The sequence below is a fragment of the Maylandia zebra genome, linkage group LG7 (genome assembly GCF_041146795.1).
Source record: "Maylandia zebra isolate NMK-2024a linkage group LG7, Mzebra_GT3a, whole genome shotgun sequence".
NCBI classification, from domain to species: domain Eukaryota; kingdom Metazoa; phylum Chordata; class Actinopteri; order Cichliformes; family Cichlidae; genus Maylandia; species Maylandia zebra.
The window spans coordinates 53,546,231-53,618,319 of NC_135173.1; the positions used below are offsets into that span (position 1 = coordinate 53,546,231).

At 40.7% G+C, this 72,089-nt stretch overlaps 3 protein-coding genes and 1 non-coding gene across 4 annotated transcripts; all 4 read right to left on the reverse strand.

Annotated features, from left to right (window-relative positions):
• Positions 1 to 1,712: 1,712 nt before the first annotated feature.
• Positions 1,713 to 8,983, reverse strand: dipk1b (divergent protein kinase domain 1B). The gene is made up of 5 exons (XM_004549840.4): positions 8,449 to 8,983; positions 6,261 to 6,395; positions 4,355 to 4,462; positions 3,093 to 3,269; positions 1,713 to 2,845 (listed from the first exon to the last, which is right to left on the reverse strand). Exons 1-5 carry the CDS (start codon positions 8,515 to 8,517, stop codon positions 2,033 to 2,035), a joined length of 1,302 nt encoding a protein of 433 aa, XP_004549897.3. The 5' UTR covers positions 8,518 to 8,983; the 3' UTR covers positions 1,713 to 2,032.
• Positions 8,984 to 9,901: 918 nt separating this feature from the next.
• On the reverse strand, positions 9,902 to 13,304 carry LOC101476525 (uncharacterized). The gene is made up of 5 exons (XR_013099536.1): positions 12,573 to 13,304; positions 12,284 to 12,341; positions 12,016 to 12,102; positions 11,455 to 11,521; positions 9,902 to 10,435 (listed from the first exon to the last, which is right to left on the reverse strand). It is a non-coding gene; the product is annotated as an uncharacterized LOC101476525 (transcript).
• Positions 13,305 to 13,604: 300 nt separating this feature from the next.
• On the reverse strand, positions 13,605 to 16,185 carry mrps2 (mitochondrial ribosomal protein S2). Its single transcript, XM_076886668.1, has 4 exons — positions 16,031 to 16,185; positions 15,637 to 15,753; positions 15,405 to 15,525; positions 13,605 to 14,658 (listed from the first exon to the last, which is right to left on the reverse strand). The coding sequence occupies exons 1-4, from the start codon at positions 16,053 to 16,055 to the stop codon at positions 14,112 to 14,114; spliced, it is 810 nt and encodes a 269-aa protein (XP_076742783.1). The 5' UTR covers positions 16,056 to 16,185; the 3' UTR covers positions 13,605 to 14,111.
• ppp1r26 (protein phosphatase 1, regulatory subunit 26) lies at positions 16,175 to 32,420 on the reverse strand. The gene is made up of 5 exons (XM_004549842.3): positions 32,063 to 32,420; positions 19,260 to 22,600; positions 17,048 to 17,162; positions 16,842 to 16,927; positions 16,175 to 16,738 (listed from the first exon to the last, which is right to left on the reverse strand). Exons 2-5 carry the CDS (start codon positions 22,529 to 22,531, stop codon positions 16,681 to 16,683), a joined length of 3,531 nt encoding a protein of 1,176 aa, XP_004549899.3. The 5' UTR covers positions 22,532 to 22,600; positions 32,063 to 32,420; the 3' UTR covers positions 16,175 to 16,680.
• Positions 32,421 to 72,089: the final 39,669 nt, after the last annotated feature.

Genomic DNA, 72,089 nt, shown 5'->3' on the forward strand with positions numbered 1-72,089 from the left:
TTCTCACAATGCGTTGTAGAGCTTTTCTGTTATAGTCAGTGCAGCTACCGCCCCACACAGTGATGCAGCTGGAGAGGATACTTTCAATAGTGCCTCTGTAGAATGTAGTCAGGATGGGTGGTGGAGCACTTGCCCGCTTGAGTTTGCGCAGGAAGTAGAGGCGCTGTTGTGCTTTCTTGGCCAGTGATGCTGTGTTGGTGGTCCAAGAGAGGTCCTCACTGATGTGCACTCCCAGGAACTTGGTGCTGCTCACCCTCTCCACCGCAGCGCCGTCGATGGTCAATGGGGGGTGACAGGTGTGGCCTCTCTGGAAGTTGACAATAATCTCCTTGGTCTTACTGACATTTAGCAGGAGGTTGTTGTCTCTGCACCACGTGGTCAGGAGCTCAACCTCTTTCCTGTAGTGGGTCTCATCGCCCTTGGTGATGAGCCCCACCAGCGTTGTGTCGTCCGCAAACTTCACAAGGTGGTTGGAGCTGTAGGTTGGTGTGCAGTCATGTGTCAACAGGGTGAAGAGCAGAGGACTGAGCACACAGCCTTGTGGAGCCCCCGTACTCAGGGTGATGCTGTTTGAGACCTTGTTGCCCACACGCACCGCTTGAGGCCTCTGGCTGAGGAAATCCAGCAGCCAGTTGCAGAGGGAGGTGCTGAGGCCCAGTCTGTCCAGTTTACAGATGAGTTGTTGTGGTATTATGGTGTTGAATGCTGAGCTAAAGTCTATGAACAGCATTCTCACATATGAGTCTTTCTTGTCCAGATGAGTTAGGGCTGGGTGGAGGGCAGAGCAGATTGCATCTGGGACCAAAATGAACATTTTGAACCCATTATCAGACTCTATGCTTGTGCCATGGGTTCTGGGTGTCATGGGTCCCATTCACTGGCTCCCACACCCACCTAACCTAAATCCAATAGAACATCTCTAGGGCGTTATGTAGTGGTCCATCCCATGCTGCCAGGATGCACTCAGGCTGTTCAGAGGCTCAGTGATGTCCTGGTGTAAACCCTCAGGACACTATCTACCATCTTATTAGGAGCATGCTCTGATGTTGTCAGACATTCACACATGCACGTGCGGGTCATACAAACTACCGAACATTTAGAGCTGCTGCAATTACATTTTTGTCAAATGCACTAGCCTGCCACATATTTTTTTCACTTTTACTTTGAATTCAGCCCTCAGTGGGTTAATCATTTTCATTTCCATAAAATGATCCAGCATCCTTTCATTCCTAACATGTTACCCTGTCCATATCAGTATAGATATCCAACATAATTGTTTTTCCCATTGAGATCTGATGTGTTTTCAAAGCGTTCCTTTCATTTTTTGAGCAGTATATATATATATATATATATATATATATATATATATATTCTGCAACCTTTTAAGAAACCAAGTCTAGGCACAAGTCCTGAGATCATAGACTTGGTACTCAGAAGACCAATGAACAAGTCACTTGAAATTGATGTTATTACATCTGCAAACATTTATGTGAACAACAATTTTGTGGCATGATCAGGGACACCTAATGTCAACGATGTCTGCAGTTCAAGTATCATCCTTTCAGAAAGATTCTACACGTGGTAACTCTCTGATTGAGATGCAAACTGATTTATACAAAAGAAGCTGCGATATTCTTCTGATATTTCTAGCTGTACCACTCCCAATTGCACGTTACCAAGGACAGAAAAAAGCAATTCTATGAAACCACAAATAATCCAACATGTTGCTTCATTTATTTTAAAAATGGATTATTTACATCCAGAATCTTAGAAACAACGTTACAGGCAGTGTCCTGAGAATATTATGTGCAAACAGACCCATTGGAACACAAAAGCATGATAGGGATTATAGTGGGAATAAAGCCTGCTTCACATTGTATATTCAGTAGTTCACAGTTTCCTGTTATTCACAGTCAGTGTAGAGTGAAAATACATGATTAAACACGACCCTCTAAAACATTTACTGCAAGCGTCATAACCAAAAACCACCTGTCTTCATGTAACAATTCATTTATAGTAGAGCATCCGTTTTTCAGGAGTACTGAGTGTTTGAAATCTTCTTCCACAGTAACGTCTTCAGGTTGTTGAGCACTAGTGAGTGGTGAACCTCCATTTGGCTTGCCAACCCGCTGAGTGTCACACAGGTGCGCAGCTGTTTTTCCAGATCCCCACGAAGGTCTGAAGGCGCTCCAAAAAGCAGATAGTCCTGCAGCAGCACGCACACTTTAGCGAGATTAGGCTGCACAACCTCTGTGTTACACTGCTTCACCAGCCGATCGCAGGTGGCCGTGCAGTCCCGCCCATACGTGCAGTCTGCATTCGTCTCACATCGCCGTCCCTTCAAAAATCCCCGCACAACAGCTTCTGATGCCACGCTGCGAAGGTTGGCCATCTTGCAGTCGTACTTTGAATTGTAGCCAACGTGGTAAGGATTGGCGTCACATATTAGGAAGCTCCCGTAGGAGCCGTGGAAGACCTCTTCCACAAATTCCAGCAGGCCAATGGTGATGCGAGCTCGGCGGGGCCAAGCTGGCGCGAGCCAGTGGTTCAGGCTGGAGCTCAAGGCCTCTGGGACGATAGACTGCAGGGAATTTGGCACCTCGAGCCTGTAGAGTGAGTTGTGGCTTACACGCTCCGTCACATACAAATCTCCACAGAAGCCCAACAGTTTCGGGGTGTGCTCCTTCTCCTGCAGCGCCACCATCAGGAGGAACTCGTTGATCTGGAGGAGAGCCCAGATAGACTTGGCCTCTGCTAGTGACACTTTGCCATCTTGGTTGACATCAGCAAGCGTGATGACTCTGTCCACCAAGGTGCTCAAAGATGACTGTTCACCGAGGTTAACCTGCAGGAAGGAGGTGAATGCATGTTATAAATGTGTTGTAGATACAAATATAAAAAAAACCTTGACAATAAGATCTTGGCCTGTATAAACACGTAACATAAAAAAGATCTCTAGATCTGAGCTCATTTGGATGCACTAATGCATAACCAATGTTTCCTAATAGGCATGTGTAGTTTTCTATTAGCATGTGACTTCTGTGGTGACAGTTGTTCACTGTTATTATAAAATAGTCTATCGGCCTGGAAACCTTAAGGAAACTGTGCAGCATCTCTTTAAATTCATCCATCGAGGTTCCACGTGTGGGTTTGTCAAACAGGCTCATCTCCTGTCGCAGCATGGCGTCGGGCGCTCCGTCAGTTTTCACCGGATCTTCAACGCCACATTTAATTACCACAGGCTTCTCCTTCCACAGTCCATTGTATACCTGCAAATATGAAAATATGACTTTAGTTAGATGAGGAAGAATATGTCCAAAATAGGTCCAGAAGGAATTTTTAAATTTTGTTATGTTTTTTGTTTGAGTGTGTGCCATTCTGTCTGTGAACACAATAGCTGGGAGGGTTATTGGTATTATACAGTTCATGTACTGCTAATACTACAATTCCCAGAATGCTCTGTTGGTGTTTTGGCACGTCAGTCACGACAGGACCCATTAGCACCCTCTCCTCTGTTGACCATAGTCATAGCAACCATGCAAATACTGCCATGCTAACTATCCCAAAATGGCAAAAAGAAAGGCAGAAAACAGGAGCTTTCTGGACAGGTGGGAGAATATGATGAAAATCTGATAAATGATAAAATGATCAAATTTAATTCAGAAGGCTGCAAATACAATTTTTATTTAAGAAATGAATTCCACTGATGTGTTATCTAATTGGAATTTCGATTTTGCATGTGTGCAATATTAAGTTATATATACATTTATATAAGTTATATATATTGTTTAGTATTAAACTTTGCTTGTTCCAGACTCAGTTTTTCAGCAAAACTTGTTTGAGTCCATAAGAAAAGATTCCTTGTTATATTTGGATTATATATTATATTTATCCTGGACCAACACTATTATGATGACACAGGAACAACACCAATATGGTATATCAGATACACCCACTACCCATACAGTCACTGGATGTACCTTGCTAACCAAGATTGCCACTGTTAGCTGGTGACTCAGCTTTAGAGCCAAATATGGAATGGCCCTGAAAAAACCCCAACTGTGTGTGACAATCTAGTGGCTGCAGTATGTTTTTTATAGACATCCTTTAACACTGACAGTCATATCGATACTATAATTAGTATCAAATATGTCAAATCATTTACTTTTTATTTGTTACTACAATTGCTGTTATGTTTTTTTCATGTTCCAGTAAAAATTATGAGGCAATCTATAATAAAATTATTGATTAAATTGAAAAAAAAAACAGATGTGCACTAACATGAATTTGGAAATATATTGTTCTCTCAAAGGCTATTCTTCACGCATGTGTAAGTTGTGAGTGTTTGTTTTACCTGATGTGTGGAGGAGGTGGACATGCAGCGCTGCAGAGTTAGCGTTCTCTGGTCACATAGTGCCTTGCAGGATGAACCTGATATTATGCCTCTTCTATAATGATCACACTGCAGAAACCAAAACAGAAATTGCAGGAAACAGAAATAAGCCTCTATTTATGCATCCAGTACTTGAGCTCTCTATATTTAGCCCTCCAATGTCTGTTTACTTAAAGGGAAAATATCTTTGCTAGAGGTCAGGTGAATCTAACCAGATTTGCCTAACCTGACACACTGTTCTCCATGCTCCTTCTTGCCTTTACGTACCCTTTTGACTTTGAGAGACGTGCATTTCTAACACGTCATTGCAGAGCTTCTACTTTGTGCGTGTCCAGTAGCATTTTAGTGTGGTTGTACTGCTCAGACTGACATAGATCAGGGGCTTCAAACTCACTTTACATTGTGGGCCAGATGCATCCCACTTTGATCTTAAGTGGTCTGGACCAGTGAAATGCTTGAAGTCTGTGTGACTGTGTCTTAAACGTTAAAGTTCAATGTTTCTGTTATGGATTAATGAATCAGAGAGAATGCACGATTTCAACAGGTATGTTTACAGAAAAAAAAGAAAGGCTCATCGAGAAATATGAAGCTTCTTTCAGTTACACTGGATGGTTTCGCTTACCCTTCCTGATGCAAACCGCCCATTTATCCAAGCTTGGGACCGACGCTGGGAATACAATAACTTGTGACCTCCTGAGGCTGGGTCTGTGTCTCTAAATATGGACCTGACACCAGGAAAAACACTAGGACATGTGACTTGGGTTCAGGTGGTTAGTTAGCAATCTCAGTGGAATTCCTGGCTTTTCCCATCCACATACCAGAGGTGTATTGGACTAAAGAAACATTGATCTTGACGACCAGTAAATGAGTCTTAAGTTTATCTTAAACTGCTACATTAGTTTAAAAATTGCATGCTGACTATGAAGTTTTGTACCTTTTATAATTAGCAGACAAGAAAGAAAAAAATCCCATTTCCAGCTATGTCCTTTGAGATTTTTCATGGATATGGAATCAGAGAGTGCCAGTTTTACTTCTTTCCTAGAAGGATGCTATACTTACTCATGTAAAGTGGTGTGCATGAAATTCATCAGAATGGAGTAACCCACTGAGTTATATTCAGTATGTTGTCACAAAGCAGCAAAGAGCCCAGCACCATGTGCAGTTTACCTGACATCACCTGACCGAGGAGACACATTTCTCCCAAGTCCCCAACACAGAACGCAACAGAGGGGAACTAGACATCTGTGGGTCTCACCTCAGCAGCACAAAACTAGTATGGTATGAAATCATTTTCTTCATTTATGTAAATACAAACAGTCACATTTTGTCTGTTATGTGGTTAGTGAAACTGTAGTCAAATGAGCTAAGACCAAACAGCTAAACTGATGTTACAATCCTACAGGTGGGTAGTGGGGTTGTGTCCTGTAAGAGCACCCTGGTACCACAAGTTTAAGACACTGGCCATGCACTCTTCCTCAAAACACAGACCTCGTGTCCCTCTGTTCCACTGTCTTGCCATGTACTTTTTAAAACCTATGAAATTATTATTTATACTGTTGTTTTTATTCTGAATTCTTTAGTTTTTGTCTTGGGAAAAGCAAAAGATCTGCTCTTTCCAGTGATTGTGTTATGATTTGAATTAATGTGATTGTAGTTTTTGTCTTGGTTACCCTGAAAGCTACCTTTATTGTCGTGCAGTAGTTTGGAAAGCCTGTAATCTGTGGTTAGGACTTTACTCACTGCCACAGTCAGTATTTTTATGCCACATTCACAGATATCCCACACTATCAAATTTATCTTGATTTATAGGCTTGAATTCGATTAAACCATGTAACTGAGTTTTATTTAACTCAAAGATAATACTTACGATGACCATGTGGCAAACATGCCCACGGCACAGCTCAGAGTAGGAGGCATACTGCATGTAGACGATCCAGCTGATGACGAGGATGCCCAGCCATGCCAGCAGAAGGTACTTCACTTTAATAGCTGGAAGGCGACTCTGTGGAGGTTGGTAGAAAATGGGCGCATGGCAGGAAGAAAAGAAGTCTAATTAAACCCAGGCTGTGAATGAATGAATGAACAGCTGGTCACCCAACCTTAAGGTGGAATTGAGACACTCAACTACATGAAACTAAGGACTTCCTGATTTTTTGTATTTTGCACATTTATATTTGCAGATTTGTCACACTTGCATGTTTCAGATCATTAAACAATTTCTAATATTAGACAAAGACAAACCGAGGAAATACAAAATGCAGTTTTTAAATGTGGATTTCAATTGTTAAGAGAAAAATACTGTCCAAGCCTCCCTGGATCTGTGCGAGAAAGCAATTACCCCTTAAAACTAATAACTGGCTGTTTCACCCTTGGCAGAAAGAACTGCAATCAGGCGTTTGCCATAACTGGCAATGATTATTTCACAGCACGTCACTGTGGAGAAAACTGAAGAATTGTTTTAATTCAGCCACATTTGAGAGTCTTTGAACATGAATAGCTTGTTGAAGGTCAAAGTTTCTCAATTTTGACTTTAACAAGGCAACTCCAAAGCTACATTTTTTTCTTTTTTCTTTTTGAGCCTTTCACAGGTGCTCTTAAGCTTCAAGGCACGAACCAATGGCTGGAAATTCTCCTTCAGGATTTTCTGGCCGAGAGTAGAATTTATGGTTCCATCACTTATAGAAAGTCGTCCAAGTCCTGGAGCAGCCCCAGACCATCACACTACCACCACCATGTTTGAATATTTATCTCCTTGGAACTCACCAACGGACGCCATTTTTCCTCAATCTCTGATTGTCGAATCAAGAACTTTGACCTTAACTGAGTTAAGTGAGGCCTGCAGTTCTGTTTTTGCTGGTCTGTATTCTTTTGTGACCTCCTGGATGAGTCGCTGATGTGTTCTTGGAGTAATTTTGGTAGGCTGGACACAAGTCCCAAAGCCTTAGAAATAGCTTTACAATGCTTTCCTCAAAGCTTTGACTTTGTTCCTCACCTGTTGTTGTTTCTTTAGATTGTAGCATCTAAATATAGTCGTTTTTTACCTTAATGAATAAAATCATCATTTAAAAAACTGCATTTTGTATTTACTTGGGTTATCTTTGCCTAAAATTAAAAACTGTTGATGGATCTAAAACACTTAAGTCTGAGAAATATGCAAAAAAAAAAAAAAAAAAAAAAAAAAACAAGAACCAAGGGCAAATACTTCTTCATAGCACCGGCATAGGAAATAGTTTAGTAATTGATACTTCTCTCTTTGATTTTCTGTAAATACTGAATAGTTTCCACTCCTAAAAGAAACAAGTAAATTAGAATAGAAGAGACTTCCTATTGTAGATCTAGAGATGTACCAGTATACAGCCAATCACTGGTATTTTTTAGACTGATAAATAAGATGACATTTAGACTGATGTTTGTGTGTTTGTTGTCACATCTCTGTCTAATGTCCAAAATAGAAGATGGAAATGTCTGGGAGAAAAGGGAGGATAAATAAGAAAATAAACAGCAATAAACTGTATCAGAACAATGAGTTAAATTCTTCTTTTAAATATCAACATCAGCCTAGACTTATCACTATTTGTGCATCTCTATTTACTGATTTTTGTATAATGGGCTACAAACAGCAGCTGGGAACCACTGATTTGAATGCTATGCAATAGGATAGCTGCGGGAAGAGCGGGCATCACATGCATTAACACAAAATGTAATGCTACACAAAAGTGTAGTACTAAGCAGAATTAGCATAAGCAGAATGTTTATGATCCAACTTGTACTGTTATTAAATCATGCTTTTACAGTCGTGTATGCACTGCAAACCTGTGAACCCGTGGCTGCAAAATTCTGGGGTATCTAGGTAAACAATGAATGAACCAGCAGCCTGTCACCTGACTATAGGATAACGCAGAGATAACTACCATACATTGCGCTGCACTTGTATTCGTTACGGGGGGTTTCATGCATGCATGTGAAGTGAACTGACGGTTTGGTCAGTGGTCGTGCATGCTGCTGGTGGATAGTTAGTGACAAAAAGACTGACATTGTGCAGTCCCATAGCCTACCTGCAGGCCTTTGGATAAAGGGCAGAACAGCATCAAATGGACCAGTCTCCGCAAAGCCCTGGGCATCATGAGCGACTCTTTTTCGGAGGCAGCAGAGCGAGAAACCAGAGTCCCGTCTGATCACATTCTCGCAGCAAACCACGACACGCGTCGCATATTTACTGGTTATTACAACGAGCTGCTTTTCGAGCTGTTTTCTTCTCTTTGCTTGCCTTGATCACAGCGTGTGTTTTCAATAGAAATCATTCAGCCGCTCAAAAAATATGATGAAGAGTGTGTCCTTGAAGCTGAGCGATATTTCAGCTCCATCGGGGCCACAGAACGACCGACGCGGCCCAGAATCAGAGAGATCCTCAGCTATGATCCCCGATATTTTCCGAATATTAGACCAGCAGCACCTTCACCGTCCAATCAGATCAAAGAAGGCATCAGTGTGACAAAGAAATAAGCGCTGCTTGGACCCGACGAGCGCACAGCCTCAGTTTCCCAGAGACTCGCTGCTGCGCATCTTAAAGGGAGAGGCGTCAGAGCTGACGGGATTTTATCTGCCGACGGGAAATCTTACCGCGCCTCCTTCCTTGCAACCTGCGGCTGACAAATTGAAGGAAAGCCCCGAGAAGGGATAGTGCTGTCCATACTGCATTTTGCATTTTTGGAGGTGCGTGTCAGGTTACCTCGTAGGGTTAAAATGAGTTTATGCGTACATCACAAGTCATGGCATAGATTTCCTGCCGAAGGGATAAGATGATAGAAACAAAGATTCGATCCATTCATGCTAGGCTTGATCCAAAACCAATAACGGTGTTGGTATCGGCACTATCGTTATTTGGATTGCTTGGCTCACCTCTACTGAGGGGATTCAATGACTCTTTCATATTGTGGAGGGCATGGCATGGATCCACTTGTCGCTTTTTGTGCTGCATGAATCCAGAACTTGTAGTGAAACCTCCTCAAAGAAAACCAAAGTCAAAAGAATTGATTTCTTTGCAGTGGGTAGAGCTAAAGTGCTAAAATCACTACCTGCCAGAAGAACAGGTGGATCATCTAAGTGTGGTCTGGGTGAAAAAACAGTGGAAGCAACTCTCAGAGGTGGGGAAATGACATTTGCTGCCGAACCATAACATAACTGAACAAAGAGCAGGCAATCTTTCCTACATAACGCAAAACCTTTCTGATCTTGCCTCAAGTTCAGCACTGATCCCACATTAGTCTGTGTGCAGTCATTTTTGCCCCGTGTGCTACACTTCACACTGAGCCACTTCAATGCATGATGACATTTGCTTTCCTTGTTTTTTACTACAATGAATTCTATTTAATTTTGCAGTCTTTTGCTAGTGCTCCTAATTTTTACATACCTCTCTAATTAAGTCTTTTCATCAGTAATTCTTTGAACTTTGTTTGTTTTGCTCTTCCCTATTAAGCTATATTGTTTTTAAAACAGACATTTTACAACTTTCAGGAAAATAATTTTATTTCATGTCAATTTATTTTATTACATTTTCTGTTTCATGCATGTCAAATTCTACACCAGCTAAGTAGTCAAGTAAAAGCTCCCATTACATATTTTCCGTTTGTAAATGTGAGCAAACAGGAAAGGAAATCATCATTTCCTAGGGAATGGATCGACACACACAAACACTTGCCTTTATCATATGATCATCAGAGTGATTTGATTGTGGGAAAAGCTGATATAGCACTCACCACAAATGCAATTGCCAAAGTAATCTTTCATATGTGATTACGCGCAACGAGGACATTACGCTTCATATGCACGTAATCAAAATGAAAAATACAACTGAAAAAACAATGTCTTCAACAGTTAAGCAAAAGAAAAACAAACTAATGGAAGTAAGGCGGATGAAATGCTCGAACAGGAAATCAAGAAATGAAGAGAGAGCAAGCTGAATGGAGGAGTCAGGTGGTGAGGAATCGTTAGAGCTCCTGGAAATAACATCGTCTCCAACCCTGAGGCACACTGGGTAGTCACCTGCGAAGACAAATCATGTAGGAGTTTGTTTATGTCCATTTCAAGTTTCAACAAGCATTTCATCACTTCTCAGGTTGCAAAAAACCTGTATGTTGTACTTCACAAAGGGAAAATGTTTGTCTCTTTGGTGGTTGGTGGCTGGAGGTTATTGGTTGCTGTTAAGTGAAATTGGCTGCAAAGAGGGTTGTGCAAAAAACCCCTCCTTGCGACTGTTTTGGCTAATTACCAAAGCAATAGGCTACCCGTAGTTTTTGTGAAAGACACAAAGAGCAGTAAGGAAACTGTGACAAGTGAAACACAAACTAGAAACAGAAAGTATTCCCCTTCAAAGTAAAAGCTGTGCCTTACTGCAGCAACTGACACATTTCACTAACACACTTTTACTTTGAAGGTGAGTGTTTTCTGTTTCTAGTTTGTTTCACTTTTCACAGTTCACTGCTGCTTAGTGAGTACTAGGTGTTTGCAAACAAGTTGGCATCTTGCACGCAAACAAACTACTGGCAACTGACATAACCTGCTAGCAACTGAAGCAAATTTCACCCAGCAACTATTCACAGAATAGAGACATTTCCCTCACTAGTGCTGGTTGGATGATCTGATATCCTCGTGTTGGTGTTGTTCCCACATCATCATAATAAATGTTGTTCCAGGTTCAACATTGCAAGTGACCAATCACATTGTTGTGACATCATACTTTTGCAAGCCAAGCGATTCATTCATTTATGAAATTCCAGTGTTGCAAGCACAATATCTATAATTCTTATCGTTTATTAACCCTCTGGGGTCGCCAGCGCATCCGGCGACCCCAGAGGGTTAAAGAACAGTATCCTGAAATGTAAAGAATTCAAATTGCTGGATCGGCTTCGTGTTGGTTACCCAGGGGGTTTATCAGTGTGACTGAAGCCTAAGATGATGCAGACATTTGGACTCCTAGTCCCACTATGTCACAGGGTCAAGAAATGTTGGACAGCAATGCCTCAATGGGCAGACTGAATGAGAGCAAAAGTATTAATTCGTACCTTCCTGAAGCCAAGCCGCTGCTGCTCCACAAGCGTGTCTGAACCATTAAAGTGCAAACCTTGACATCTATATAATGGAAACATTCACATTGACATTTGAATCCAATTAACTGTAAAGGCAATTCAAAATTGTATGCCAAAAACTGTCATGTAGTCCTCTTTGTCATTTATGGACAATGAGGACTACATACATACATTTGTTACATTCAAAATATATTCATTATATACTAAGTAGCCACTTTGTTAGATACACAGCTATAAATCTGACTGAATGTATCCATAATGAGACCATGTATACAAAAAATAAGCTTTAGAAAGGTAGAGTTGTTAAATTGATTTAAATAGCACACAACTACTGACTGGCAGGAACACAACACCTTCATGGTAGATTGAGAGTAAGTATCTGGCCCGGTTCCATACCCAAAGCCCACGAAAGAGTGGATTTGAGCTATCGAGAGCCCGTTACTTTCTGCCGACTTACTGCGCAACAGAGGCACTGGAGCCAGGGTTGCGTCTCAAGGGGCAATAAAGAGTCAAAAGCTTTTTAACAAAACCTGTTACCATCCTGTGAACGGCCTTCACTTCAGCTCAACCGCCTTCATCTGCATGAAGGTAAAGCAATGGCACCTCTTCTCTCCTCATATTTATCTATATAAACAAAAAAAAAATAAAATAAAATAAGATATGCTTCATTTATCCCAGATCTGCAAAATTCTTGTATCACAGCAGTTAAAAAATTAAGTTGGACACAACATACATAAAACAAATATGAAACAACACACGAAACTATTCCATTTAAAATCACAGCGATGCAAATATTTTTACATACCAATGGAAGTTTTTCGTTGGTTCATTAAAATCTGTTTTCCAAGAGCTGGACGGTACATCTGCAAATAAGAAATAAGTCATTCGTTCAAATGACAATTAGCTGAAACATTTTTGGTGAGTATTTATTTATTAATTTTTTAGTTCATTTCATAACTTCCTTGACTAACAAATGTTAGTCACTTACCGTTAATGTACAGGAAGATTACAAGCCTGGGCTAGTGTTAAAATCCCTATCTCCTACCACTCTTCTCCATCATACTAACCTGATAAAAAAAAAAAAAAACACTTACCCTGACCAGCCCCCTCTGTCTGTGGCCTTAACGTTTTCGTTCCTCTTAGTAAGACTCATGTGAACATTTGCCTCGCCTTCAAAAAGTTGACTGGAAGAACTTACACACAAAAAAGCGGAACTTATTTAAATTATTTATTTAAACAGTAACTTATTTAATATGTTACTGTTACCCATACATCTAGTTACAGTTTCACAAGAATTGTGAGACCGACAAGCCCGCCATCAGCTGCAAAAGGACGAGCCCTACATATCGTATGAGTTCGAATCTCAGACACTCATTTTATTTTACCCCGATTAGCTTAAAAATCTTACTTCAGCAAACAAAATAATGCTTACTTAGCAGAATCAAACGATGGCAATTAAGCTTTAAAGTAATAATGTGGAATGCATTTGGGATAAAGGCTGCAAGTTGTATTAGAGTGTAGGATTTGTGTTTCACAGCGTGCGAGAAAAATAACCGACTTTAAACAGCAGTAATGATATAAGTAATAAGGCTTTGAAAGGAAATAAGCTTTGCTATTGTGATTGCTCTTGACGTCTCCAACAGTCAGTCTGCAGGTTTGTTAAACATGTCGGCGCTCGCGAGCGTCAGCCTGAAACTGCTTGTTGCGGACCGCGGTTACAAACAACCGAACAACTGAAATATGACTGTATATGCAGGAACACGTCGACCGTTGTGGTAGTACATCATAAAATGCAAGCTAATAAACTTCTTCCCACTCACATACACCCACTCACCGTTTTGACGTGACAGCTACTTATCCACCTCGTGGCCATAGAAGGTCGCTACAGGATACAACTACGGAAGCTGGGAGAAACTAAACTTAACCAACTGCCGCAAACGTCACATGAAATAGGATACACTATACAGCTGATGAGCTACACATTAAAGACTCAAGGCTTCAGATTAGTTCATTCAATATCCATGTATACTCTTCTTTAAATGATGCTGCATCCCTCTAGTGTATGTATATATGTATTAATCCTGCTTGTTTCATTCCTAACTAGATGAACAGGCATTACTTCAGTGTACACTTTCAGAAACTGCTTTTAATTAATGTTCATGTGTAGTTCATAGGTTGCTTATGTTCTGCATCACTTGGCTGACTTTCTGCAGAGGTATTTTTGTTTACAGAAACACATTTCATGGCCTAAACACTTACATAGACCGCAAGAGAGCAAATACAGTTGTGAAAATGACTCAGATACTTTTCTTTCAGTCTGCAACTGCAAATGATCATCACTCTCCCACGCCAGGATTTCAACAATGGATCACCACTTTGTTATTTCAGCGATTTACAGCTGTGATATTCACATAAATTTGCACCAATGTTAACTTTGAGCCATATTTTACTGACTGTTAAACCAGATGTTTTCCAAGTGCAGATGTGTAATGGAAGGAGGAAGCCAAAATTTATTTCAAATTTGTAGTGTATCAACATAAAACAGGATACACTACACAGTTGATGAGCTTCAGATTAAAGAATGTAGGCTTTTCAACGTCTCTTGTTTTTTTGTTTAAATTTAAGTATTAATATCATGAGATCTGCGAGGTGGGCGCTGACAGACCATGAATGAGCTCCATCTGTTTCCTTCTGTCTTTGGCACGGTTGATGGTCATCTTAAACAAACGACAATAGAGCTCGACGGCAGCTGGAGTGTCGTCGTTCCCGGGCACGGGGTACGTCACCAGGCTGGGGTTGCAGTTTGAGTCCACCACACCCACTGTGGGAATGTTCATCTTGGCTGCGTCTCTGATGCCCACGTGCTGCTGAAAGACGTTGTTGAGAGTTGAAAGGAATATGATGAGATCCGGTAGGCGGACTCCTGGGCCGTACTGGATGTTGGCGTTGGTGAGGAGGCCGCCCTGCCAGTACCGCGTGTGCGCATACTCTCCACAATCTTTGGCCGTGGTCTCTACCAGATGGCCAAACTGACGCCGCCTGCTGACAAACAGGATGATGCCACCGCGATACGCTATGTGGGCGGTGAAGTTGAGGGCTAGCTGAAGGTGCTCCATAGTCTGGTCCAGATTGATAATGTCATGATCCAAACGACAGCCGTAGAGATACGGCTCCATGAGCCTAGAAACACGGAATTATAATTCAGAAAAATGTCACTTGAATCACTACTGCTGAATAAAATAACATAGCTCTAATAGCTACATTCCTGATGAAATGATCGACCAAGTAACCAAAACATTTCCTGCTGCTGGAGCTTTCTGTTAGAAGCATTTAATGACAATAGGTTAGTTATGGAATAGTTAAAAGAAATGCCATCTGTATTAAAACAACAAGTTTGTATCTCTTCCTTCAAGGTTCTAGGACCTGTGGTATTTATGCTTGCTGTTACCATTAATAACCAGAAGTGTTACCAAACAGAAACTTCCAATTTAATAAAGAGGGGTTTAAAGCATGAAGATTTATGGCATTTTTTATTATTATTAATAACTCCCCACTTTTTATCCACAGGAGACTACCACTAGGAGTTCTGGGCAAATGACACTGTTCAAGATAAAAAAAGTTATACTTTATTCAGCCATTGCATAATATGCAGACAGACTAAGCAATAGACAGAAGGTCTAAAATCTAACATGTGCCAAGTAGTGACTGAACACGCCTCTATCATGTGAGATTAGTTTCACATGTTGGGAATACCTAAACCCCACAGGACCCCGACCCCCCCCCCCAAACACTAAGGTAGAAGTTATAAAGCCTTGACCCACAAAGAAAGACAAGTGTCTCCAGCTTATTTAATTACAGACTACAAACAATTTGTAAATATACGGGGGTGCAGCGCACTAAAACGCTGAGATAAATATCACACCAACCTGTGCCTGCAACCTTTTTTGTGACCAAGATGCACTCTGGCGTCGAATAAGTCTTTCAAGGAGAAAAGCTCAGCCACACGAAAAAAGTCTGCTTTCTCGAGGGGCTGGTTTAATATTTTTTCTGTTAATAAGGAAAAACAACAACAACAACAAATGACAAGTAGTAACATAAATAAAATTCTTGAAAAAAAACAAAAACCAAGTGTTGACGCCCTTGCGTTATTTAGCTCACCTGTAACATCGCCAGCCTGGGGTTGAGGTGGCTTCGCAGACGGTGCTGTCACATAGTGATGTCCACCACAGGGGGATGCTACGGTGGCAGCCCGTGAGTATCGGAACCCTAAAAGGCCTAAATATGGAAAAAAAAAGTTAAAACATCGGTAGTTAACTATCATGAAGCGAATAATGCTTGCCAATAACCTAGCGCAGGCGTTCAATTATTGCCATTAATTGTAATACAGCATTTAGCTGTGGGCTAACATGCTAAACTGTAGCGTAGCGTACACGAAACTCAAAACTAAACGCAGAAATAAACACAAGGTAAAATGTTGGATTGGCTCTAAATCTTCTGAATATCTTCCTTGAACTATTTTCTAAATAAAAAACTGTAAACGGTTTTCAGTTACCTCTCGTAAGTGCCCGGACAGCCATGCTTGCAGAACCATGGAAGGTCAGCAAACTGCGACTGCGCAACTGTAGTTCACAGAATGCCGCAAAGTAGAAGCTTGTCGTGATGTGCTTGTGTAAAAACTACAATACCCATTAACCCACCTTTTCTCGGCTCAACTTTATTGAAAGAGTTGGAGCGTCACAGGCAGTACCGTTCTTGTGTCATTTAGCTATGAAACGTATTCAAGAACATAAGCCAATGCTTGTTGTAAGAAGAAAAACTGTTAATATAAAACAAATGTTTGTAAATATAGACGCCACTTCTAACAAAAAACAACAGTGGCATCATGAGGATAAGAACAAATATATGGTACCTCAAACAATATAACCCCAAATCAAATTTACTGTGCATTCGAGAAAAAATAGAAGAATTCAGCTAAGATAAATGCTGAAATACTCAAGGTATCCCTGAGTTCAGGATCCATATTTAATCCAAAATTAAAATTTAATGCCCTTAGTACTGTTATAGAACTTACCAAAACTTTACATACTTACTAAATACTTTAAAAAACAACAACAACTGTAATACATAAACACTTGGGTCCATAATAGTTTTTCAACAATCCATACACGCGCTAACAGCAGGCAGCATCTTCCAGGTGCATCTTTAAAAGCCAGCTTTTATCTCACTGTGTATGCTGAGCTTGCTGAGCGCGTCCAGTTTCCTGCAAAAAACCAAACAAACAAGGAAACTCAAGTTGCAGATGAGTTTTCTTTGCGTTTGATCGTTCACTGTTGAGACAAAACCATTTGGGTGCGATCACATACCCGCTTACTGGAACAAACTGAAGTTTCCTTTTGACGTGCTGCACAGCCTTGCCGTGCACAGAAGAGTTAATGAGGGAAGTTTTCTCCTGCAAGCATTGCATAATACACACTTCACACTGTGGATTTGAACTGTTTTTTATAAAGAACTGAAATCATGATGTTTGTAACTGACAAACAAACGCTGTCGTGTTTCCACATAATTGTACCTTCTTGCACTTTTCAGCCAAGTATCTCCTGTTGAACATGCTGCCTCTCTCCTCTGAGGTAAGAGCTATGCAAGGCCTGAAGGTAATGCCGGGATCAATGGCACTGGATAAAGACCTGGTAAAGGCAGAGTAGGATATGCATCAGACTACTCCTGCAGTAATCTTTAATAATTCTGTAAATTATAAAATTTAAGTCAAGAGGCCCACTGTTGCTCAGATTCCAATCTTTATTACACAGATGCACTTAAAAGACACGGCAAACATTTCTGTCATCAGAAAGAGTAAAAGAAAGAAGAAGAAGAAAAAAAACACTTCTTACAAAATATTTACAGAAAAACTGGATATGCACAGCATGTTCAGTAATGCCTTTTTTATTTCATAAAGAAAAATAAATAGCCTTTTTCAAACAGGAAATCCAGGAAAACTTTAACATGACAAAAAAAAAAACCAAAAACAAGCCACACAAAATATCAACTTTAGCAAGACAGCGAGGGGGAAATGTGGTACTTATGGAATCTGGAGCAAGACTTTATCCGAGACTACTAGAAGATCTATCACCAGCAACTCGGCTTTAAATTTTCTTTCATGAAAATCAATTATAGAACAGACAAAGACAAGAAGAGCGCTGTGTGTGAAAAGCAAAAGGTTGGTGGTAACTTGGTTCCTGTACCCATGATATTTATCTTAAAAATAAAACAACCCCCTACCCAAAAAAAGTGGCTCACAAGAGTCAAAGTAATAATTGAAACATAGTGGCTGTTTCTGCTTTATACTTAAAAAGTAGAAACTGACTGAAATGATCATCATTCAGAGTGCACAGAATTAGTCTGAGGTAAGGGATTAAAAGAATAAGACAAATGTGAGAAGGAAAAAAGAAAGGAAGGAGACTTTTCAAGATGGTGCTGACAGTATAAAAACACTTGCTGCACTTGAGTGAAAAGGTTGTGAAAGTGTCAAAAGATCTAATGATATACACTGTGCAGAGTGCAGCACATGCTGGACAAAGTAAATTGTGTCATTGCAGACACAGATGAGAAAATTCAGAGGAATAATAAACCAAAAAGTTCACTTACTTTGTATTTTAGTCTAAATATATTTTAAGGTTTGTTTAAACAGTATTGAAATCTGATTGGTCTTTTTTTTTTTTTTTTACATTAGATACACAATTATGCCCTTAATTTCATGTTAAAAATATTGTTTGGGGCTACAACTAAAACTTATTTTCAGTACTGACTGCTCAGCTCAGGTAAAGTGATTCTATTTGACATTGAAGAGGAAAAAACCCCACTTACCTAACACACAAAGAAATGAAATGCAGCAAATAACCCTATTTTAGGAAGTTTTGGCATTTTTGCTCGAAAAAATGATTGTTTTGGGGTTTTCTCTCACTTATGTTTTCACCCTAACCACTGCAGCTTTAGCACCCAGACGTTTAACTTTGTGCCATTTTGATTTCCTGCACATGTAAAATAAATGAAAACCATAATCTAGGCAGTGATGGAAACCTACTACAATAAATAAGAATGCACAGTGAGATTTCAAACCAATACCAGGACCACTGTTTAAAAAAATTCTAGCCAATGTCCAGGTTATATATATATTTTTTAAACAGTTTATACAAACCTGATGAGACACAAACAATAACCACTGACCAATGCCATCTGTGTCATTTGATTTGTACTGGCTTATTCAATGGTCCATCCCTAAATTTGATGTTGGAAATTACTTTTAAAGTCTTAATAAGGTAACTAATGTAACTATTCAGGGCTCTGGGTTTCCTACTGGAAGATGGGAAAAGATGCAACCTAAATTTAAACATTTTGGACTCAAACCTAAATCGTTATTCTGCCAAACTGAGACTTCTTTTCCTTGTCACGTCTTCTTTTTTGTTTTTTAGCAAAAATATTTAGGAACATGTAATTTTCTACCGCTCATTCGTTTCTGCACGAAAGTGTCACTGTATTGCTTTTCAAACGATCAACAACAGATAACTTATGAGCACATATAAAGTTTTCATTGTGGTTCCACAACTGTGAAATTGTAAAAATACATAAAAAAAAGTCAGTTTTATGATAAAAAAAAAAAAAATCAATAAACATTCCCTTATAAATCAATGAGCTCGATCAGAATCTATAATATTTGACAGGACACCATTAGAGAAATCAGAAAATGATGACACTATGGTTTATAGTGGTCAAAGAAAAATACTTACAATGTGGAAAAGCCCTGCTTCTTTTCTGGATTTCTCTTCTGGCCTGATTCACAATCTGTCTCATCTATAAACTCTTCCTCTTTTCTTCCTAGATGCACTTCTTTATTATCTATCTTCATACCCTCGCCTTCGCTCTTCTTCTCCCTTAGTAAGTTTGCTCTCTCCTTAACCTCGCTTCTTTCCCTGCATTGAACCTGGACGTGATTTGTCCTATTAGCTTCCAGTTCCACAAACACACTCTTGTCCTTGGGCATATGCACCGTACTCTCCTTCTCCCCTTCGATGGAGCACTGGGACCTCTGGCCGGCAGGTAGATCCCGTGTAAAGGACATCCTCGGATGCTGTCTGGCAGCAGAAAAAAAATTCAAAACAGGAGATGTGAATGTAGTATTTCCAGCAGTGTCTTTAGAACAGGGGAATGGTGATTTACTGGTCCTTGCAGAGGACCAAACAGTAACAGGGGTCTGTAATTTGTGGGCCATTCCTCCACTCTGATGTGTTACCGAGCCACCCTCGCTGATTTCAGATGAGGTGATGTGGAACGGAGTCCGACTGAGAGTCCTCGCGTCGTGAGTAGGTAGTCCGAGGCTCTGGCGCCATTTGATTGCCTCTGAGCGAGAATGAGCGACGCTAGGACTCAAAATTGGTCGAGCCCTCTTCGTCTGTGAGGTGGCGTTGTGGACATCACCTTTATCAATATACGGTCTCCTTTCCTCAGTTCTAGCTGCCCCTGCCCCATCTGCTGGTTCCAAAAGACTGGGACTGCAGGATCCGGCTGAGGGATGTGATTGTGCACCGACCGCAGAGATGTCTGGAAAAACAGTCTGTGGTGTCTGAAGTCTATTATGAGCTGGACTACTAATATGAGACTTTTCAGAGAGAGGACTGATACTTTTCGTTGGAATCTCAGCCAGCTGATTTTCCTGTTTAATGTCTTTATCTTGAAATGAGCTACAAATAGTGACAGTACCATTCCTGGCTATATTTCCATCTTTAATTTTGTCTGCGGTAGAAACCTTGGCCTTTTCAGCCAGAAATCTTCGGATCTCTTGCTCAATACTGTCATCGCTGTCTACTGAGCTGCTGTCTTCCTTAATCTGAGGTGCGGCTTCCGCAGTGTGCACAAACTGGATGCCTGGATGCTCAGCTCCCTTCAGGATCTCCGTTTCACCTTCATGCAGCTCGTGATTCTTACCTTTATAAACTTGCTTATGTTGTGAAATGCTCTTTTTCCCCAGCCCAGGCTTGTCTTTCTTGTCATTCTTACTTTTCTGCACCTTTTTCAAATCACTACACTTGGAAAGAAAGTCAATGTGTAACTTTTTGGTCTGAAATGCATTTCCTAACAGCGGGTCTTCGTCTTTGAGGCACTTCCTTGATTTCCGCTTTAAGTCTCTCATCTTTTTCTTTGATTTCTTTTTCGTTTTCAGAAGGTCTTTTATCGCCGTGTCTAGGTCCTCATCGCTGTCAAGAGAGCTGCTTTTGTCTCCACTTTGGTCTGACTTGTGTAATCCAGTGGCAGGGTGTGTTTGACTTCTCTGGGGCAATGCCAAGAGCTTTGATTCTTTTGTATGGTCAGGTAAAGGCTTAGAGGCGGTTTCTTTAACGCTGTCCTCTGCCCCTGCCATGGTGGAAACACAAATCTTTTTCTCTTTGTGTTTTCTTCGTTGCTTTAAAGACAGTTTCGATGGTTTCTTTTCGATCTGTGGTTCATTTGCTTTTACCTTCTCCATTTCATTTGTACCCTGAGCGTCTTGAGTCACAGCAGAGCTGGGTGCCTGTTTGTGCACTTGGGCCTTCTGCTCGAGAAATTTCCTGATTTCTTGCTCAATCCCATCTTCACTATCAATGGAGCTGTCATTGCTTTCTTCACAGGGGCAGTTTTCAGGAAGAGAAGACTGGAAGGAAGATTCAGTGGTGACACAACCACTAAGGCCAACGCTATGATGGAAGGGCCCAGGCATGACAGTCTTTGAAATGTCCAGTATTGCCTCAGCACACATGAGCTCTGCAGTTGTATTGGCCTTTGGAGGGGCAGGGGTTGCCTGCTCCTTCAAACTCTCTACTTTATATGACAAAAATACATTTTCTTTACATTTCAAGCTGTCTGAAAGTGTAGGTTTGGGTATAGAAACAGATGGAGTAGGCTGGAAAGATTTCACTTCTTTTTCTGTCGTGCTCATCTTTTTCCTCAGCTTCTGTCTTTTGATATTCTCTGCGCTTGTACTTGCAACATTGTGTATTATCGACTTACTGAAAGGTTTCTGCTTGTGCAGCGATGGCGTCAGGACGCTCTTCTCCTTGAGTTGTTCAAGCTGGTAGCAGCGAATCGCTTCTTCAATCCCGTCATCGCTACTCGAGTCAGACTCCTCTTTGAATGCACGTGGATCGAAAGCTTCTGCTGTGTTCTGCTGCTCCTTTTTCTCCAGCTGATATCTCTGAATGGCCTCCTCGATGCCGTCGTCGCTACTGGAATCATTCGAGTCTTCCACCTTAGCCGTGACGGGGTAACTGACAGTTTTGTTGATGAGACTCACTGGTTTAGAGGGATTTCTTGCTTGCTCTTTTGAACACTCCAAACTTTTGTTTGTGCTTTTATTCAAATCGAAGTTCTTAACTATATTTTCATTTAGAGATGCCTTGTTTTTAATACACTTTTTTATAGGTATGACAGTGGGTACTGCTGGGGTCTCGACTTTGAGGCTTTTTGAAAAATTGCTACCCGCAATCAAGAATGCATCGCTGTTGCTGTGCTGTTTGGACACCTCGGGAATGGATGGGTTTCTTCTCTGAATTTTAGATGATGGGAGAAAAGTCGAGCACGGTTCTGCTTTGCGTTTGTGATCATCCTTTTCTTTCAGGTATTCCAGTATTGCCTCCTCGATTCCTCTGTCCACAGAATCGTCGCTATCCGAGTCACTGCTTTCACGGATGTTTGGCGAGGAAATGTCAACATGTGGGTTTTCACTGGGGCTTTTAGTTTTGGACTTGACTCCCACATAAGAACCTGCTGCAACCTTGCAGACTTGGGGATGACCCTCCTGTCCTGATAGCACATTACCCTCGATCTCGTCGCCCATCTCGAGTGAGGACTGGGTGCTTCTAAGACTCTCTATGATCATCTGGACCTTGTCTGAGATAGGTGTGCCTCTTGTGGACAACTCTGTGTCAGAGTCATTGAAGCAAACTGGAGGGCTATAGCCTCCAGGCGGGCCACATGTTCTCCATTCTGTTTGCGTCACTGCGACAGGAGGTACATTCATCAAGTACATTCTAGTGAAGTAGGGTGAGGTCCTCGACCACTGGAGCGCAGCGGACTCCGTTCAGTTACATTTTTCACTCTGTAATGAAGAAAAGAAAAGAAAAAAAACACAGAAAGAAAAAATGTCACTAAAGTGATGATTATTAAAACTACAATTAGACTTCATCCAACCAAACTGCTGTTACTCAAATTTTACAGTCTGTAAGAGCTGAAAATCAGGTCCTTCATGCCCAATATTGCTGTCATGATTTATTGTAGCTTTAATACATACACACAGATAGCCTCAGATTACTTAAGCGTGGCTGAACCATGAGAGCATGCCAAGAAAAATGCCAAACTGCTCATGATGGGATTAATCCGATAGTAGGCCAGATCATCTGAAGGGTCTTCTGTGATTGGTTGTTGTTTTATGGCCCACTCTGCTGTTGGTATTACACTTTAACTGGGTCCAAATGAACACTTAGAACAACCAGTGGCCAGTTGAGTCAAGTCCACTTGAATTGTTATCATTTAAGACTCATGTAGGCTGATGGCAACATGATGACAATCTGCCTGCATTCATTATTTGGAAAGCAATTATTTGCAACAATTTTGACAATTTATCTGAGAGTGATTAGACTGGAACTTTTTGTAGAACGGTTGCCTACTATCAGGCAATCTGTGCAATGGTCTTGCAATCAAAAGTGGTCATGAGTGTGCAACACCCTCAATCTCTGGCAAACCATTTAGAAACCCCATGTTGAAATCGGTTGCACTATATGAAAAATTCATTTAAAATTTATTTTCTTTTTTTGTTTATGGAAGGAGGTTGCTGTCCTGTTTTCACTGTGTCACTGAGCTATCAGCCTGCTCTGAATAGGAGGCAACTTTGTCAAATAAGTGTGTTGGAAGGTTTTTCAGGTGAGCCTGTAAAAATACATCACAGCCACACGAAACAAGCAATATCATGCCATACTGATTTCTTTCCCCTTACCCCGAGTAGTAGTAATCAGCTAATAGACATTGAGCTGAAAAACCATTTGATCTATTTTAAATGTGCATTTTTTCTGCTTTTTGTTATTTTTTTGATAATTCAGGCATTAAAGCTGTTTGGTGGACAAAGCAAAAATTACTATTCCGTCACTTTAAGCACAGAGATTTTACAGACCACTTTTTCTCCTTCAAGTCTGGTACCACACATCATAGCTCGAAGGTTTCTGAAAATAATTAAGTCTACCCATCAACGGCAAAGCACTTTAAAAGCAAACAAAAAGACCCCAACAAAACTGAGTCTACAGCTGACACATTAAGCCACTGCGCAGCCTTCTAAAATGCCTAGAGCATCATCAGTTGCCGGACAGAAAAACAACCAATTGTAATCGATCCAATCTTACACCAACCCGAGTGGCATGCTCATCTATTTTAACAATTAACACCCCCGCCGCCCCCCCCACAAACCAGAATATTAAAAAAAAAAAGTTCAATATAAAACAGGCTGCAAAGATTTGATAACAATCCAGAGGCCACCATTTAATCAAGGCACATCCAGAATGTAAGTGAAATGTTGGCAGCTGTGTTTTAATACTTCTGTGGCTCCCAATTACTGAATTCATTTCCTCAAATTAACAGCATGAAAAATACTTTCTAATTTATTTTCCATTCAATAATGGACGCGGTATATTTTTTTCCCTACTTGTGTCATTTTTTGTACATTTGCAATGTAAAGAATACTTGTCAAGACCAGTGTGTTGGATGGTTGTTTGGTTGATCCAATTTAATACAAGTTTGCTAGGCTAACGTTGTCTCAGGATGGTGGTGCATGAGACGAGTCATCTTGTCATCATTGTATTTTAATTTATTTAATAAACCCCCCAACTAGAGCTGGGCGATATGAGATTTTTTCATATCACGATTAGAGCTGGGCGATAGAACGATAACGATATGTATCGCGATATAACTTTTACTCGATAGAGAAATTAAGCTATCGCGATAGACCTCGCCGCTCTTGTCCTCTTAAAAAAAAAAAAAGGTCAGCCAATCCAAATTAAGTAGCGCAGAGCTGAACCAATCACAGCCGCAGCGTCACGTCGCGTGACTTGCTACGTACAGCACAAGTGCCAAGCCGCACGTGTGTTTGTTTGGGAAGCAGCCAGCGCGTAATGGAGGAAATGAGTGTGCCGACTAGAAAAATCAACCGAGCGTGACCGAAGAGAAAACCGATGATGGTTCCAACGCCGGAGAGATTGTCGAACGGAAGAGCCATAGAAGTTCCGTAGTGTGAAGGTATTTCGGCTATTTCAAGTCTGACAAAAAACAGAGTAGCGTGCACTGTAAATTGTGCCGAAAGCAAGTCTGGAAATACAATAAACTGGTGCATGCGTCACACTGTGCGCCACGTTATTGTTTCGGTGAAATGAATTTCTACAATACTGTTACTGTTAATTCTACTCTCTGGAGTGTTTAAATGCTTACATATACACACAGTTACTGTCCCTCCACACGTACGACTCTGTTCTGCTTCTATGCCCCAGCTTTGTTTACTTTTTCCCACCGAGGCTTCTAGACTTCTGATTGGCCAACATTTCTGCACGGTTAGGAATCTAGCGCCACCTGCTGCTTTGGCATGTTCATAGCAGCGTTTTCCTTCATTTCTGCCTTTACGTGTGGATGGGATTATTTTTTAAAACGAAAACGGAAAATCTCCGTTTTCAAAAATACCCGTGTACGTGTGGACGTAGCCTCAGTCTCTGACTGGAAGCGCTAATTCGTCATTCGGCTTTTGTCAGACTAAAGTAACTGTTAAAACTGTTTGAAAAGCTCAGCTATACAACAAGGAGAGATTGAGAATTTCCTTTTAGTTCTCAGTTTATTTGATATTGACAAAAGTTAGTCAGTTTTGTCTGTTCTTCTGTAAAACAAACTAAGATTTATTTTTAGAATTAATATTTTGTTTCTAAGTGGAATTGACAATTTAGTCTGTTTCGTTTGTTCTATTTTGAAACTTAAACGCTTTAGTGGCTGCCTTTTGTGTAGTTTGCAATATTTGCCTTTATTTATCTGAAAAAGTCTCGTGTTCCTTAAGTACATCTACCCTGTTGAACTTAGGACGCCACACACACCGAGCCGACAGGCTAGCAGATGACTCCGGCAAGACCAGAGGTGGAGGTTTGTGCATTTATATTAACAATGCTTGGTGCATGAACTCCACTACTACTGAGAGTCACTGCTCACCTAATGCGGAGTTTTTAATGGTCAAATGCAGACCTTATTATCTCCCCAGAGAATTCACTTCGATCATACTCACTGCCGTGTATATACCCCCCGACGCTAATGCTAGGTTGGCCATGAAAGAACTTTCTGCAGCCATTAACAAACACCAGAATAAACACCCCGAGGCTGCTTTTATTGTTGCTGGCGACTTCAACCACACCAACTTAAAGACAGTCCTCCCCAGATTCCACCAACATGTCTCCTGCCACACCAGAGGAGACAAGACTTTAGACCATGTGTATTCCAACCTGGCTGGAGCCTACAAAGCAACACCCCTCCCCCACATTGGACAATCGGACCATCTCTCCCTGTTCCTCACACCTCGGTATTCACCACTCATCCAACGTGTGAAACCTGCTGTGAGGACAATTAAAGTGTGGCCAGAGGGGACAGACGCAGTGCTCCAGGACAGATTTAAAAACACAGACTGGAATATGTTCACCCACACAGACCTGGACCAGTACGCCTCATCTGTACTGGATTACATCTCCAAAACCACAGACAGTGTCACCACCCAGAAACGGATCACCATGTACCCCAACCAGAAGCCTTGGATGAACCGGGATGTTCGTCTCCTCCTGAAGGCCCGCAACACTGCCTTTAGGTCAGGAGATGCACACGCCTACAGTACAGCCAGGGCTAATCTAAAGAAGGGCATCAAAAAAGCCAAACACCATTACAAAAAGAAGGTAGAAGAACACTTCTCCAACTCCAACCCCCGACGCATGTGGCAAGGACTCCAGACCATCACAGACTACAGGACCACCAAACCCTCCCCCGCATCCTCTGATGTCTCCTTCCTCAACGAGCTCAACAACTTTTATGCTCGTTTTGAGCGAGGGAACCCCACAACCACAACCAAAGCAGACATGACGCCAGACCACCAACCTATGACTCTCTCCCCCACCGATGTAGGAGCGGTGCTGAGCAGGATCAATGTCCACAAGGCTGCAGGCCCTGATGGCATCCCCGGGCGTGTTCTCAGAGCGTGTTCTGGGGAGCTTGCAGGAGTGCTCACAGACATATTCAATCTGTCCTTGGCCCACGCTGTGGTACCGGCCTGCTTCAAATCCACCTCCATCGTCCCGATACCCAAAAACTCCAACCCATCTTGCCTCAATGATTACCGCCCAGTAGCACTCACCCCCATCATCACTAAGTGCTTAGAGCGACTGGTCCTAGCACACTTCAAATCCTGTCTCCCCCCCACCCTGGACCCCCACCAATTCGCATACCGCCGGAACAGGAGCACAGAGGATGCAGTCTCCATCGCAATGCACTCTGTCCTCTCACACCTGGACAACAACACCTACGCCAGAATGCTGTTTATAGACTTCAGTTCAGCGTTCAATACAATCCACCCCTCACAACTCATCAGGAAACTGACAGACCTGGGTATCAGTTCCCTCATCTGCAAATGGTTACTAGACTTCCTGACCAACCGCCCCCAACATGTCCGGCTGGATAACCGCTGCTCATCTACCATCACAATGAACACCGGTGTACCACAAGGCTGTGTGATGAGCCCTTTCCTCTACTCCCTCTTCACCCACGACTGCAGACCTGCTGATGGTTCCAACACCATCATTAAGTTTGCAGATGACACCACGGTGATTGGCCTCATCAGTGACAACGATGAGGCCGCCTACAGGGAGGAGGTGGATCGTCTGGCTGAGTGGTGCGACAGAAACAACCTGCTGCTTAACACCGAGAAGACCAAGGAGCTCATCGTGGACTACAGGAGGAATGCTGACCCACATCCACCCATCCACATTAAGGGGACGGCTGTGAAGCGTGTGAGCAGCTTCAAGTTCCTGGGAGTCCACATCTCCGAGGATCTCACCTGGACGACAAACTGCTCCAAGCTGGTCAAGAAGGCTCACCAGCGCCTCTTCTTCTTGAGGACTCTGAGGAAGAACCACCTGTCCTCAGACATCCTGGTGAACTTCTATCGCTGCACCATCGAGAGCATCCTGACCAACTGTATAACAGTCTGGTACGGGAACTGCTCTGCCTCGGACCGGAAGGCGTTGCAGAGGGTCGTGAAAACTGCCCAGCGCATCGCCGGAGCACCACTTCCTGCCATAAAAGACATCTACAGGAAGCGGTGTCTGAAAAGGGCTGGGAAAATCATCAAAGACCCCAGTCACCCATCACATGGACTCTTCACCCTCCTGCCCTCTGGGAGGCGCCACAGGAGCCTCCGGACTAAGACCACCAGGTACCGGAACAGCTTCTTCCCCACAGCTGTCAGACTCCTGAACTCTGCCTCCTGACATCTGACCCACGTTAAACTCATGGACTGAACATACACACACCCACAATGGACAACTGTACCCTCAAACACATAATAATAACATGGAGTGAACCACCACTCACAACCACTAGCACTTTATATAGCCTCTGTAGAAACTATCTACACCCTCACTTATCTTAACTGCACTACTGTATAGCTCTGTGTAAATAATCATTCTGTACATTCGATAATTTTTAATCCTACAACTGTTTACAACTTGCATAGTTCCCATTTCTGTATAGCTGTATATCCCAGATTCTGTAAAGTTATTTATTTCATATTCTGTATAGTTTTTCATATTTATATTCATATCCTGTACATAGCTTGTACTCACTACAGCCTGTACATACTTATAGTTATAGAATATTCACAACATACTTCATACCGTGTACATTATAACATACCATAATAGACCCATTTCTGTAATATACTCACATATCTATATTATTGCTAATATATATTGTAATATATCTATATCACTAAAGCACTTCTGGATGGATGCAAACTGCATTTCGTTGCCCTGTACCTGTGCATGTGCAATGACAATAAAGTTGAATTCTATTCTATTCTATTATTATGGGAAATAAATATTTAAAAACAAGCTGCTGATTATTTCACATTTTACTTGTGAGCAACGACACATTTAAATCTTACAAATATAGTTATTTGGCTTATATCGTGATAGATATCGTTATCGCCTGAAATGAAAAAAACATATTGTGATTAGAGCTGGGCGATATGAGATTTTTTCATATCACGATATGTTTTTTTCATTTCAGGCGATAACGATATCTATCACGATATAAGCCAAATAACTATATTTGTAAGATTTAAATGTGTCGTTGCTCACAAGTAAAATGTGAAATAATCAGCAGCTTGTTTTTAAATATTTATTTCCCATAATAAGTTCAACAGGGTAGATGTACTTAAGGAACATGAGACTTTTTCAGATAAATAAAGGCAAATATTGCAAACTACACAAAAGGCAGCCGCTAAAGCGTTTAAGTTTCAAAATAGAACAAACGAAACAGACTAAATTGTCAATTCCACTTAGAAACAAAATATTAATTCTAAAAATAAATCTTAGTTTGTTTTACAGAAGAACAGACAAAACTGACTAACTTTTGTCAATATCAAATAAACTGAGAACTAAAAGGAAATTCTCAATCTCTCCTTGTTGTATAGCTGAGCTTTTCAAACAGTTTTAACAGTTACTTTAGTCTGACAAAAGCCGAATGACGAATTAGCGCTTCCAGTCAGAGACTGAGGCTACGTCCACACGTACACGGGTATTTTTGAAAACGGAGATTTTCCGTTTTCGTTTTAAAAAATAATCCCATCCACACGTAAAGGCAGAAATGAAGGAAAACGCTGCTATGAACATGCCAAAGCAGCAGGTGGCGCTAGATTCCTAACCGTGCAGAAATGTTGGCCAATCAGAAGTCTAGAAGCCTCGGTGGGAAAAAGTAAACAAAGCTGGGGCATAGAAGCAGAACCGAGTCGTATGTGTGGAGGGACAGTAACTGTGTGTATATGTAAGCATTTAAACACTGCAGAGAGTAGAATTAACAGTAACAGTATTGTAGAAATTCATTTCACCGAAACAATAACGCGGCGCACAGTGTGACGCATGCACCAGTTTATTGTATTTCCAGACTTGCTTTCGGCACAATTTACAGTGCACGCTACTCTGTTTTTTGTCAGACTTGAAATAGCCGAAATACCTTCACACTACGGAACTTCTATGGCTCTTCCGTTCGACAATCTCTCCGGCGTTGGAACCATCATCTGTTTTCTCTTCGGTCACGCTCGGTTGATTTTTCTAGTCGGCACACTCATTTCCTCCATTACGCGCTGGCTCCATTACCCGCTGGCTGCTTCCCAAACAAACACACGTGCGGCTTGGCACTTGTGCTGTACGTAACAAGTCACGCGACGTGACGCTGCGGCTGTGATTGGTTCGGCTCTGCGCTACTTAATTTGGATTGGCTGACCTTTTTTTTTTTTTTTTTTTTTTAAGAGGACAAGAGCGGCGAGGTCTATCGCGATAGCTTAATTTCTCTATCGAGTAAAAGTTATATCGCAATACATATCGTTATCGTTCTATCGCCCAGCTCTACCCCCAACACCCAGGATAAGCTGAAGAGAATGCATGGATGGATATTTGGTGTCCCTGTATCAATACATTGCAAAAATACTGCAACACTATGCTACTAGTTACTTTACAGAAATATTTCCATTAGATCAAAGACCCTATGTGCTTATTAAAGTAGGAGTTCTCACCACTTTTGATGTGGGATCCTTTTTCCATTTTCTTGTTTTACCAGGAATTACCTAGATGCTGGTTCTTGTCACATCAAAGATATCTCAGTTGTTAGCGATAAATTTGCCTTTCTAAAATTTTTCCATTTTAGAAAAAATGTGTCCTAAAAACAGGAAACAGGCCGGTGTAGCTGACTTTTGTTCTCAAATGGCTATGGAAGTGCACTAAACTGCAGTTTCTGGAATGGCCACTTGAGGCTCGCTCCAAAAGCGAGTCAATTTTTGTAGAATGCACAGCTTTACAGCAGAAATAAACATCTTTATGACTTTGATCAGTATAGCAGTCTTTCACCACTCTTCATGCCGCATCTCTGGCATGCACATTTTTAGAAACACTCATTGATATTAAGGCTTAAAGTTAGGGTTGTGCCTGTTTCGAGTGACAGGTGAGTGTTATTTTATCTGGTTTAGGCTGGAGTGCACTAAAGGTCCCTCCAAGAAGTCAGCTGTTGAGTTTTTCTGGTGTGTACTTAGTGCATTAGAAATGCACCTTTCTAATTAAACAAGGTATCTTAGGAAACTCCTTTGCTCTGATAGGGCGGTATCTGATCTGGACCTATCATAAGTGTAGTACAGGTGTAGTTACAATAAAGTTATGACGTTTTTGATATGTTACTTAAAGACATTACAGGTTGTTTGCATTCTGTTAAAAATGCAAACACATTTGAGAGGACAGAATATTAAAACTGACACACTAATAAACAGTGGCTGTCCGGACAAGTGTCAGGTTCCACAGTTATAGGATGGGACCTTGGCCCTTCTATATATGGAGGGATAAACTAGGCTAAAACTAGAGATAAACGTTGCAGGGTCCCGTCACCATCAAGTAGCCTTCGGGCATCAACCTGCTGGATGAGTCGCGGAGCCCGAGCCTAGCCTGCTTGCACAAATTGGAAATCCGCCCTTCCAGCTCAGTCTGCAGCCTACAGGGGTGCACAGCCAGCCCCCCTATAGCCCAGCTACGAGGCTAAACTCGTAACCATCCCGATTACTGCGTTTAACTCGCTGAACCCGGTAGAAAGTACAAGTAACACTACGTAACCAGAATGGGTCAATAAAGACGCGAAAAAAAAGCCTATAAACCGAGCCAAATACGCCTCATACCGGAGTCTTACGCCAACTTTGTTTCATGTATTATGTATACAAAGAAACTTTCGCCAGACATACCAACAATTCACGAACAACATTTTCCGTGTTTCATAAGTAAACGTGCCGTTGTCAGTATTTTCGCTACGGGACGGTTTCCTGGTTTCAGCAGACCAACCCCGGCTGTCCCCGTAACCCTATAGCGGCGCGGAGTGCACAGCTGCCCGGCTTGCATCGTTAGGAGACTCCGCAGAGCAACCATGTTTCTTCGCACCGGCCACGGTTGTCAAAACCCACAGCACTCGGTCCACAACCCGCTAGAACGTAAGTAATGCCACTAAATGCGTTTAGACTGAGCAGAAACGCGTCGTTTGGCCGAGAAATGGAGGAAGCGATGTGAAACATTGGGAGAGTTAAGCAGGGCTAGTCGGTGACTTGAAAGACACAAGCGGGCCTCCCGGCTGCTGCAGCCCCGGCATTTTCTCCGGCAAAGAAAGCCTTTGTACTGAGCCACAGCGTACACTCCTAGCCTGGGCTATCTTCACACAAATTGAGCCACAAAGAAGGCAATTTTCAAGTTTTACTCACCTGAATATGACACAGAACGAGAGTTACGGCGACAATATGCACATTGCTGCGCTGGTTTAAGATGCTCGGAAAGCCGTCGCGAAGCTATTTCGGTGTCCGTCAGCAGCTAACACCGCGCCTGAAGCTTCTCGCCGTCGAGTGCCCCTCCGCTCCGACTGCCGGGCGGACAAGCTTCCTTAAACCGGAGTCCAACCAAGCATGGATCCATTCAAATAGGGTATCGGCTTTTCTCCCGGAAAATGTTTGCGCTTACATTTTATGTATATTACACTGCAAAAACAATCGGTACGTCTAATATAACGATGGCGCATTTATAAAGTTAAACACTTTGCCGCCAGGAACCCTAAAGAAAATCTAGAGCATGACAGAGGATTAATACGCCTCCAAAGTTTTATCTCCTCAAACAACTCCCAGTCTATGCTCCACACTGATATCGACTCTAGTTCTCAGGGTGGTATAATGCAGTTTTTAGTGGCATGTGTTTGTTTTACTTGACACGTAATTCATATTTTACACTTAAAAAAACTGTAATATTTGTATTACACTATATTTACTTTTTACATGAAAATTACATATAATGGTGGAAATGCATACGTCTTTTATTAGTATTATTATTATTTCTTGATCTTTTGAAGAGTCAAGTGAACATAAACTAGCATGCATAGCTGTGGGACTAACTCAGTGGAGCTCTGATCTTGAATTTACCAGGGGAGATTTAAAATTACTTTAAAAGGCACGTTTATACAGGGATCCCTATACAAACAAGCAAAATAGGAATGGATACCTCTCTAAACACCGATCAAAAGGTTTTCTGTCAAAAAGTCACGTTGTGATTTAGACTTTTTTTTTTTTTTACAGCTCACAAAGCCCCCTTTCCTCTTTCAGAAGGAACACCGAAGGAAGAATGGGAGGAAAGCACAACTACTGGTGCTCAGCTTCTGCCAAGCTGACTCTACAACACTTAAACCTCCTTTAGAGTGCTTAGATTTCCAGAAAGGTTGCACAATTACAAAATCCTAATCATCACTTCCTTAGGGGCCCACATAGTAGAAAGTTTACACCATGTCATTACAGGCGTGCTAATGTTCTTTAATTTTAGATTGTTATAGCTTAGATTTAATTCCAGTTCTCATTCAAGGGTGGAAAAAAACAAACAAACAAACAAAAACCCTTCGCTTTTAAAGTTAATCAATCACAGCTTCTGGGCATTTGCCCTCTGCAAGTAAGCGCAATGTATTTTGTTTGCCAAGACCATTTCAAGCCCAAAACCTAAAGATAATAAGACTACAATAAATGTTAACAATAGTGCTATAACTCTTCTCACTTTAGATGCAGATGCCTTTACAGTTTTTACATTGTATTTACTAATGTTTTCTCCAAGCTGTTGGTTACGTCATGCCTTTCATTCATATTATTAATGATCCTGTAATTCTATACCACTTTTTAGGTATACACACTGGTGAAAATTTCCAGGTATCTGTCTTTTAGGAGTTCATTTGGTTAGCATTCTTCAGGTTTGCTTGCCATGACACTGTAATATATATATATATATATATATATATATATATATATAAACAGTGTAATGTAATGCATATCCCTTCCTGCAACACGTAATGTTGAAAATACACTTTCCTATGTATTAATATTCCACAGAGTAAGAAATTATTTCAAAATATTTCCCCTTTGGCATTTTACTAGACTCTTCCAAGAAAGAATTGAGCTTTTTACCATCTATCATTGTTTGCTTTCTCTGAACTTTCCACCCGATCCTCATCTTGTGTCTTGGCTTTTGGCTGGGACCAAGTTTTTATTACTCTCTGCCACTCACTTTTTAAAACTTTAAAATCAGTTTTCCTGAAGATATGGAAAAATATGTCTAAATAGGTCAAAATGACAGAGGTGCTGTTACACCAAAAGTCTTAAAAGTGGATGTTTTAATTAACATAAACACTGGTAGTTGAGTTTTATGATGAATACAGAATTCATTCTGTTTTGCACTGAAAGCTACACACAAAACATAGTGTATTTAATGTGTTTTACATTTTAAATGTATCTGTATTCAAGTTATTTTAATAATAGATCGCAAACCCAACTAAAATACCAAATAAAAGAGGGTGGTACAGTGGTGGTACAAGAAATAAAAGCAGTGGGATAAAATCAGTAGGGGTTCTCAAAAAAAAAAAAAAATCTTAAAAAGAGATGTAAAAGATGTCACTGGCCCCATTTCCTGAGGCAGTTTATTCCATAGCTCCAGGGCTCTGGCAGGAAATTCTCTGTTACTTTTCGGTTTTAGGCTCTAGCCTCAGGACTCAGCCTTTGTATAGGCTCAGGTACTGTATATAGCAGAAGAGAGGCCATGAAAAGCCTTTAAGGTCAACTCTAATCTGTGGTCACTTAATGGATTTTTCATCAAGGCAGGTGAAGCTGGATGTATCAACAATCTAACCTCAGGTAGAGGGAGACATGGAAAATGCTGCCACCATCTTTTAGAGATCTTATTAGGTGATCAGAACAAACTGAGGCTACAACTGAGTGAGTACAGATAGTCAGGATAAGCTTTACTATTGTTCCCATAATACTAATGGAAAATTGGTTGAGTTCTTTTCTTACTCTTCTTCTCTCCCCATTCAGCTAAACTCCTCAATATAAATGAGCACTGATGAAAAAAAGGCCTTTGAAAGGTGCAGGTACTGCACTTGAACATTTGCTGCCATTAGATATGAGTCAGTACATCTCACCGGAAGACGCATTTTCATGTTAATTCAGTCAGGTTTGAAAATGTAAAATCTCTGACTGTGACTGCTCTATTGCCCTTTAAGAGTTGGAAATGTCTATGTAAAAAGAAGCACATTTGAGAAGTATTTTCTCTTTATTAGAGAGGCAAAGTCTTGTGGGACAATGAGAAAGTATTAGTGCTAGAAGATGTCATACTGTAACTACACAGCTCTGAGTAAGGCGTGCATATTAAAACACTCACTTTGCATAATTTTCCTGCAGAAAAAGAATAAAAGAAGAAGCCATTTGAGTTGTTCCAGCAGTAATTGGGTCTATTGTCATGTAGGCACCTAGATTGGCACAAGCAGCAGCAGCATGTTGGTGTACAGCGCTGACCTTGAAATGCAGTTTGCCCGGCCGTGTGGTGGTTTCATCTGCATGCAAATGAGGAAGTGGGAAGCCAGTTCTCGATGTTAGTTGATAACTGAGACTGAGACAACGGCTCACCGAGAAAAGACGTCAGAGGGCCGTGCAAATAGTTCAGACTCATTCATCTGATAACAAAACAAAAAGCCATGATGGAAAGACAAAAAACCCCCAAAACTGCCTCTTTGACTTTGCTTCTTGTTCTCTGTCTCTGCTCATTTTCCAAATTGCGTTTTTAATGTGGATGCGTTGGCACGCAGGAAGTAAAAAAAGATCTTCAGCACCATGGACAGCAACTTGCTCACTCCTTAAACCCAGCCATGCCATTTCACCAAACTTGTAAAATGAAAATAAATAACAAAAAAGAAAGGATTAATATGAGCAACAATCCGGGGGATTTTCATTGTGATACCTGTTAGTTAAAGGTTTTCCCTGCTCACCTGTAGTGGGCTGCCCTGAAGACTACGAAGACTAGAGCATTTACTTATTTGAAAAAAAGATTGTGAACTGAGGCAGGCGAACAGAAACCAACATTTAAATTCTTTATGCTCATTTGTATTTCTCTTTGTTGGCAGCTAGCCTGCTCTTTTTGCGCGCTTTGCAATGCTTCATGTCTTGTTAAAGACCAAAGGATGATCCGATGTGTCCACTGACCAAATGAACTGAGCGACCGTGCGGTTTATTTAATCTGGACTGCAAATCCATCACGTTCTCAAGGTGCACTATAAAAATAAAATGAGCAGTCATCCGTTTATGCAAATGATTAAGTGCAGATGATGTTTGAACTAAGTCTTTTTGGTCTTCTGTCTCTATCTGGGCTTCTTATTAAATTGAACCAGTGCTCACATATCCAGCAACTGTGATATTCTATTTGAATTAACTAGTGTGGCATCTCACAAATGTGAACCTGCATGCATTTGTTCAAACTTTCTCTGTGCTCATTAGTGAGTAAGCCTGCGGGTGCTTATAAAAGTTGGAATGGATAACTTGAAGCCCACAGCTTGGCTGGATTATAGGGGTGAAAACAGGCAAGCAGAATATATAGGATGTGTTTTCTAAAATGGAACAATTGGTGCAGTTTATATTGCACTGGTATCTCCTGTGGGTCAATATGCCGATCTCCTTTGAAAAGGCAAATGCTGCTGTCCAGAGGTCACATTTTAAATGAGTGAATGCTGTGAAAGTCATGACAGTCTGCTTAAATATTTGGTTGTTTAAACATTCTGTGGACCTACTGTATACAAAGAATAAGAAGCCCTCTTGAGGAGAGCTCATAGCTAGCAGAAATAATTGTTTCAGGTATGCCCTGCTTGCAAGACACTGATTGTAACCACAGTACATTGCAAAAGTCTTGAGCCATGCCTCATTCCTTTATATTTTGCCAGGAAAATAGGAAATCGGTGCAGTGACTTGTTGAAGCATGCAAACATCAATGGAAATACAGTACATGTATAATTCTAATGAGCCTGAGAGTTAATATTTGGTATGAGAACCTTTATTCTTAGGTAGGCAGCACGGTGGCACGGTGGTTAGCACTGTTGCCGCACAGCAAGAAGGTCCTGAGTTCAATTCTACCATCAGGCCGGGGTCTTTCTGTGTGGAGTTTGCATGTTCTCCCCGTGTTTGCGTGGGTTCTCTCCGGGTACTCCGGCTTCCTCCCACCGTCCAAAGACATGCAGCTTGTGGGGATAGGTTAATTGATTAATCCAAATTGTCACTAGGTGTGAATGTGAGTGTGAATGGTTGTCTGTCCCTATGTGTTAGCCCTGCGACAGACTGGCGACCTGTCCAGGGTGTACCCCGCCTTTCGCCCTATGACAGCTGGGATAGGCTCCAGCACCCCCCGCGACCCTGAAAAGGATAAGCGGAAGCGAATGGATGGATGGATGAACCTTTATTCTTCTTCACAGGCTGAACTCTCTCAGGCAAGTTTTCTTGTAAATTTGTTAAGTAGTACTCAGGAATAGTTTTCCAGGTTTCTTGAAGGACATTTCAAACCCGTCTTTGGATGGTGGCCGCCTTTTGTTCTGTTCTCTATCAAGATCATCCAACACTGCTTGAATAATGTTGGGATCTAGGGTGGGCAGTCCATGACTGATAGCGTTCCACTGGCTGTTTTTTAATCCAGGTAAGATTTTTCTGCGTTGGCAGTGCGTTTTGGGTCATTGTCATGCTGAATAACTAAGCTGTTGCCAATCAGAAAGTTTCCAGATGGTATTACATTGTGGATCAAAATCTCACCGTACTTTTGTCTATTTAGAATTCCATCAATTTTGACAATATCTCCAACAGCACTGGCTGAAAAACAGCCCCGAACCTTGACAGAGCCTCTATCGTGATTTACAGATGGCTGTAGACATTCATCGTTTCACCAAAAATCACTCCAAAAGACTTGTTTCCAATGATTAACAGTTATGCAGTAACTCCAAAGGCAATCTAAATCTGACAGTATTTTTGTCTCCAGCTACTTGCAAGTCAGATATCATACACAAATTTTGCTCATCCTTTACTGTTACAACTTTATGTTAAAGCGAGTTTTATCTAATCTACCACCAGATGGCAGTGTGGACCTGTGTAAAAGTTCCACTAGCCTCTGTGGTTTGTGCTTATTTACAGAGAGTAATTACTGTTTTATAGATGCATGACCTAAGGATAGATAAGATAAAACCGGCAAAAAAAGACAAATAAATAAATAAATCTAGACTACAATATGTTTAACCTAATGTTTCTTGCAGTATATGAGACACTATCTATCATTAGGACTGATGGTGCACTTTTCTCCCATTTCTTACACACAAACACACACAGAAAAGAAAAAAAAATACTTGTTTTTCATATATTAGTAATGACATCTGATTGACCTAATGCTTTCCTTAGCCGCTTACTCTAACTATCAACCATCAAAAGATTCAATTTATATAAAAGATCCACGAGCAAAAAACACAATATCCCAAATTAAATGATAAAAAAGCAGCATATTCTTTATGTTACACAAAGCGGATTTTGGAATTGAAATGTGTTCATATAACTCATAATCATTCAGAAACATTCTGATTTTTTTTAGAATTTGACTTGGAACCCTCAATGGAAATGTTTAGCTTTTAATAGCTCTCAAAATCCATGCTACAGGTGGCAGCAGAGAGCCACTGTGGGCACTTCTATTTGTACTATTGGAATGAGCAAAAAGGTAGTACTGTAATAGGATTAATTATAATTCAAAGTTCATTTTAATTTGTCTCTTCTTATTCTGAATCATCCCCTTAGAGGAGCTTGACAGCCTGAATGGATGGTTGATGTTTAACAGGCTAGAATTAAACTGATCTAGAGCTTGAAATGCCACTTGGCAGGGCCATTATTTTTTTCCTAATGTAGCTGTCAAGTAGCAGAAGTGCACATGTCTTGCTGACATGCGAATTCAGAGTCTGACAAATGGAGAGTGTGCAAGTTCAAAACATTTTCGCTAGCTTACATAGGTAAGGCTAAGAAATACAAGTCATGATATTAGGAAAATGGACTAAGCAGTATCAATCAAATTCTTTTTTTAATCACTGTGCAGGTCATTGCAAGCAAGACCAACAATGGTACTATTATCAATAGAAAGAATTGGTGAATATAAATACATTTATAGTACATATGTGTATAAATATTTGCTCATATTGAGAGATAATTGTGTTTTCTACTCATCTTATTTAGTAATCGAATTGCCTGTGGAATAAAGCCAAGAATTCTGTTTGTTTTGCAAGCTGGAGATTTCCTCCTCCTGCAGGAGTCATCACAAACTCGTTATGGGTAATCAGTGAGGGCACACAATTTACTAAGAACTGTTCTCAGAATCTTTAATCTTCCCTCATAAATTTTGAATCCATGCAAAAATTCTTTGTGGCCTGTTTTTATAAAATGTTAAAGGTATTCTTTGTTTAATCTCATAGGTGCAGAAACACAAGATGTAATGCACCTTTGTACCATCAGTAACATCTCAGCGAACCCCCAAATACGCTTCAGACAGTTTCAAAATATTCATACGTTTTCCCACCCTCAACAGTACGAGGAGACACTGGAAAAGAAAAAAGAGAGCGCTTGAGCCCGACACAGAGGTACTTTACAGAGATGAGAAGCTTTTTGGCTCCTACCTCAAAGCACACTGTGTTCTGTTGATCTTATGTGCTGCACAATAATGTTTAACATTTAGTATTTACTGTCATATTCCCATATATCATTGTGATGTTGTTTATTCTATTACTCTTGTTCTCTTCTGCTTGCTTTCTTTTTTCTTTCTCAGCAGGTGATCCAGGTGATTGATATATGCATTTTTTTTCTCTGCCCGTTCTGTTGGTTTTTGTCTTTTGCCCTTCTCCCCCGTCCCTCTTCTCAGCTGTTTCTCTTTCCCTCTTTCTTTCTCCCCTTCTTTCCCCCAGTCAAGTCTGTCCCGTATTCAGTAAGTGAAAATAAAATAAACAATAAAAGGTGAATCAAATGGACCATTACGGCAAGGCTGGGATGGTCAGTTTGGTAAAGTAAATCCGTTGGGCATCTTTCTTTGCCTTTAGACAACAATTCTGATGGCAAAAGAGCCAAACGGGACAGGCCAAAAAAAAAAAAAAAAAAGAGAAGCTTAGGAGTTTGGTAAGGAGAGGTTTTACAATGAGACGTAAAAAAGGATGAAGACGGTGTTCAGAGAGAAAGCCAAGACCCCAGCTGTGCCCCTGCTCCCACTCAGCACACATGTATGCACATATGCAACTCCGCCCACACACAAAGAGAGTGGGCCAGTGCTGCGTTTGTGTTTAAAGTGGCAGATTTTTGCCAACCAGATCCACCCGCAATGGTTCTTACAAGCAAAGATGTGAAATTCAATCTAAGTGGAAAAAACACCCAAACAATTTTCACAAATTTGTAATAGCGACGATATAAACTGGAAAACACTGTGACTGTCAAATAAACCAGGTCAAACTAAATAATTCAATTTATATTCTTCCAGTCGAGATGAGGCACCTCATTGGTGCTTTTCAACACACAGCAAATTACATATTCAAGCAAAAAAAACCATTTATAAATATATTTTTTGGCTGAACATGGAATTTATGCAGTTTCCAAAGACTTTAATAATAATGTTTCCATGCAGCTTACTTTCTCCTGGATGTATCTGTCACCACGGTGAATGTAAAGCCTCTCAGGAACAAAACAATGCATTAGCAACTCAGGTTTTGACGTACGATGATTCACTGGTTCTTTGATCTCTGACATCCTATTCATGTGAATGCTTCCAAACACTCACAGCAGGTGTGAAGCATGATGGCAAAGGGGATGTATCATGTTTTGGATAAAAAGGCAAACTGTCTCTTAAATAATTTAGAAGGCTTTTTTCCTTTAACCATTTGCAGCTAGTATTTTGAGTTCTTTTCTGTGGCAGCAGCAGATGCGTTAGTACAAAAAATCCCAACATAATCAAGGAGCTAAATCTGATTAATTCAGCTCTGGGTTTGTGCCATGTTTAATTTGTTCTTGTATCCCACTCAGGGGAGAGTAGTGTTTGTCAGCATGTTTGCTATTGACCAACAAATGAACATGAGCAGTTATCCCATTGCGTTAGGCTCTTCTGTTGTTGCAGCCTTTTCAGGTATTCAGTGCAGTACCCCTGTTTGATGTCACAAGTTTATGTCCTTGTTTTTTTTGCCCACAGTCATTGGATAGTGATGATCTACAATGTCATTCAGAGACCATGCTGCATAACCACTTTGATGATCCAGTAAAATAGTGAGTTTTCTGGCAGATTCTGTAGATTTTTTTCAATTTAATTTATATATTTTAATATTTGTTCATTCATTTTACGTTATTTACATCATACAATATGAGGCACTCTTTCAGTTTTAGTTAGTTTTGAGTTACATATACTTATCATGTGCACCAGTTTCACTGAGAGGAGGCCGACCAAGGAAGAAGTCCAAGCTACAAAACCCACACCATCAAGCCTAACTGAAATTTTAAGATGCCTACACGGAAAAGCCAAATGTGTTTTGGAGAAAAGTTTTATTTTCAGATAAGACAAAGATTTAACTATTTTGTTACAAGAGGTTTTGTTAAGGACAGTTTAACAAGCATGGTGGTAGCAGCATCATACTCTTCGGGTGTTCTTCTGGCAGTGGTACTGGTACACTGCACAAAGTGGATAGAATGATAAAGAAAGACTCCCTCCAAATTCTTCAACTTTACCTCAAATCAACAGCTAGATGGTTGAAACCTGACTGCGAATTGTGTTCCAATGACAATGGTCCCAAACCCATATCAGAGCTGATTTTATAACAAGCTAACAGCTTTTGAAATAGACTTCTAATATCTTGATCTCAACCCTACTGAAAATATGTGGACTATCCTTAGAAGCAGGTTTTTCGCCAGAACACCGACAAATCATATATCTGGCTATGTTTATATAGCCTGGCTATATTTATACTAGAAGCTTGTTGATGGCTACCAAAAGTGATGCAATTTGCTAAAGAACATTTAACCAAATATTACTAGGAGTGTATGTAGATATTTGAGCCTTTATATGTACCAGTGGTTGCTGGCAGTTTCTGTGAAATCATCTGCTTTTTTCATGCTGGCAGTCGCTACCATGAAGTTGCAAGGAGTTGAAGTGACACCTTGCTATTGCTTTGATTGCTAGCTGGTTGTCACAGTTTCCAGCAATACTGACTTTTCTGTGAAATGTGTGATGCAAACCAGAGACGGAAACTGTTTGCCTTTAAAGCAAAGGTTGTCCCTTTTGAAATGTGTTAGAGGCAGCAGTATGGCACAAATTTGACTTTGAGAGTGAATAGTCTCCATTTCTAGTTTGCATTGCTACAGCTTAGCGTAATTTACCTGGTTGGCACGGAGTCACCACCTGGTCAGGGGGACTGGGCCTTAGACGATATTTACCCCTGTTTGTAGGTTTGTTTCTTAGTCCGCAAACTCCTTGTAGACCATTATCTGTTTAAGATAATGGTCTATTGTGTCATTGTGTAGCAACCACCTAGCATCAAGCTAAATTAACCCAATAATCTACCAATAACACTTGATTAAAACATTATATTGTTTTAATTTTCAACATTAACATCTTATTGTTATCCACAAAAGTTGAATTATGCATGATATATTATGATGACACATTGCGTAGGAAGTGACTAGCAATGGGCTAAAATGCTAGTCATTTTAGCCCTTTTTTTTTTTTTTTTTTTTTTTTACAGTGCAAGTAAGAATGTCAATTTGCCAAAAGCAAGAATAGTCCAAAGAATATTGTAGCATGGGCATGTTCTAGTATGTCAAATTTGTCCAACCAGCCATTGTCACTCTGACAACTAACAGTTGCTGACATTATAACATTCCTTCATGGGCCTTTGTTGGTCACATGAGTACCTTTTTTTTAAGGACTTAATAAAAATTTTCACCTACGGGTAAAAGTTAGTCATAACACATGACTTTAAGGGGATTTTTCATTGCAGTTATGCCCATACTGCAGATTTATAAAGAGAACATTTGGAATATCAACAGGAATTCTCTTATGGTTCCCTGATAGTGACATGTGTATGTTTTATTTGGGACTGTTGGGGAAACCACACAGAACGCTTTTTGGAAAAATGTTCTCATATGGTCCTCTTGACGACATAAACATCAAAAAATGTCTGCAAACAGAACCAGATGACTGAAATTGGCAAACAACAAAAGACATCCGATTCTCGGTTGGTCCCATTACAGCATTATACCAGAATACACAATATGATATGACTATTTTTTATTTCTTTACATTACATAACACTCCAGCTTAAAGAAGAAATATGATTTCAGAATGTTCTGAGTTTGGAGTTAAGGATGTCACTCTTTGTAAGATTAATACAACATTTGTGGACGGTCAAGACATGGTGTTCTTTAAAGGGCAAGGGGATGTTATATGGCAGACATCCATAAATGCTCTGGGAAACTTTAGGCCATCATTATTGGCCTCTATAGTACATTCTCACTATGTGTATGTCAGAATATTCTGAGACCATAAACCTGTAGCTTGGTGATGTACGGGAATGTGATAGTTAGTAGGCATGCATAGTTGAAAATGTGCGGAGGGGGATGAAGGCTGTAACTATTTTAGTATACTGTTTCTGCTGCAAAGGCAGCTAAGCACTCCAGAATACTTTGACATTTCAAATTAATTTTCAGAATGGATGAAAATGAGTTGCATGAAAAGATAAATGATGGTGTGAGCACCACGGGCTGTATAAGAACAACTTTTGTTTCATTATTATACACTTAAAATTCCTTCCTTCCGGGGAAAATCAATAAATTTATCAGCTTATGAAAAAAATTGAATGAATTTATTATAGATCACTCAGGGGCAGATGAGATAAAGGCTGATTTAATGAGATATCTAATGGTTTTAGCTAATGTTTGCACATGCAGTGTGTGTGATGACCCTGGCAGCTCTAAGGACAATGTCATGTCAGATAAACACACTATTTCTTACCCCAACAACCTTCTATTATCGCCACACAGTGGGGTATTGATTGCTGAAGAAAGTACATTTAATTTCTCTCTCAGCAGGTTGGCCATGCCCAGCTGTCCTTCAGACCCCCTTTTTTCTGCTTCATGGAATATTCTAGAGAACGATAGGGACTTACACGCAGACACAAAGATAGAACGTGTGAGTGGATGTGCCTTCAACACCTCCACTCCACGGGGAATATGATTTGATGAGTTCCTGTCGTGAAAATTGCAGGGCAGTTACGCATTTGGGACTTTTTCCAACAATCATTCATTTTGCCATTTGAATTTGATTAATCTTCTGTGTAGGATGAGATTCGTAGTAGATCATCTCAATCGTTGCACCAAAAAAGGCATTTTCTCTCACTGCACGGAGGAGGGGCATTTCACAAGCTCAGATATCAGCACTACAGGCAGCAATGTGTTCCTTTCTTTCAGTAGCACCTTTTCATTTCTAGACAAAAGCTGGTCTTTTTTTTGAATATTTAGCAGAAAAAACCCCCTGAAATGCACAATCATTGGTATGAGGAATTTTGTCTAGAAAACACACCGTCTGTTTTTAATATGATTTATAATATGAACTGCTGGACACAATGCCGTGTTTTGTGACTAATTGTAAATAATATGCAGAAATAGATGTAAAATTCAAGGAGAAATCTGAATAAATCAGTCTTCATACACTAACAAATGCAAATTCTTCCATGCAGGGCACAAGAGGTCAAATGAATTGTTTGATGAGTATGAAAATAATGCAAATCATATGCTATGGCCTTCACAGAGCCAAGGCCCGATGCGTAAAACTCAGCACAACAAAAACTGAGTATATGGAGAAATGTGAACAGGCATTCCTTTTAGTCAGAAATGTAATGCCTTGTGTACATTTGAAGTAGTTCACAATCACGACCTGCTCGTCTTCTTTTACAAAGGCCAGTTTATGTGAGAGGGAAAGGCTTCAAAAATCTCTCATGTGCAGTTTTGGTCCTAGGTTTACATACACTCATCATGGGAATGAATTGCTATGGTATTTTGTTCTTTTTATGTTTTCCTTGAACTCTTCTTTTTCCAGAATGTAATACTTGTACAGCTTAAATTGGGTGCACAAGTTTGAATTTATTGTCGACATCAACTGGGTCCCTGCAGGAGCTCCAGTATCAATGTCTACAAGTGATGCAAGTTTTACATCACCATGGACTGAGAGGCTGCTAACTAAGAAGTCGCTGGCCCAAAAGTGACACCTTCAAGCTTGAGTAAAAATTACAGCTGCCCCAATGGACAAGCCAAATGTGTTTTGGATAAAAGTTTTTTATCTTCAGACGAGATAAAGATTAAGTTATTTGGCCACAATGACAAGAAGTATGTTTGGAAGTATGTAACTGTAAGGCTTTCAAACCTAAGAAAACTGTAACAGCTGTCAGGCATGGTGGTGGTAGTATCATGCTCAGGGGCTGTTTTGCTGCCAGTGGTACTGGTACACTCCACCAAGTGTACTGAATAATGAAATAGGGGAACCACGTCCAAATTCTTTAACATTGCCTGAAATCAACAGCTAGATTATTTAAACTTGAACACAACTCCAATGAGATCAGTGATCCCAGACAGGCATCAATTTTCAGAACTGAAGAAACCTCTTTGATGAGAGGTGAAATGTCTTCTTGAAACTTATCAGAAGGCCAAGCTTTCCAAGCTTCTCAGGCTACCATGACTAGGCTAAAATTAACTTTCTGGGATTACTTCCAAAAGTTCTGACCTCAACCTTATTGAAAATTTGTGCATTATGCTTTGAAGCTTAGTCTGTGCCAGGAAAACAACCAATTTAAATGAACTGTACCAATACTGCCACATATCCTGCCAGAATTATGCCAGAAGACCGTTGTTGGGTACCAAGAGCATCTGGTTCGAGGTGCATCTTGTTAAGGTACATTTAACCAATCACAAGTGGGGGTGTATGTATGCTTTTGAGCCAGTAATATTTTCTGAAATGATGCAGTTTCCTCAAGCACAGGATGCAAAATTTTCTCTGCATTTAAGGATGTTCTCAAAGGTCTATGTGCTCAACAGGATCAGGATATCTGATTATAGTGATCTAGAGTGTCTGAGCTAGCCTGTGTTTTACTAGCTTCACAAACCCAACGTAATCCATAGCATTTCTTTCATCCTCTCCCTTAGTATGCACGTAATAGAAAAATATATTTTATAAAATTAGTTTTTTTTAAAGAGGTCACTAAGGTATCTCATCTGTTTCTCTGAGGCGTGTTATTCCACAGTTTTGAAGTCCTCAAGGCAAATGCTTTACCACCCTATGTCTCAAGTTTTGCCCTGGGGCCCGACATCAAGAGCTCATCTGGAGATCTGAGCGTAACAGCAGGGTGTGAGAGGTGAGAAGGTTGAAGATGTAAGAAAACAAGCAATAAAATTTTAAAAGTTTTGAACACCACTGGTAACCAATCCAAGGAGGCAAGAATCTTGGAAATGCGCTCACAATTTTCTAGTTTTCCTTGAGGTTTTTCATGGTGGATGACCCTGGGATAGACTGGCAACTCAGACACAATAATGAGGATGTCTGCAGACTAGCATAAAAGACTTTTCACTTCAGTTTTTTTTAGAGATTGTCAGACACCCAGGATTAGTGGGTTTAGTGTTTTTTTTTTTCCTGTTTGCGTTTCATGGTCTCTCTATATCTATTCACACTTCTCTTTCCCCTCACGTCTAACTGGTTGCACCAGGTGGTTGCACCTCCCTGAGTCAGGAAGCTTCTCCCAGTACTTGCTCATTGGGGATAATTTGATTGGGCTCTTCTTTCTAACATTGTAGAGCCTAGAGCTGTACAGTCCCATGTCAAGCGCCTTGAGGTAACCGTGAATCGGTCATAGTCAATGGACTGTTAAATAAGTGCCCAAGATTTTAAAAAAAGGAGCTAGAAATGAGCACAATAGATCCTCTTTACATTTTCTAAGCTTTAAGAAGTCTTGTTAATTTGGTAGTGTTTGTGAATTTCAAGGTTTAATCACATGTCTCCTAAGGGGATGGTATTCCCATGTATGCTTTTTTTTTTCTCCATTCACTTCTACCTCTGGGGCTTTTACAATAACATCCAACCTAATTATAAGCATGGCAGACATCATGTGCGCTCTCTGTCCTTTCTCCCTAAAGACCCAGTGTGGAACAGCATTGGACCAAGTTTAACGCCAGGAACACTAATAAACACGGATACGTTGGCTGTGTTGGATGGCCCATCCTCATTTGTTTTGATGGAAATAATCTATTATGTAACAAAATTACTCAACACTGACCTAAAAATCACAGGCTGCTGTCATTCAGTAACATTTACATCGTCTAAAGCAATATAGAATATAGCATTGTTAAATATTTAGAAACTATATAGACCTTATTTATCAAGGATTTAGTTTTAAGACTGCATGTTGTCAACAGCAAATTGTATCCAAAAATACCAGTACTGCTATTTGAGCAGCACTGCATGCACATTTACACAAATGATCCAACCAGTTATCACACATCCTGTTTAGTTCTTGGCAGCCAGGAGGAAAATGTTTGCCTAGTCGATGTGACTTTTAACCAGAATGCCCCCTCGGGTTCAGGAATAGGATTGGAGTGAAAGGTTGTCTATAAAATATGCATGTCACGTTAGAGACTAGTGGTGATCTAAGTGTGGGTGTGTGTGTTTTCTCCCTCTGTGTATCCTTGTGATGGCTTTGGCACTGGGGATTACTTGAAAAGGAGGAGAGACATGGAGGTGTAATGTAAAATAAACTCACACTGTGAGTAGATTTATTCCTTGCCTGTGTGGAAATGGCAAATTCAAATGAAAATGCAAACTTGAAAGCATTTTGTTTTCATTTGGTGGGCACAAAACCCCAAATGCCTTTCAACGCCTTGCTTTGTATTTTCATGATCAAATGCATATTAATGCCTTTATAGATATAAGACAAGGGACACTTCAAACACAATCACACCCTTTGTCTTCTGCCATTTCTATGTCTCTCTCTCTCTCTCTCACACACACACACACACACACACACACACACACGCAGCATGCCGATGTACTTATGGTCTATTCAATGATGAAAACTATAATTTAATTTATGAAGTCATGGTAAAAATAAACACACATTTTTACACGTATTATATGTCAGGATGTAATAAAATAATCTACCAAAATGTGCTTAATTGTGTAAGATTAGGTAAATAAAACCTTCTACAAATCATGACACATTACACCATGTCGTGATTTCTTTTACAAAAAATACGCCAAACTGCAGAAGCTGTGGGTGAAAGACTAAGTACACCCTCACTGCTTCAATAGGAATAACTCCCACTTGAATAACTGATCATCAGCAAGTGTGAGCACCTCTATAGAAGCTGGGGCTTTAACAGTTTTATGGGGTTGTCCCAGGAGTAGACAACCCATCATATTCACCTCAAGATCAGATGATGCAGTTCTCAGAGAACATGCAGAAAAAAACCTCAACAGCTACATCTCTGACTCAACACCACTCTGCATTGAATCATTAGTTATTATTAATCTCTGGCTCTCTTCCACAGTGGGTCTTTGTCCTGTCTTCCTCCCCTGCGGCAGCCTGTTACAGCAGCTCTGCTCATTCTGAGTTTCTTTCTTTCTTATCTTTTCTTCTCGTAATTTTTTATAACTAACGTATCAGTAATTAGACTCTGCAACCATGTTCTACCGTTTTGTGCTAGTTCTGGTCGTTTTTCTTAGTTTACTTCTACTTTTTTCACGCGTGTCTGGGGACCCAGAGCAGAGATCCTTTGTTTACAGTAAGGATCAGCTGTTAGCGCTGCGTCCCGCAGCGGTACTGCCGGCGGACAGACCCGACATTCCCAGCGAGCTGAGGAGGAAAAGACGGGGGTGTCGTGCTGGGAAGGAGCGCCGTCGCCCGAGAAGGAGACGTTATCGACCATCTCTTCCTTCTGTAATCATTGGAAACGTAAGATCTTTGCCCAATAAGATGGATGAACTCACGTCGCTAACCTGGTCACAGAGGGAGTACCGGCAATGTAGCATCATGATGCTAACGGAGTCGTGGCTAACATCGCTAACTCCGGACACAAGCGTGACACTACCGGGATTTCAGATGCTGCGAGCGGACAGGACGAGAGACAGCGGTAAGAGGAAAGGAGGGGGACTGGCAGTTTTTGTGAACGACAGATGGTGTAACCCTGGGCACATCACTGTGAAAGAACAACTCTGCAGCAGAGACATTGAGCTGTTAGCCGTTAGCATGCGTCCGTACTATCTGCCCCGGGAATTCTCGCATGTTATCGCAATAACAGCGTATGTCCCCCCCCTCGGCCAACGCGGATGCAGCCTGTGACACTCTCCACTCAGTGGTCAGCAGACTGCAAACACAATCTCCGAGAGCCCTTCTCATAATATCAGGGGACTTCAATCATGCCTCTTTGGACTCCACACTGCCCACCTTCACCCAGTATGTGACCTGCTCAACCAGAGACAATAAAACACTGGACTTACTGTATGCCAATGCAGAAGAGGCATACAGTTCATCACCTCTCCCTCCACTGGGCAAATCTGACCACAACCTGGTGCACCTTGTCCCTGTGTATGAGCCCTTAGTGCGCAGGGTGCCACCAGCCACCCGCACAGTGCAGAGATGGTCAGAGGAGAGCGAGGAGGCTCTTAAGGACTGTTTTGAGTCGACTGTGTGGGAGGTGATCTGTGACGACCATGGAGAGGACATCGACAGCCTTACTACATGCATTACTGACTATATTAATTTCTGTGTGGATAACACCGTACCTACCAGGACTGTACGGTGTTTCTCCAACAACAAACCTTGGATTACCCCAGAAATTAAAGCTGTCCTCAAGCAGAAGAGGAGGGCCTTCAAATCCAAAGACAAAGAGGAGTTGAAAAGGGTGCAGAGAGAGTTGAGGGGACTGATAAGGAATGGGAAGGACAGCTACAGGCAGAAGATGGAGAACCAGCTTCAGCAAAACAACGTTGGTGAAGTCTGGAGAGGCCTCAGAACCATCTCAGGCCACAAACAGCAGAACTCTCTGCCTGGGAGGGATGTGAGGTGGGCAAATGAACTGAATCATTTCTTCAACAGATTTGATTCAGCCATGAGGCAGTCTGCAACATCGGCTGCAGACTCACCCACCCCCACTGCTGCTGTTCCACCTCAGACACTTCACACCTCCTCTATTCACCCTGCTCACTCCCCCCCACCCCCAACAACAGCATCCAATACACACTCAACACAAGGCTCCAGCCTGTCTCTCTCAACCACCCAGGTTAGGAGGGAACTGAGGAGGATTAATGGCAAGAAGGCAGCGGGCCCAGATGGCATCAGCTCGAGGGTCGTCAGGTCCTGCGCGGACCAACTGTGTGGGGTGATGGAGCACCTCTTCAACCTGAGCCTGAGGTTGGGAAGAGTCCCACAGCTCTGGAAAACCTCCTGTGTTGTACCAGTGCCAAAGACTTCACGCCCCAAGGACCTCAACAGCTACAGGCCGGTGGCTCTGACATCCCACCTGATGAAGACCCTGGAGCGGTTGGTCCTGGCTCAGCTTCGGCGCCTAACAAGCTCATCACTGGACCCACTTCAGTTTGCCTACCAGCCTGGCATTGGAGCGGATGATGCCGTCATTCACCTCCTACATCGTTCCCTCGCTCACCTGGAGACCGCTGGAAGCACTGTGAGAATCATGTTCTTTGATTTCTCCAGTGCCTTCAACACTATTCTTCCCTCGGTTCTGAAGGACAAGCTGGTGAACTCTGGAGTGGACCATCACCTCACTACCTGGATCCTGGACTACCTCACCGACCGACCACAGTATGTGAGGACTCAGGGCTGTGTGTCGGACAGGGTCGTCTGCAGTACGGGGGCCCCACAGGGAACGGTTCTGGCTCCGTTCCTCTTCACCATCTACACTGCAGACTTCTCCCACAATTCCACCCAGTGCTTCCTGCAGAAGTTCTCTGATGACTCTGCAATAGTCGGCCTCATCACTGATGGGGACGACAAGGAGTACAGAGGTCTGACCCAAGACTTTGTGGACTGGTGCCAGCTGAACTACCTCCAGATCAACGCCAGTAAAACCAAGGAGCTGGTGGTAGACTTCCGCAGGCACAAGCATTCTCCACTGCAACCACTGAACATCCAGGGTATGGACATTGAGGCTGTGGACAGCTACAGGTACCTTGGTGTTCATCTGAACAACAGACTGGACTGGACTCATAACTCAGACGCCCTCTACAGGAAAGGGCAGAGCAGGCTGTACCTGCTGCGGAGACTCAGGTCGTTTGGGGTGGAGGGCCCACTCCTGAAGACCTTCTATGACTCTGTGGTGGCTTCTGCTATCTTTTATGGTGTGGTCTGCTGGGGCGGCAGCATCTCTGCTGGGGACAGGAAGAGACTGAACAGGGTGATCCGAAGGGCCAGCTCTGTTCTAGGATGCCCTCTGGACCCAGTGGAGGTGGTGAGTGACAGGAGAATGGCGGCTAAGCTGTCATCCCTGTTGGACAACGTCTCCCACCCCATGCAGCAGACTGTGACAGCACTGAGCAGCTCCTTCAGTGGGAGACTGCGGCACCCACGGTGTGGGACGGAGAGATTTCGCAGGTCTTTCCTCCCCACTGCTGTCAGACTCCACAACAAAGACTTTAACTGAACAAACACACACATCCACACATGTGCAATAACACTAAGTGCAATAATCCTTTCTGGCATCGTTGTATTTTTACTCAGTTGTATATAGCATTCGTATTCTATTTTTATCTTATTGTATATTTTTATTCTATTTTATTCTACTGTATATAGTATATTATTTTATTCTATTCTGTACAGCTGTGTACTGTATTTATTCTTATTGTATTCTAATTTTTGCGTCATAACTTTTGCACTGTCCACTTCCTGCTGTGACAAAACAAATTTCCCACGTGTGGGACTAATAAAGGTTATCTTATCTTATCTTATCTAACCCCCAGCCGGTCACAGCAGATGGTTGCCTCTCCCTGAGCCTGGTTCTGCTGGAGGTTTCTTCCTGTTGAAAGGGGTTTCTTTTACTTCCCACTGTCGCCAAAGCACTTGCTCATAGGGGGTAACATAATGGTTGGAGTTTTCCCTGTTTTCTCTGTATTACTGTAGGATCTTTACCTCACAATTAAAAGTGCCCTGAGGGAACTACATAAATAAAATTGAATTGAAGAGTTTCCAGGATAAAGCCTCTTCTCTCTCAAGTGAACATGGCAACTTGTTGAATCTAAATAAACCACAAAACATCTGGAACAATGTCCTTTGAATAGCTAAGACCAAGCAGAAGAGATGTTTGGCTACAGCACACAGCGCCACATTTGGTGACAACCCAACACAGCACATTAGCACCAACATTTTATACCAACTGATACCAACCGTCCGGCACGGTGGTGGAAGGGATGATGATTTGGGCTTGTTTTGTAGACACAGCACGTTAGCTCCTTGCAGTCATTGAGTTGACCATGAACTTCTTTGTATAACAAGTATTTTAGAGTCAGATAGGAGGCCATGTGTCCAATAGCTAAAGTTCAGCCAAAATGTCATAAAACAGCAAGATGTTCTCAAACAGAGTAACAAATCTACAACAGAGTGGCTGAAAAACAAGCATTAAGAAATCCACATCTCAAGCTGATTGAAATGGTGTGGTGGGAGAGCTGTGCATAAACTAATGCTCAAACTTCGACGAACGGAAACAACATTGCAAAATCTCTCACAAAGGGGGAGACAAAAATCCCCCTCTGTGAGAGACTGATAAAGACATACAGTAAATTATTACATCAGGTTTTTGCTGCTAAAAATGATTCTACAAGCTATTCAGTCATGGCATGTACTTAGTTTTCCACACACTGCTTCTGCATTTTGGCTTAGCTTTTGTATAACAAATCAATCCCAGGGTAGTATCTGAAGTGTTGCTGATCATCTGAGGTTGTATTTACATAGTTTTAAGACCTGGTAAAGATTTGATTTTTTTATGTTGTCCTGAAATGAAAAACCTTAGAAATCACAGAGCATGTACTTTCTTTTTACCATGACTGTAGTCAGTAAACCTAATGTAAACATTTCTATAGTTAGCAGTGTGTGTATAAGATGAAATCGTCTAGGAATTGAACTTATTTTTTCAGGATTTCCGGTGCAGTGTGCATGAAGTCAGCCTCTATTTGCCACACAGCAGATCAATTTCATACATCACATCATATCATAATCACTTTGGAGAGTTGAATGTCAGCTTGCTGTAAGGTTGTTACTTGGACTAGAATTTTATTTGCCCCAGTGACCCTGAGAATTGCTAGATATCACAGGCTCTTGGGAGGGTTTGTCCAAAAGCTAACTGAGTTACTACGGCCCCTATAATTATAACATAGTTCATGGGGCCAATTAAGGCTCACAAACAGTGTTGGTCAAGTTACTTGAAACAAGTAATCAGTAACTAATTACTGATTACTTCCCCAAAAAAGTAATCCCGTTACTTTACTGATTACTTATTTTCAAAAGTAATTAATTACTTAGTTACTTTTTAAAAACACGATTTACAATCTGAATAGGTGATAAAGAGATAGATCTCTCAGCCCAATTCTACTTTTTCCATCATACAAAATGTAATCAAATGGAAAAGTCTCTTTTTAAAACTTGTTTTATTAGTTTTAATCTTTTAACTTTATGCATCAAGCAAAAATGTAATTATATGCAACATTCTCTGACTGGAAGAAATTTGTTTAACATTTAAACCTATTTTCTGCACATTCCAGCACAATTTTTTTTTTTTGTGTGTTTACAATCAGTCTTTCAAATAGATGCAAGTAAAACACAGCAGAAAATAAATAAAATCAAAGACTCAGCGGTCCTTTTGCTCTATTTTCACCTGTAAAGCAGGAGTTGGGTAGGCGGAGGTTTACCCTGGTGCAGGTGTGCCGCAGCGGTCAGTGGAAGGATACGGCGGCAGTTTCTCTGTGAATTTCCCATTACGTGGTAGCGCACTCGGAGCTTGCTCGGAAGTTTAGGGGGGTTTTTCGCTGTAAAAAGAAGTTTTCTTCCCACGCACGATGCTAATGGACGCTAATGTTTTTGTCACTTCTTATGGAATCAAACTCAAAGTAAGGTCAGTACTTCCACGCTTTAAACGCTGCACGCTCATACTCGCCGTACTCGATATATGATCCATTGTTGATCTGCACACAGCTGTTGTCACAACTTTGCACTTGCTTACCTCACTGTCATGAGACATTCTCGCAAAAAAAATCACGGTTTTAGTAACGCAGTAACGCAGCGTTCCTACGGGAAAGTAACGGTAATCTAATTACCGTTTTTGCGATAGTAATCCCTTACTTTACTCGTTACTCGAAAAAAGTAATCGGATTACAGTAACGCGTTACAAGTAACGCGTTACTGCCCATCTCTGCTCACAAACCATTTATTAAACATGGGTGTCGTCACTGTGATGTCACATAATAGTTTGTTGAATCTCCTTTGGAAACCTTTACATTTACCATTGCAGCAGCTCCTATGATGCTAACTCTAGTGAGAACAGTTATTAATGTGTACCCATAGTCTGTCCGGGTGCATTACATAGACAGAGGGCTTTTCTCAATTCACTAATTTGTGCTTCCTTGTCTCATATGTCCTCCTGCCTGTGACCCTGAAATCAATCTCAGTACGCCTTACTGAAAGATGTCTCAATTATTAAAATGTATTTGGAGGACAGAGGAGCGAGGAGGACTGGCATAATCTTTGCTAAGGTGTTTTTTGGGTGTTTTTTTTTTACCTTCAGCATTTAAAAGAAGCTTGACATGCAACTGTTTTATAGGAACCATGGCCGAAGAACGACTCTTCAAGCAGCTAGTCTTTTATATTTGCAAGTTATAAGCCCGTAAGACCATAAAATATAGCCTGTAGTGAACTGTGAAATATTACAGTTGTGTCAAATCTCATATTTAACTGACATCATTTTAAAAGGGGGTGCCAGGGTGAGAATGTTTCCTACCTCAGCTCCTCTGTCCTTGTGTTTGTTCCTTGCCTCTTTGCCTTTTATTGTTGGTAGGAGGGGCTAAGACACAAGGAGAAAAGTTGAGGAGAGGTACTGATTATGTGCATTTGTGGAAATGAGAAAAGGGAGAGATTACTGCTAAATAGACCAAGAATGTCACTCGCCAAACAGAGCAGACAGTTCTAAACATGACCGTGAGGTCCAGCTCAAACACTCAAATCAAACTGAGGTGATGCCTTTCAGGCAGTTTACTGCTTACCTCTTACTTGAAGCAGCCATGCTAACGGCACATACCTGTGGCCTGCGATAGAATGAAGGCGTGACGTGAGGGGGCAAATTAGCCAAAAGTTAAATCAAAATATTCTTTTATGTGGGTTTTCACTCACTTTTGTAGCAAGCCTCATGTGGTTATTCAAGGAACTGCAGTTTTTTGGCTCCTCTGCATCGGCTTCATTTTTCAGCCCCAGAGACTGCCGGTAAAAATAGCATGTGGCTATTTGACTTCCAAGAATTCCCTTTAGTCCACTGTACCACAGGGGAATGAGGGGGCTTTAGTGGACTGATCTGGATTAGAAACTGACTGATAGGTAGATGCTCTGGGAACCTATTAAGCTTGCCTCCTGGAACCAAACTCCCAGATAAAGGTGAACTCTCACCCCCCCCGCTGAGCTGAACTGCTCTGCACTGTTTCCACATTTATCCTACTGCGTTACAACACCAAGCCAACTCATCCTTTCTTCAAGGCACAAAAGAAATGTAAGGATATTACAGTGCCAGAGCAGTGCAAATCTGACATGACTAAGATTCAGTGCATCTCTCCAGGACTGCAGCAGGCATAAAATACAGCTTAAGCTGCTTTACCGGTTCAAAATACTTATTCCTTGTATCCCATCCCTCTTCTAAGTGAGAGTATAATACATCCATGTGGACTCCAAGGTAAGCTGCTAAAGGTTCATCTGCTTCTGTAGATACTGAAGGGAAAAAAATACAGTCATCAGCATCAGAGGACACCAGGATAAAGTTTTTGTTTCATTGCATTTTCTTAATCTTGTTATTTGGCAACTTTTTATGATCTCCTTGCCCAGCTTGGTAAAATAGTCCATCTCTCAACCATTTTGTGTCATTTAAGGACCACTTATGTGGCAGGTCTAAGAAAATTTAACCGCTCCTCTGTGGCCTTCAGCCACATATTCCTTGCAGTAAAGAGACATGCAAATACTTCACTATACAGATGGAATCGCTGGATGGTGGTTTGGGATAATGTCACCTCACTCTGCACTGCCAACCCTTTTTGTTGGTTGCTAGGAGACAACACTGTAGTGCCTGAAGGTTTCAGACATAGTGTAATGTACGAGAGCCCCACTTTTTCAGCTAAAAGTGTGAGCAGCGTGTTAGCAAAGATGGAGGACCGTTGGATTTATCAGCCAAAGTTAGCTTGGCAACAAATGAAAATGTTATGAGCAGGAACCATTCAGTCAACGTGGCACAAATAGTGTTCAGCTAAAAGATTCAACAGCAGTGAAAACAGAAGTTTTCAGTGGATATTGCATCGTCAAAAGATTAGAAAGGACTCTAGCAAAAATAATGATTATATAAACTATATGAAAAAAGAGGTGTGCATGTTCCTGTCGGATGAAGCGGATGAAGATGGATGGATGGATGGATGGATGTTCCTGTCTTCCTGGCAGCATTTCATTGTAAAAGAAGTCCACCAATGGGGGGCAGTAAAGGTCTTTATCAGGCTGATATTCACTGGCAGCTTGTTCTCTCTCTTTTTTTCTATCTTGCTTTTCTCCTCATTATGTTTCAATTTTCTGTCTGTCCACTCAAACTGAGTTCCCACAGCAGTAACATGGAAGCGGACTAACCAGTCTCTTGAAGAACACCAATTTGGAGTAAAAGGTATTTCCCAGGAGGCCTTTTGGGCTTCATGAAATCCCAGACCGCTTCCATTCACCTCCTAAAGATCATATGTGCATAATAAACTGTCGATTCAATCAGCTCATATATTGGGATTGTTTGTCCACAGGGAAAATCTCACTGCAATGCAGGCTTCGTTTCCTTGTTTTTCAAAGAAAATAGCACACTAATCTGAAAAAAGGCATTTAAAGCCTTTTTGGGAGCTAGACTACAGAGGATATTAAGTCTCTGAGCATGTGATCAGTGATAATTCAAGTGTAAGCAAGAAAAAGGTGCTTTTTTTGACAAACTGACAGGAGTTTTGGCCATTAGTGTGAGTGTTTTTGTATTCTCATATTAAACATTGCCAGGGTTTTAAATAATGAGGTCAGTACATGTGAAAGCAATCCCTACAAGCAAAAAAGATCAACATTGGTACTGCTTTAAGGGTTCAGTTTTAGACACAGTTTTAACAGGGCCATCTTAGGCTCTGTGAGGGGCAGCCAGTCACAAGAAATTTCAATCCACTTTCGAGATCCTCCATAAATTGCACTTGTGAAATGTTTTTGTCCTTTTAAGCTTCTCTTGTGTTAAATAAGATAAAAATAATTAAACCAACAATAAAATGGAAATTGCAAGCTGCATCTTCAGTAATTTGGAATTTAAATGACTGAACTCATATTCCCATGCAACACTTTTGTGTGTAGGCTACAAAGAAATCTCAGTGTGATTCACAATGTTGCCCACCACTGTTGTTTCTTTAAGCTTGGCATACAGATGCTTTGCTTCTGCTATGAAATATTCTTTGAAGTCGGACTATGCCAGCACTCGTAGTTGCATAGTAATGAGAATTATTTACCTTGTGCGGGAAAATACATATGCATATGTTTTCTCCCACAACACAGATATTCCCATGCTGCTCTCGTTCATTGTATCCGCTTTTTTTTATTTTTTCCAGGGTATGTACTGGCTCAGAATTTAAAGCCTGGGAGAGAGAGAGAGAGATGCAGTGTGAACCACCAGAAGTACAATTTAATATCAGCTTTGTAAACTGACAAACCTGCCTGGAAGGAGTACACAGCATGAACCAGCACTGTAAGCAGTTACCATACGGTCGCATATCTGCTTCTGAGCCTGTCTGACAAGCCAGAATAAAAGGAACAGAGTGTGCATACAAGCTTTACATGGTCAAAAAAAGTCCAGAATCTGGATATATTCTCAGACTTGATATAAGAATTACAGATATGAAGATGTTTCTTTATTATTTGTGAAAACCCTTTACAATTATTTATTGTATCAGTATCTTTTCTAGGAAAACAAAGACTATAACAGGCTTTTGGACAAACAACTAATTCATTTTTACAAGTCTTTTAACCCGTTAGCGTTCTGCTCAACCAATTGGTAGAGCACATTTTCAGGCCCTATATCTAACTGAGGCTTTCACTGAAATTAACCTACCTTATTGAGCCTTTTCTACCAATTGGTTTACATCTGTAATGCCAAAAAAAATCCACCAGAAGACACTGTGAAGGTAAACGGTTGGCTCTTCTTATCCCTCTCCCAACCAGGAAGTCAGAAATAAAAAACCATCCAACATATTTTGAGTGTTTTTGATGAAACTAAGGTAGGAAGATATAATTTTTTGATATATGATAGTGTTAGAGGACTTACTAAACAGATGTATGTCACTTGACAGCATTAAAAAAAGTGAAATTAAATGTTTAATAATTTTTTTTAAAAAGTGGTCAACCAAACAGTTGATTTGTCACTTTATGATGCTACTGCTAACATAACCTAAATGTTATTAAAATTGATTATTTGCCATAAAATCAGACCACTAGACCCATTTTGTTTATCCATTGCTGTTGATAAATCACATTAAGTGTTAGCACAGCAAGAATATGCTGAAATAATTTCCTCAGTAAATCATTTTTGTAACTTTCTGAGTTGTCTAAGGAGCTTGCAAAGAAAAGCGTCTGGACTTCTTTGAGTTGTTTGAAAACATTTCACCTCTCATCCGAGAAGCTTCTTCAGTTCTAAGGGTCAAATGGTGGAGAGTCCCAGATTTAAACCCAGTGGGAGTATCCCCTCAAAGAGGGACAAAGGACCCCCTGATGATCCTCTACCCAATCACATGAGCCAAGGTGTGAAAGCGGGTGTGGGTCACAATCAGCCAGGGTTTCGGGTGTGTTCATTGTGAAACCTAGCCCCACTCTATCATGTGATTTCCTGAGGTCACTACTCTACACAGGATGGCCCAGGATGTGAGTGGGCGTTAAGGCGTCTGGGAACGGATCTCAAAACTGGATTATAGATGGCAGACAGTTGGTGTCGTAAACCCCCGCCTCTGTTCAAAGATGGTCGCTCACAGTGGACGTAAATGGCTTCTTTCACTCCTCTTTCAAACCATCTGTCCTCTCTGTCCAAAATGTGAACATTGGCATCCTCAAAAGAGTGTCCTTTATCCTTTAGATGCAGATGGACTGCTGAGTCTTGTCCTGTGGAGGTGGCTCTTCTGTGTTGTGCCATGCGCTTGTGAAGTGGCTGTTTGGTCTCTCCAATGTAGAGGTCTGGGCATTCCTCGCTGCACTGTACAGCATACACCACATTGTTAAGTTTGTGTTTTGGCGTTTTGTCTTTCGGGTGAACCAGTTTCTGTCTGAGCGTGTTGCTGGGTCTGAAATACTGAAGAACTTTCTGAGTTAATATTAGTAATATTAATAATAATATTATTATTATTAGTAATATTCAGCTATATTACTAATTAGTAATATAATTCAATAATTAGTAATATTAATAATATTAGAGTTAATATTAGTAAATATTGTAAAATCAAGAATAACATGGAAATCACAAATATCACAACTGATTAGCTTTTAATCAAATTACAGTAACTGGTAAATTAATAATACTAAGTTGTCAAAATTATAATTTCATGTTTAACAAGTACTATATTGGTGCAAAGCAATTATATGGCCAAAAATCACATGGTCATGTGGCATGATACTCATGATACCATCCATCTTCAACCACAGGGTGTTTGAGGTCATGGTGGTTTCATATGAAGCCACTAGGGCTGGCACTCTCCACCAGTATATTGCCAACAAACCAGATGAGTGGGGCTTTAAATTGTTCTGCCAAGCAAGTTCATCTGGCATCATCCATGACTTGCTGCTGTATCAAGGGGGATCTACATTCTTCAATGCTCCCCTCAGTGAAAAGGAACAGAAGCTACCGCTAAGGGGCCAAAGTTGTAAAAAACACTATGCAACCCCATGAAAGAACCTCAGCTCTTCACAAGTTTCAGCTTGGTCCAGAACTTGCACACCTCCTTGGGTGTCCGGTGCATTGGTACTGTATGACCAAACTGCACCGGTGGAGCTCCCCTGATGGCAGACAAAGACCTGATGAAGAAGGGCCAGGGAGCCTGTTATTACAGGTCTGATGAAGGTCTGATTGCAATAAAATGGTGTGACACCAAATATGTCAACCTTCTAAACCAGGGGTGGGCAACTCCAGGCCTCGAGTGCCGGTGTCCTGCAGGTTTTAGATGTGTCCTTGATCAAACACAGCTGATTCAAATGGCTAAATTACCTCCTCAACATGTCTTGAAGTTTTCCAGGGGGCTGGTAATGAACTAATCATTTGATTCAGGTGTGTCGACACAGGGTGAGATCTAAAACCTGCAGGACACCGGCACTCGAGGCCTGGCGTTGCCTACCCCTGTTCTAAACAATGCCTGTGGGTTCATGCCTCTTTCATCGGTCAAACGGTGGAGCAAAGAGTCCAATGCAAAGATCACCATTCCATGCCCATCACTCATCATTGTATATAATTAGCATATGGGAGGAATTAAGCTTTCTGATATGATATTACACCTGTATAAGACAAGTTGTAAGTTACATGTTAAGGAGATGGCATATTCCACTGTTTGGATACATCCTTGACATGAATACCTGGTCTACAACTACGACTGTGCTCTACTAGACCAGAAACCGATGGCTCTCAAAAGGTTTCCACCTCCTGGCTGTGTCTGAACCAAGTTAACAAGCCAGCATCTAGAGTTGGACAACCATGAGTCAGCTCTCCAAGACCACAGAATAAATGCTACATCCTAAAACCCCAACGACCAAAACCACAAGCAGATGTGCTTGATTTGCACTGTTTTTATTTTATTTTTTAAACAAAGGATTTTGCACAGTAGCATTCAATCAGAAGTTGCCTGAATGTGAGTATTTTGTGCTGTTGCACATTTTTCACATTTGCAGATTAAAAAATATGTATTTTGTTGTTTGATATAATACTTTCCTTTGATGGGATGAAAACAGCAATGTTCACTGGCATGCTGCTAGAAATAAACTGTATCCAATGCCCTGGATAGTTTATGTTATTATTTAATTATAATTTGGCCCTTTATTTGATTTTTTCAACTGTATTATCTACTGTATTTACTACTACTGTACTGTATTTGCATGACATTTCATACTTTTACCAAGTGACATCTCAACCATTTGGTAGAGATTAATATTTTAAAAACTGCAGGCTCTATTGAAAAAAAAAAGATTGTGTTTATGTGAGGTAGTCACACTCGAACGTCAAGGAAGGTGGTAGGGAAGCAGACTATGCAGACATTTTGGGTTTCCAAGGTGAGCAATTTATTTGCAGTGAACTTAATTTAATGTATAACTTAACAAAACTTTCCCCAAATAAATTCATTTAACAAAACTCAACATAACATGGCTCTGGTGACACAGCTCACCTCTCCTCTCTCCTGCATCTGGTAGAGACTGGCTTTAAATAGGGCCATCAATTTCCCTCCAATTGCCCAGCCAGTACCACTCACTCAACTGAGGGATCTAAAACTCTACTCAGGTTATCTAAAAACACAAAATCTCTACACACTTCTAATATGCACATTTACACAACTAAATGGCAGTATTAACAAAAGGAAAAACATTCAACAAATCCCTTTAAACATTAACACAAACAAAAGGAAGCATCTCTCTGGAAAAAGAAACCCCTCCACATGGTTTGACCTGATGATGTCATGTGTGACATGATCAGGACTTTAAAATGAGGAAATGCCAAGCGGGCGTTTCCCCACACCTGACACTCATGAAGACTGAAAAGACAAACAGAGTAAGTATGAACAAATGACTTAATCTGTAACATAATAAAGTATAAAGAAACATAACTTAGTATTTGTCTTAATTTGCAGAATGTTTGATTTGCCGGCAACAAAACGCTTACACAAACAAACCCGGGATAGTGAGTGAAGCAATGTTACTTGACAAATAGCAAATCATAGCAAATACATAGAAACAGAATAATGTGTATAATGTGCAAAAAAAAGGTAAACACATATGGGACAAATGGAGAGAATTACAACTGCTTCTCCACTTTGTCACAGTTTATTACTCACCCAAGTCAATAAGAAATACAAACAAAAACAATTTCTACTGCTCTTTTCTTGCTGTGGACCTCAAAGGTTAAGAAGATTATTAAGAGATTAATAATAAACAATTACATGCAAAGTGGTGTATAAACACACAGAAAGTGAAAAAAAGGTGAGTGAAGAAGAAACACTTGGGCATCACTACATCACGGGAAGTTGCTAGCAGCCTAGGCCTAATGTAAGAGAGGGTTCAGCGTCACATAATCCAACCCTAACTACAAGCTTTATTGAGTGGACCGTGACCATCTGCACTTTATTTATCCGATGTTTGTCAAATTATTTTGTGACAACAGATGAAGTGATAAATCTGTGCTTGTGGCAGCAGCACTGAATCAGTTGGTTAGAGAATGTGTTCTGCTGCCTGCTGATTAAGTGCTGCAGAGGGTGGTCAGGGATTTTCCATGATGGATAACAGTTTGCTCAATGACCAGTCACCAGGTCTGATGCTGCTCCCGATGCTTGGATCATCAAGTTACAGACCCCTAGACACCAATGTAAATGTTTGGTGGTTCCCAGTGTTGAGTGTTCTTGGTCTTCCAAGCAGGGAATGTTGTTGATGTGGTTTCCTCAAATACTTAAGCTCCTTCACATTAAGATAATGATACAGGTTATGTAGCCATCCTCTTCTTTCTGAAGCCAATCAGCATCTCTTTGGCCTTACTCACATTACACATCAACACCAGCTGGGTTTTGGGGTTAAAAAAACGTACTGTTGCTATTTACAAAGAGCGCAGTGACATGATGTAAGAGGTGGGAAATAGATTTTTGTGTCTGAACCTGTTGCTTATGTATTTCTCAGTTCCTTTCTTAAGGCGCAAAATTTAGGGAAGAATATTTAAATCAAAACTGTTTTATTAACATTAGCAACATGCAATTTACTGCTAATTGTGAGAATATTTAATGCAGAAAATAAGCACTTCTCATTCTTTTGCACACATTTAGAAAACAGCACAACTTAAAAAAAATCAAATCCTCTCTGAAACTAATCACACCTATGAGCGCTATCTGAGGATTTTTCTCACACACTATTTCGCTCTGTTTACTAAATCTGGACCTAAAAAGCAGATCATTCTTCCATGTCTCTCCACAAAATCATCCACTGGTGCTCTGCACTCCTCCTCCTTACCTCACTTCCACACCTCCAACTGCTGCAGAATGTTCAGAGTATTTCAGTAAGTGGCATGACCTTGCAGTGAAAGTTTGAGGTGTATAAGGTGAACAGGAATGGAGACAACACAGAGCCCTGCAAAACCCATGGCAAACCTTGGTAGAACATGATTGCTTATACAGCAGACGCTGCTAAGAAGGAACACATTTGTGCGTAGCTCTATGCAACCATCAGCAATGTTCACTTCATTGTTTTGGATGGTATTGTTCAGTTTTCACAGATCCCACACGTAGCCCCTACCAGCTAACAAGCCCACACAATCTGACAGTACACTGCCTGCCTAGAGCAAGTGAGGAGAAGTAGTGCACACAGTTGAGCTATAATTACAAAGTAAGCAAGGATATCAAAAAAGTGATTTCAATTAGAAAGGTGTTCCATGGGGCTTGCAGGACATTAGGATTGTGTTAGTTTATGTGGCAGCCATAAATATTTGGTGCTTGGCATATTTTTCTGGAGATAGTCACCAAAGTTACTAAAGGAAAAAAAGGGAGGATTTCACTTCTTTTCTGCCCAAGCTTGGTTTCGTAAACCACGCAGTAAATGACAAAGTACCAGCTCCCACAAACAAAACAAATTCTTAATAGGACTTATGAATAAATCAAACAATTGCATAACCCATTCCCCTGCTTGGTGCAAAATTATGGCTCTGTTTGTTGGTATGTGATTTGTGTCTCGACATCTGCTGCGATTTTTTATTAGAGGAGTTTACAGATACTGAATATAAATGGCAATTTAAAAAAAAAACATTTCCAAGTCTTTTGAGTTGGCATCATGTAACTGAAATGAGAATCCTGTCAGCATATTTCGAGATTAAACATAATAACTTCCTGCGTGATATGTGAGGGCAAATCAACAATCAGAAAAAAGAAAAGATGTTTTTCCTCACTGGCATTTCCTCTGTGTTCTACGTATATGGTGTGGTTTTCTCCCAGTTGTGCGACACACAGTGCTCCTTCTGATGTGATCCCCGTCTTTAGGGACTCCGTGTAGAGCACTACCTTCAGCTGAGAAAGGCTTCGAGTTTCTTGGCATGCCTGGAGGCCCAAGTACCTTTGGTGATTTGGGATTTGGTGCAAGAGACTTTTTCCTGTCGTGGCAGCATATGGGAGGTGAAGAAGCTGCACTGAGCTAATGACCCATTCATTTCTGTTGATAGGATGCTGCTGAATCTGGACTTAGGCCATATGCTCGGGTTTTGTGTGGTCTTTTGCAGCCACGCTCTTAGCAAGGGTAGTTTCATCCTCAGTGGATCAAACTGATTTGTTGAAGAAGGGCAATTTGTTTAGCAGTCCGCTCAGTCTCCCGAGAAAGCTCAACAATTGAAAAAACACGAGGTGGAAGTCTGCACTCTGAATAAAATTGGAAAATTATCTGTCAGATACAATATAAGGCGCCAGGATTCAAAAAGGAAATATAAATAAATAAAAGAAACAGTCTCGTAAAAACACTCATCTGAAAGAAAAGAAAAAGTCTGAAAGACAAAACCCACACATATCCTGTGGGAATGGAATATATTCATTGTAGATGGATGGATGGAATAAGTGGACATTTGGCATGTGGATATATCACACCTTTGGGCGAGCTGGTAATAAAACTAATGCTCTTTAATTCACCTTGGACTGTCACCTTGCTGCTTCCCAGTTTTCAAGTTAGAAAATCTTGAAATATTAAAAAAGGAAACACTGAAACATTGCAAATGGGTTTAATACTTGAATAATAATGAAGTTGGTATAGCAGTAAAAATGAAACCATTGAACCACAACTCCATCTGGAGTATGCAACTTAATCAGGTGTTGTTCCTTACTCTATATATTAAAGTTACAGAGTGTACAATTTTCACCGCTGGATCTCAGTAGATTGCAGATTGCAGTCAGCCAATCTCTGTTTTCCTACCCCTCCCAATTCAAGTGCATAATTCTTGCAAAAAATTTTTGATATTGCATGCTCAATCATCCAGGTAAGTAAATCCCAAAAAGTTGATTCTGGTCATCTGGAGGTAAGTAATATCAGTACTTAAATAAATAAATTGGGAAATAAAAAATGGACATTTGTGTGCAAATATTTTGTGGTATTCTTTGGTATTCTTTAACCCTAAGTCACATCAAAAATCCTGGCGACCGTTCATCAGTGGTGAGTGTACCCAGACAGCAAAGTAACTCTACATTGGCAGTTGTTTAGCTGTCCTTATAGACTCTCAGTCTGCTGTTTACCTCAGCGGGCAGGAAACATCCGCGTCTATATACTCAGTGAAGCTCACTTCTGTTCGCTAACAGCGATACTGAGGTACGTTGCTAAGGATATGAGCTGCTGTTAGCCGGAATTATGAAACTTTCTTTGAAATGGATCTAAGTTGTTGAACTTGGATCATAAGATGTGAGACTGTAATCAAACCATTTATAAGAGGAAAAGCCTGATTTTGAGGATTGATTTTGTGTAGTGTTAGCTGGCATAACGTTAGCTTATAACCAGCTGTTGTTTAGCTGGCTCATTGTCAGCTCTCTAGAGTCAGGAGGGTCGCATGTCTAATCGGCTTACAACAAGTTGTCGCTTGACTTCATGTTTTCATTGCTATGAACCTTCATATCTTGAGTCTGAAGGTGCAGGCATGAATTAAAAATTGCCCTCAATGCATGCATACAAATGCTTACGAGTTCTCTTTTCTCCTCCACCTTTGGCATATTACGTATTTGGCCCATCTCTAGCCACATATGTAAGACGAGATAAGGCAGAACTGTCTCAAAGGTGGCAGGGCAACATGGTGGTTTCCAAAAAATGACGCCTGCTCCTATGTATTTTTAATGGATTAATTCTAAATTTAAAAGAATGCATCAATTTGTTGTATGACTTAATATACATTTTTTTAGTGTGCAATTATAAGTTTTTTTTTTCGGTTAAATAAATGATTTAATGTACCTTAAACACAAGCAATTATTTTGATCATGTTTTCCATTACTTTTTCCCCATTATTTTAGGTTTTAGTGGTGCTTTTTAAAATTTGTCATGTCTAATTGGTTTCCTTCTTTTGGCTGCTCCCTTTAGGGGGTAGCCACGACAGGCCATCTCAGCCTATCCCTTGCATTCTGTTTCTTCAGATAAACCTTGTGATTAATCTTTGGTCTTCCTCTTTTCCTTCATATTCAACATCCTTTGTCCAGTACATCGTATTATCACTACTCTACACAAGTCCACCTTACCTCTCTGACACTGTCTCCAAACAGCTCAAACTGAGGTGTCATGCTGATTTCTAATCCTAAAGTTCATACTGCTAACAATGTAGTAGTATGTAGTAATGTAGTAGCCTGCATTTGACATCAAAATGAAGGTCATGTTTGACTATGGCTACCGTCTGAGCCTAATTATCCAAATCCTGTCCAACTCTACAAAGCGCTACAGAGCACTACATACACTACAAAGTAGTGTATTTTTATCTAATATTTAAATATATATATATTTTTAAAGTATTGTTTGAGAACTCACTGGTGTCCTCACTCGCTTCTAGTTATTCTAACTTTCTGATGGTATATTACCAAAACCAGGTGTTTTTTTGTTTTATGCGAAATGCCCAGTGAGACAGACAGCCTCCCATCCTGAGTCTACTTTAGTTTGAAGTTTCTTCTTGCTGAGAGCGAGTTTTTCCTTCCCGTTCTTGCCAAGCGCTTGTTTGCACAAGGAGACATTGTTGGGTTTCTCCAAATAATTCTGTAAGGTCTTGACCTTACTATGCATGCATCATACGCTGAGATGACTTATGGTTTAGCGCTACATAAATAAAGCAGAATTGAATTATTTATAGCAGCCGAGGGAATTTGAAGCAAGAAAAATGGTCGAAAATAAATACTGAAATAAAATGTAGCCGGCATGGTACTTTTGCTGTGTAAATGTTAATGCTGCGGTGCTCCACATGACTATCAATTTCACTCTTACATTGGAACTAGATGCCTTAGCGATTTGTGTGCAGGAGACGAGGAATCTGTCCACTGGCAAGAGACAGATGTAGAATACGTGGCTGTAACAACTGAACAAAACTGCAGATGAATTATTAATGCACATTTGTAAGCTTGGATAGGCAATGTTTATGTGGTCACATCAAATGCACGTCACCTCTGATGCCTTTCGAACATGGTGTCAGTTCATAGGTTGTGTTTTTGTGAACTGTGTGACCTTTTGTGTATGTTACCCATGGTATAGTTTACACTCTCGTTTTACACGGCAGATGCGTGCACTGATGTGGGTTCAATGTCCACACAGGTTGTGGCCCGTCCTCACGGCAGAGCACTGATGAAGGTGGTCAGGTGGAGGCTGAGCTGTCAAACACAGAAACAGTTTAGAGGCTACATCTGTCACACTTGTGTCAGAGCACTCAATGCGCAGCGGGCGAGAGGGAAATAAGGGCGAGAAGCCATTTTACAGCACAATGCCCCGCTGTTTATACACCACCCAGAAGCCGTTCAGCTGGATTGTGACTGGATTTTGACAAAATTATCAAGGACCAATGACTACAGCTCTGAACATTTATTTTAACCCCACATGCTTTGTTCAGTGCCAGAAGCCACTGAGTTGAAAAGGAGAACCATAAATCAGAGGCTACTGAGGTGAGATGTTAGCTAAGAAAACCCAAGAGTAACAAATGGGGAAGATATTAAATGTCAGCTGGTGTCTCTTGAAAAAACACGAATGCTGGAAAATTCCCTCAGTTTACACATCTGTCTGTATAATAGCTTTTGATGACACTACTGTATATCTGATAGTAAACACTCTAGTGCAGTTGACAATATATATATATATATCTATATATCTATATATATATATATATATATATAGATATATAGATATATATATATATATACACATGAGCACATGAATTTCCCAACGCACCTCTTACACTTGTTGCAATGTTTTTTCCCCAAAACTGAACTGATAAAAAAAAAAAATGAAACTGAATTGAAACAATTATAATTAATTAATTAATTATATAATAAATTTTTTAAACGCACACACACAGTCTTCTGTACCTGAAATTTCCTAAGATACAAGAAAGACATTCCCCTGTCTTACTAGTTGGGAGTTAGTTACTTGCACTTTTAATAATGGTTAGGGTTAGGAAACTGTTTCCAAAACTCCAGCAGATTTAGGAGGTGTGTGAATTTATTTATTTTTGTTATATATTTGAAGTTCTATGTCCAGGAAACAGGAGCTGTGAGAGTTACAAGCTAATAGACTGTCCTGAGATCTTGCAAAATACTTTGAAATGCAAAGTTTATTATTGTTTTCAAATATCACGAGAATCATCAACTTATAATAAAAATATGCAATATGAATTTTCATTTAAATCTTTACATGTTTATAAACACTTTGTATAAACTAATCTCTCGGAGTGCGTTCTAACACCCCGTGTGTCAAATAGAGTTCATACCGACTGCACAATGACTGCATTCTCTGTGATTCAGTGTTTTTGTCTGTGTTTTAATAAAACTCATCTTGTGATGTTTTATTCTAAGAACACTGATGTGCTGTTAAAATCTAAAGGCTTGTTATGTTTTTTTCCCCCTACACTGGATTGATATGAAACTTTAATGATCTCTGTGTCGGAAACTGGGTCATTGCAGCAACTGTGACTACACTATAGAAACCGGCAATCAGAGTACTGTGAAGAGTAAAACCTGAACATATAGCATATAATGCACATTATAAGCAAGATACGCATTAATTAGCATAGACTGTGCAGTATGTGCAAATCACGTGTTAATACCCATTTAGCCTGTTACAGATTGTACAATTAGTAAGTAGAATTTTTGTTCTTGTTCATTGTTTGTATTTATTTATATTTTCTTTCGCTTCTCTGTTCAGACTTTTGCCGTCTCAAACATTCACATCTTTTCCACCTCTGCCTCTCTCAGATCTGCATGAGATGTCAACCCTCCCACAAGCTGTGAGGTGCTCTCTATCTGTCTTTCTTTTTTGGCTTGTTACTTCTTTTGATTTGGCTAATCTCTTTCATATGGCTTAATGGATTCATTGCTGCTGAATATGGATCCAGGACCTTCCCGACATGTGCTGTCAAACTTGTATACCTTTACATGCATATGAACTTGAATGACATCCCTTTCTTAATCCGTAGGGTTTAATCTCATGCTGACCTACTCTTCTGCAGCTATAACAGCTTCAACTCTTTAGTGAAGGCTTTCCACAAGGTTTAGGAGTGTTTATGACATTCTTATTATTTTGACCATTCCTCCAGAGGTGCATTCCTGAGGTCAGACACTCAGTCTCTGTTCCAATTCATCCCAGAGGTGTTATGCTGGATTTAGGTCGGAACTTTGTGCAGGCCAGTCAAGTTCTTCTATACCAAACTTGATTATGCATGTCTTGTCTGTCCATGACATGTGTGTCTGGGACACGCTCATGTTGGAACAGGAAGGGGCCATGCCCAAACCTGTTCCCACGAAGTTGGAAGCATGAAATGTTCAAAATGTCTTGGTATTCTGAAGAATTAAGAGTTTATTTCTCTGGAACTAAGAAGCCAAACCCAGCTCTTGAAAAACACCCCCACTCCACCAAACTTTACACTTGGCACAATGCAGTCAAATAAGTGCTGTTCTCCTGGCAACCACCAAATCCAGACTCATCTATCAGATTGCCAGATGGAGCAGTGTGATTCATCACTCCAGAGAGCACATTTCCACTGCTCTGCTCTAGAGGCCAGTGGCAGTGTACTTTACACCACTGCACCCAAAACTTTGCATTGCACTTGATGATGTAATGCTTGGATGCAGCTGCTTGGACATAGAAACCCATTCCATGAAGCCCTCTACGCTTGGAGGTCTTCAGAGATTGACTGCAGAAAGCTGGCAACCTCTGGGGCACTATATGCATCAGCATCTGCTGAAGCCACTCTATGATTCTATGTGGTGGAGTTTCTGTCATTCCCAATTGCTTCCACTTTCTTATAATACCACTAACAATTGAGTGTAGAATACCTGGAAGGAAATGCCACAATTGAACTTGTTGCACAAGTGGTATCCTACCACACTGGAGCTCCTGAGAGCAACACAGAGGAGTCTGCATGCCTAAATGCTTGATTTTATACACCTTTGGTCATGAAAGTGATTAGATTAGTGAATATTTATGTGATGAGTGAATATTTCTGTCAGTATAGTTTATATAAAATCAGGGCTTGACCATCTTGCTAGATGCTTAGAGATGTGTAACTATATTTTAGGTCTTATATCAGAATCATGAAGAGCCTGTGGACAGGTGCTGTGTGTCAGGAGATAGACTGGATCATCTGTGAGTGTATGAAAAGCATGATGAATGATGCATGCAGTGATAAAGCACTTTAGAACTCAAACTGAATAGAACAGCACTGTATAAGTAACAGTTCATTCACCATCTTGTGGACGTATATGAAAGCACGCCTGACTGTGAATTACCCACTATTTTGTGGACCACCGTTATGAAGCTTCAATATTTTTGACCGTAGCATCATGTTTTTCTTTTAAAGACAGGTCACAAGCAAACAGAGAGAACACTCCACTTCATTTCATTCACTCTGGGCCTCAGTCACAGAAGCCTAAACCAATTCAATTCAGTCACAACAACAGTCACCTCAAGGCACTTTATATTGTAAGTTAGACTCTAGAATAATACACGGAGAGAAAAATCCAACAATCATATGATCCATTATGAGCAAGCACTTTGGTGACAGGGGGAAGGAAAAACTCTTAACAGGAAGAAGCCTCCAGCAGAACCAGGCTCAGGGAGAGGCAGCCATCTGCCATGACTGGTTGGGGTGAGGACAAAAGACAAGACATGCTGTGGAAGAGAGCCAGTGATTAATAACAAGTAATGATTCAATGCAGAGAGGTCTATTAACACATAGTGAGTGAGAAAAGTGACTGAGGAAGAAATACTCATGGGAATTCCCCAGCAGCCTAGACCTATTGCAGCATTACTCCTGGAGAATTCAGGGTCACCTGATTCAGCCCTAACTATATGTTTAGCAAAAGGAAAGTTTTAAGCCTAATCTTAAAAGTAGAGAGGCTGTCTGTCTCCTGAATCCAAACTGGAAGCTGGTTCCACAGAAGAGGGGCCTGAAAACTGAAGGCTCTGCCTCCCATTCTACTTTTAAAAACTCCAGGCATAGCCAGTGATCTTCTGGCAAACATCGATCGCTAAGAAAAAATGTATATTCCTAAAAAGTTTGGCGACCGGTTGCTGGAGGCTGTTGTCAGTTGCTTGGTGAAACTGGTCACAAAGAGCTATACATACAAAAGACATCTTTGAGACTGCTTTGACGACCAGTAGATTGCCATAGTCGCCCACAGTTTGCATGGAAGACACCAACTTATCTGAAAACACTTGCCAACTGAATGGTAGTGAAACTCTGAAGAGTACTATGTAAACCGGGAACAGAGAATGTTCACCTTCATTGTAAAAGCTGCACTTTTTGAAACAAGTAAGATGCAGCAGTATGGCTCAGCCTTTACTTTTTCAAGTTTCTGTACTGCTCTTCACACCGTACACATTTTTCCCTGGCAACCAGAGGTTGCTATTGTGGCTCCAAAGAAAAAATTAAAATTTGTCTGACTGAGGCCTTAATCCAAATTAGTCAGATTAAATTAATCATGCTGTATTTATTAAAACTACAGACTAATAGATTAGATCATCGACTCTTTAGGAGTGTTTGCTAAGCTATTAAATCAATTGAGAAATCTTTTGGCCACCAGAAGATTCGTCCCTTGCTGTCCATTAGAAAAACGCTGGTTTAAGGGAATTCTTGATTGGCTACTTCCATCTTTTATGCACAGTCTTCAGTGGCAAAACTGAAATGGAGCAACAAA

Bases quoted from the DNA above. Each gene is read 5' to 3' on its own strand.
- dipk1b (XM_004549840.4), bottom strand. From the start codon at position 8,517: ATGATGCCCAGGGCTTTGCGGAGACTGGTCCATTTGATGCTGTTCTGC. The intron at 3,270-4,354 runs GTAAAACAAACA...TCATATTTGCAG, and splicing joins CCACCTCCTCCACACATCAG to GTATACAATGGACTGTGGAA. The intron at 2,846-3,092 runs GTTTCCAGGCCG...TCCTTCCTGCAG, and splicing joins TGCTGCACAGTTTCCTTAAG to GTTAACCTCGGTGAACAGTC.
- mrps2 (XM_076886668.1), bottom strand. From the start codon at position 16,055: ATGGCTGTCCGGGCACTTACGAGAG. The intron at 15,526-15,636 runs GTGAGCTAAATA...CCTTATTAACAG, and splicing joins CCAGGCTGGCGATGTTACAG to AAAAAATATTAAACCAGCCC. The intron at 14,659-15,404 runs GTTGGTGTGATA...CCGTGTTTCTAG, and splicing joins AAAAAAGGTTGCAGGCACAG to GCTCATGGAGCCGTATCTCT.
- ppp1r26 (XM_004549842.3), bottom strand. From the start codon at position 22,531: ATGTACTTGATGAATGTACCTCCTGTCGCAGTGACGCAAACAGAATGG. The intron at 17,163-19,259 runs GTAAGTATTTTT...TGCCTTTACCAG, and splicing joins AAGCAGGGCTTTTCCACATT to GTCTTTATCCAGTGCCATTG. The intron at 16,739-16,841 runs GTATGTGATCGC...GGTTTTTTGCAG, and splicing joins CAGTTTGTTCCAGTAAGCGG to GAAACTGGACGCGCTCAGCA.